Source organism: Suncus etruscus, chromosome X, assembly GCF_024139225.1.
Source record: "Suncus etruscus isolate mSunEtr1 chromosome X, mSunEtr1.pri.cur, whole genome shotgun sequence".
Classification (NCBI taxonomy): Eukaryota; Metazoa; Chordata; class Mammalia; order Eulipotyphla; family Soricidae; genus Suncus; species Suncus etruscus.
The window spans coordinates 122,109,061-122,181,149 of record NC_064868.1 but is presented as its reverse complement, the minus strand read 5'-3'; the positions used below and the strand labels follow the sequence as shown (position 1 = coordinate 122,181,149).

Below are 72,089 nucleotides of genomic sequence, written 5' to 3'. Positions count from 1 at the left end.
GAATCTCTTATGCTGAGTGAAGTCAGAGAGAGAGAAAAACGCAGAATGGTCTCACTCATCTATGGGTTTTAAGAAAAATGAAAGACATTCTTGCAATAATAATTTTCAGACACAAAAGAGAGAAGGGCTGGAAGTTACAGCTTACCTCATGAAGCTCACCACTAAGAGTGATGAGTTTAGTTAGAGAAATAACTACATTTTGAACTGTCCTAATAATGAGAATGTATGAGGGAAATGGAAAGTCTGTCTAGAGTACAGGTGGGGGTCGGGTGGGGAGGAGGGAGATTTGGGACTTTGGTGATGGGAATGTTTCACTGGTGATGGGTAGTTTTATTTACATGACTGAAACCCAAACACAATCATGTATGTAATCAATATATATATATATATAAATATATATATAAATATATATATAAAGAGTGCAGAGGGCTTTTCTGCATTGTGACTTTGGATCCTAAAGGTATATTCCTATAAGTAGTTTTTCTGGGTCATATAGAAGCTCAATTTCTGGTTTTTTGAAGAATGTTCATATTGTTTTCGAAAAAGGCTGGACCAGTTGACATTGCCACCAGCAATGAATGAAAATACCTTTCTCTCAGCATCAGTACCATCTGACATATTTCCTTAGATATGAAGAACTTTTAACCTCTCTAGCAAGACAGATTTACTGGCAAGACATCTCCTTAAGTTTTGTGTGCTTGCAGAGGTCCTTACTTCTCTTTCATTATTGATACATTTTTAGGATTGAGGTCTCTGTTTTCAGGTCCCTGTTCAGGCACCATATTGATACGGTACTTGCTGTATTCCAACCCCAAGTAATCAGGAGTGAAGCAGGGATTTGGCAAGGATTTGGAAAACAAAACAGATTTAGGGATAAAAGCATGGTGTCCAGGGACTTCCAGCAGCATGGAATGAACATGAAACATCTGTCTTGTACAGTCTTTATTTTGCAAGCTCAATCCACATGCAGAAGGGAAAGGCAGATGTAACATACAGAAATACATTCTAACTCATATTAATCAAGCTTAGGTGGGCCTTGTACATCTCAAAATGGGTGAGTATGAGAAAAGGAATCTATGGAGTCTGTTTTGGAGAAGCAAAATGTGAGTTCTATGTGTTCAGCTACATGATACCACTTTCTACTTGTTTGTCCAATTTTAGGAGAAGTTCGATGTCTTCTCTTATTGCAGTTTCACTGCAACAACAGTGTAAACTTGGTGTACACTTGGTTGAGGCACTTAGTGGGAGTTTCACATTAACTATGGTTTGTTTGTAGTGTCCCTTGCGACATTGGCAAGCTAGACAGCACTGTTGTTGATCAGACTGGATCACACATTATTTTTAGGTGCTGCTGGGGACAAAACCTGCAGTTGTACACATGGTATTTTAACTCAGTGTCACACCTGCTGGTAACACATTTTTATCTTTATTTCTCTATAGGTAAACAATTTCACTCTTACATTATATAAAAATGTTCCCTTTCTTAAAGATTTGGATTATCATATATCTAATATAGTTTGTTTGCATTTATCCTGCTTGCTGTTTTTCTGAGCTTCCTAAATCTATGGTTTGATGCTTTAGATTAATTTGCAATTTCCTAGGACCAGAACACAATAGAAGGGCATTTGCCTTGCACTCGGCTGACCCAGAATGGACCCGGGTTCCTTGCCTGACATCCCATATTGTCCCTGAGACTGGCAGGAACCATTTATGAGTGCAGAGCCAGGAGTAATCCCTGAGGGCTGGGCCCGGAGAGATAGCACAGCAGCGTTTGCCTTGCAAGCAGCCGATCCAGGACCAAAGGTGGTTGGGTTGAATCCCAGTGTCCCATATGGTCCCCCGTGCCTGCCAGGAGCTGTTTCTGAGCAGACAGCCAGGAGTAACTCCTGAGCACCACCGGGTGTGGCCCAAAAACAAAACAAAACAAAAAATCCCTGAGGGCTGCTGAGTGTGATACAAAAACAAAACGAAATTGAAATTTCCCAGTCAACATTTCTTCAAATATTTCTTCTGTTACTACTTATCTTCTCCTGTTATTTCATTTTTTATGCATAATTTATACTTTTTTAAGTTGTCTCAGGTATTCTTGGATATTATATTCTGATTTTCTCCACTCCTTTTTCCTTTGCTTTGGAATTTCATTTTGGAAGTTTCTATTGACATATCCTTGAGCTTGAATTGTTCAGCTATGTTGAATTTTAATATTGAGTCCTTTGAGGAATTCTTTGCTTTTATTTTAGCGTTTAAAAAATATTTAGTGACGGTGCTAGAGTTCATTGGGTAGCATACTTAATTCGCATGCTGTCGACCTGCATTCGATTCCCGGCACCCACATATGGACCCCTGATTCCACCAGAACTGACCCTATTTGCTCTTTCCCTTCAAACTGTCTTTACTTTTAAGATTTTAGAACATCATTCCTTTTTGTTGAAAGGTTATACACACACACACACACACACATATATATGTATATATACTTATATAGTATCCATATATACTATTATGCTAGCATTGTGCAAATGAGACTATAGTAAGTAGACATTTAATATGTTGTTGTAAGGTGCAGAAGAAGAGGAATATTTATATAGTACTCAGGGTAAATTTAATTCTTTTAGTGAGTCTACATTTCCCCTTTCTTGCAGAAAACACAAATATATTTTTTCTGATATTCATTGTGAGACTGAGGTAGATTTTCTTGAGGTAAAAGTCACAAAATTGTGGGGAATTGCATATGATGTGGCACTCTCTGGAGTTTTTAACTCGAGGCTGTGCACACACTTAGCTTCCAGAATTTTATTAAATGCAGGTTAGGTTTCCTTTTTTGAGGAGAAGGGTTGACACCTAGCAGTACTCAGGATTAGCTCTTTGAACTGTGCTCAGTGTTCACTCCTTGTGCTTCTTAAAACCTAGATGAGGCACATAAGTTTCTAACCTAGGTTGGACACTTGAAAGGCAAGTGCCTCAGTTCCTTGCCTACTGTATTCTTTCTTTACCTTCCTGCAATTCAGGCTTCTAACCCCCAGTACTAGCACCCTTGGAAATTTCTGCTCATGGCTTAATTCTCCAATAATATGTGATTCTCTGTATGTGCTTAATCCTGTTTCCAATTTTGGTAGTAGTTGTTTGCCTTCACAATACTGACAAATGCAGTAAAATGTGATTTTTCAGTTTGCTCTTTTTATTTATTAAGATGAAGTAACAGCTTCTAAGGTCCCTATTTTCATAACTAGGAAACAGAAACATCTGCTTTTCAGTTAACTTTTGTTGTAAATTGTTTCTTATCATAACATATTACTACTTTATACCTTCCAACAACTGCATAATAATATGAATCTTATCCTTAAATTCTCCCACACAGGATATTCATCATAAGAAAAAATTAATTCTAAAAGAGGTATGCATCCTTTGATTATGGCGATGTTATTTACAATAGTCAAGCTATAGAAATTGGAGTTCTCCTTTGATAGGTTAATATAAATAAAATTGGCAGGAAAAATATTCAGAAATAAAAAAGAATGAAATCTTGAAAACTTTCCTATATACTTAGAAAATTTTCCTCTTATGTTTTTGTAAAAAGCAACGCTCGAGTGAATATCTTTGTTCACAGTTCTTTGCACATGTGTGTAAGTTGGCTCATAAGATATATTGTGATATAAAGGATGCAGCTACTATTATTATCATAGAATTTTTTACCAACTTAGATTCTCACCAATTATGTATATGAAAGTCCAATTCCTTATATTCCACCAATGTAGTTGAACAGACATTTAAAAAAAATTTCAATATGATTTTTAAAAGGCTATCTCTTTTCTAAAGAAGTTTATTTATCCATTTTTCTTTTTCTTTTACTGTGATTTTTCTACTCATTTCCCCCAATGTTTCCATTGGTTTTATCAACATTTTGTTGTGGATTTAGAGGTGCTCTTTATATATTAAGAAAATGTTATCTATTTTGTTTATTTGCTTTTGGCCACACCTGCAGATGCTCAGGGGTTACTCCTGGCTCTTCTCAGAAGATCATATGGGAAGACAGAGATTGAACTCAGTTTGGTCACATGCAAGTCAAGATCTATAGCTGTACTATAGATCCAGTCTCAAAAATTATATCTCTGTTGTGTGCATTACATACTCATTTTCCTAATGAAAAAATTCTTTTGAATTTTGAACAGCATGTTCTCTGCAGAATTAATAAATATTAAGTGGTTAAATTCATTTATTCTAAAAATTTATTGCTTCTGGATTTTGCATTATGTTTAAAAATCTTTCTTACTGTTTTAATACATTGTTTTTCGTCTTTAAATTGTTGTGTCATCTGGATCTAATTTACTATAAATTGGAAATTAGTAATTTAACATGATTTAGTATTATTTTTTCAGGTGGTTGCCCATAGACAAATTTTGGGTTATGTTGTTTTAAATAAATACTTATACATTTTACAATTCTCTGCATAGGTTTTCAGAAATTATACTTTAAGATTTTAATATTGTGGGCCGGAGAGATAGCACAGCTGTGAGGCATTTGCCTTGCATGCAGCCGATCCAAGAGGGACCTGGTTCAATTCCTGGTACCCTGCCAGGGACAATTTCTGAATACAGAGCCAGGAGTGACCCCTGAGCGATGCTGGGTGTGGCCTAACAACCAGTCAATCAATTAATCTATAAAGTTTTTTAAAAAAGATTTTGATATTGGAACAGTAATATTCTATAAAACTTGATATTCCAATTGTTGTATCGTATATTGTGTTATAGTGTCCTTACATATCTTCTTGCATCTGGTACATCGTTTCACTGAAATATGTTATTGAGAATAGAATAATTAGGTTTTAATACTAATGCCCATATTGCTTTCCAAAAGTGTGCAGTGATTAGTTCCACAATTGATTAATAAAATGTCATTACTTTGGTATGTTTCAATATTAAGCTAAAAAGAGTAAATTCAGACTTGATGGAATCGGAGTTTACAGAGGTCTATGAAAACTTTGTTCTGTGTTCATTTACTTCATTTTTTGACTAAGTGAACAAAATCATGGGTTTTCAGGTCAAATAGAACTGATTGCATTTATCTCAATTCCTAGCTTTGGTATTTCAACTGAAAGCTTTTCTGAAATATGATGCTCATATGTCACAGAAAACATTAAATATTAATGGGAAATGTTATTAATATGTGAGTTATCTATCATATTTGTAAAAATTCCATTGTCTAGACCTGCTAAAGTTTTAAATGAACACTAGACTAGGAACATGTGACATTACTAGCCATAAAATTTTTAGCTGGTTAAAATAGGTCAGTTTGTTTCTTTCAAAATTCACAGGGGTAACATCAAGCAGGTAAAAAACATAAGATATTGGAAATTCAGTTACAAATAAATATAAATGCAGTTACAAGTGGGTGCTCATTTAAGGTAAAGCTAAGCAAACAGCAATACAAAAAATAAGGAAATTTAAAAGAATCCTTTAAAGTTATGAGACTTAAAAGGTTCATTAGTAGATAATGTAAATCAGAAATTATTTCTGGTCATTAGTGTTCATAGAACAAATTCAGATTCAAACTAAAATTCATTCATTCCTAGTTAAGAACACTGCTTATTTCTACAAGTACTGATATTAAAGCAATAAAAACATCGGACATTTTTAGATTATCCGAGCAAGACAGTCATTAACCTTTCCTTCAAATCAAATAACTTCCATACATGTCATGATCTTCATTTGTTTCACTCTTATGATCAGTTTTGAAGTTGGTGAGGGGCATAGACTGCTGGCCTTAACAAAAAACATCTTAATAGATCCACATAGTTATAATTTCTATCATACCTATCAATTTTGCACAATGTTGTCACGTCCTTTCTTTTAAAAATCAACTTAGCTTTGCTATTTTTAAGTTTAAAACCTTACCATTATTAGTAGAGTAAATATGAATTTCATAGTAGGGTTAGAATGACCCTTTATTATAATTTTTATTATACATGTCTTATTCCAGCTTTTTAGTTCTCTCTAGTTTTCTCTTTTCTCCTCCTGCTTCTATCCCTGATGTGCAACTTGTTCTATATTTGGTGTGCTTTTCCTATAAAAGATATGTGATGAAGATATTGTTTGTGTAGCCCTTTAGTGTATAATGCTTGAGAACTGGGAGGCATATCAGGAAAGTCTGTGTGATTACAGTAGAGCATATCCTAAAATAACGGTAGGAGCTGAGATCAGAGGAGTAGTCATAATGGAGATTTATATGTGGGCTTGGGGAATAGAGAATAATTTATAAGTCATATTAAAGAAAAATAAGATATTGAGGCCTTTGAATGGGGAAGTTACAGGATCTGAAATTTAGTTATATATGGTCTACATAGCTGATCTTTGATTCTAAATTTATCTCAGTCACTCCCACCCATATTTAGCACATTATTTTTTTTGCTTTTTGGTTTTTGGACCCCCCAGTGACACTTAGGGGTTATTCCTGGCTGTGCGCTCAGAAATTGCTCCTGGCTTAGGGATCATATGGGATGCTGGGGGATCTAACCGAGGTCCTTCCTAGGTCAGCCACTTGGGAGGCAAACAAATGCCCTACCACTGCACTACCACTCCGGCCCCAATCTCATTCTTTTAAGAAGTTAAAGTTCTTATAGAGCAACTTATGTAGTTTTATATAACTATTAATAATGATGATTATATTTAGGAATAACAACTATTACTAATTTTAGATATCATTATAATAGAAGCAACAGCAATAATATTATGTTCAAATAATGTCATATACACCACTGTGTATTCTCCAACTACATATGTGTTGTTTCACACAATCCTCACAATAATCTATAAGGAGATTCATTTTTGCAAAAACGTGAACATAATTTACTTGCTCTCCTGAAATATTGTATTTATGCTGGTATGTATCTTATTCAAAATGACATTTAAGAGGTCAGAACAGTGGCGCAATGGTAGGACATTTGCTTTTAATGCGGCTGACCTAGGGCAGACCGCGGTTGGGTTCGATTCCCCTGTGTACCATATGGTCCCCCGCAGAAGTGATTTCTGAGCACATAGCCAGGAGTAACCCCTGAGCATCACTGGGTGTGGGCCAAAATCCAAAAAAACAAAAAAATCAAACAAACCCCCAAACCCCAAAACAACAACATTTAACCTTTTATGAAGGCACAACAGAGATTAATATATGAGTTATATGACTGATGTACTTTTGAATTATTCATAATAACAGTGGTTTAATCAAAGTGACAAATATTGATTTAATAGGGTGTATTTCAGGGACCACACTATGTTTATGTGCATTATTTTATTTAATCCTTAGACTATACCAGAAAAGAAATTGGAATTTATAATTGTGAATTAATGTATGCAAGGTCACAATGGTATTAATGGGTAGAACAGAGAAAAAAACCTACATTCATCACATCACAAGAATTCCACTTTTATAATAGAATGCTGATACAGTGCCATTTCTCTAAATTGGAATGAAAACACATTGTTACTTTCAAAATATGTTAAAGGTTATTTGGTGAAAAATAGTTCTAAAATGCCAGAATTAATTTAATCCGTAAATTGAGAATCATTAGCAGTTGAATACTTAAGTCTACTAGGAGTAGTCATATAGCCGAATTGGTAATAAACTTAGTGTCTGACAGTAAGCCTTTTTATTACCTTGATCTATCCACATGATATATTTTCTGTTTCTTTAATCATCTGAAATTTTTTGTCCTTGAGACCAATGATGGCCATGGTGTGCCTATCACTTTGAATATATGTGGAAAATACTTTTGTCATTTCAGTCATTTCAACACAAGTAATAAAGATAAAAGGTAAAGATGAATTGATAAAAAAGAATGATAGTCTAAGAAATTCCCCTAAGGCCACCTTCTTAGTCTCATAGACAAAACAAGAAAAAAAAATGAGAAAAGTATAGCTTCCGAAATAATTAGACTGAAAGCTAGAAACTGTTGAGTAAGTTTTATTTGTCTGTCTACTTTCTCTATCTTAACCAAGGCCTGATACATGGTAGACCTTGAGTTTTTGTTTTTGTTTTTATTTTTAACTCACCAGAATGTTAAGTTAGGGCTGACTTCTAGCTCTGCCCATAGGGATTACTCCTGGCAGGCTAGAGGGTCCATCTGGGATGACAGTGATTGAACAGGGGTCAGCCATGTGTCAGGTAGTACCTTTGAAAAACAAGGAGGCCTCAATGAAGCTTGGCCTATAAATCTGGTGAGCTTCATGTTAACAGTATCTCACAGAAGCACTCAGAGGAATTGCGCACTTTCTTTGAAGCAGTGAACTTGGACATTTTTTACCTGTCCTTTCTTGAATGCTTTGCCACATAAACTTAGCTGACACCCACAGTGGGAAGCCATTGAACTAACTAAATCCTTATGAGAATTCAGTTTTTTGTTTGACTCTTATTTTTTTAATAATTTTTATTGTTTGACTCTTTTAATTTATCTGAAATGATTTCCCATTTCTGTTTGACTCTTTCGATTCATTTTATGTCTTAGATAGGAATGCCTATAGGGCCTGAACCATTTTATTTAGAAAATGTTCAAGGGAAAAAATAGAAAATTTTTAACAATTGACAATCTGTAATAGAAAAGAAATTTACAATCTGATGGAAAATTAATTTGAAAGTTGCAGGACAAGTTATGTTAGCATTATTCTCTGATGTCATGCATGTTTCCAGCTTTAGATTTTCTTAAGGGGTTCAAGTACTCCAAGAGATTTGCAATTAAATTATATTATGCAAAGAATATAAGCAAAGTGTTATAGAATAGTATCAATCACTATGCTTAATATTAATATAATACACAATTATGTAAACTTCAATTCAAGCTCTTTTCACTGTTTGACTTGTCTTAGCCAGGGATATTTACCTTTGAGTTGAGTCTGTAAAAGTGGACCAAAGAGTTTTCTTTGCATCTGCAATGGGCCTGGAACTTGGTCCTCGAGCTGTCCTGCTTCACAGGACAATATATTGCTGGCAGGGCCTCCCATGCCCTGAAGTCCCCACAAGAGTGTCCACAAAGAAAAATTTTGCTTTTATATATTTTTTCTGTTTGGAGTGTATCATGTTTGTACTTTTCTCATTGTACTGATTTTCTTATTAAATTTTTGCAACATTTTATGATTGATTTTCTCCTAGCAATTGCAAGTTTACCTAAAGAATGCTTGAGAGCACCTCTTGATTAATTAATTAATTTTGTGTGTCCAATTTAACAGAATAGTACAATGGAAATAATGGTTGTGGTCTGAGGTCCACATTTTTAATTGGCTAGTTGTTTGATTTGGGGCCGCTCCTTCATCTTTCTGTGTCTCTTAATTTCTCCTTGATTGTACATGAGGATGACAACTGTCTTTTAGGATTGCTGCAAAGCATCCATGAAATGTGTATACAGTCCCCAGAACAGTGCTGAGGCTCTCTCCCATACTTCATTTACATTCTTTGATGTCAGTACCTCCCTCACAACCCCTTTGGGACTTCTTGTCTGAAATGAAAATTGGCTTCTCTTCTCAGAAAGATTAGGGGCCTTCAGATGGAATTAACTCTAGAGGCTATTTACATGTCATTTTTTTTCATTAATGCCCTAGAAACCTACTGACTGGGAATTTAGTACAAATAATTCAACAAGAATGCATAGAGTTAGGGGGGAGTACACTGATATTGTTAAATGTTCACTGAATGATATTAAATGTTCACTGAATGAATGTTTAGTTTTCTACAATTTGTGGAGACACCGGTTCATGCCACTGAAAACAACAAAAGCACAATGAAAATATGTAATGTAATGTTTTCCTTCTAGTTCATTCATTTATGTATGAATTTGTAATCTTCTATTTCCCAGAAAATGTCTTTTGGAATGTCTAACATAAGCTCATTCTTAAAGCCTTAAAAGAAGAGTAAAGGCTGGGAATGTGTGTATGGGGGCCGGGGGGGGGGTGTTCTTATAACTGCTAGTGTGTGTTAGGTTTCTTTTAGAAGTAATGAAATTAAATAGAGGTTATACTTAAACAGCGCTGTGAATACCTTTCAAAATCAATGAATTGGACATTTTAAATTAGAAAAAAATTATGGTGTGCGAATGATAAATAAATAAAAAAACAAGAGGTGAACAATTACAATCATGTGACAAAAATAAAAAAATAAGTGTTGCTATTTAAAAATGGGGGAGGATGAAGATAGGTGGCATTGGTGGTGGGAAGGTTGCACTGGAGAAGGGGGGTGTTCTTTTTATGACTGAAACCCAACTACAAATATGTTTGTAATCATGGTGCTTAAAAAAGTAAAAAAATAAATAAAAGTGACTCACAATAATAAAACTGTAAGTGATTTTGTCAACTTCTAGACATCTGACCTAGAATTATTTTTTTCAAGGCTGTTTTGTAAGTTATTTAATAACAATAAATGCAGAGGAACTAATGGAATAAGAGTTCCAGGTTTTATTGGATGACCAAAACTCAACTGGATAATATTTAGGACTGGCTTTCCTTTTTCAAAAAAAATTTGTCACCCCAGACTAAATTTCCTGGCTATTCAGGAAATCATGCTGGGCAGAGCAAAGAGATCCAGGTAAGCTTTGACAACTGCCTCAGTCAGGCTGATAAGGTGTGAGATCTGTAGGTCTGTTTAGCTTTCAGGTGTTCCTGGCAAACTTACAGAAATTTCCCCAGGTGACCCAGTAGGGGACAGTGAGAAAGAAGCAGCAATACTCTCTTCTTGAGACTGCCACCTCTGTCCTCCCCACTTACTTAATGTAAATCACCCCGAAAGTCTTATTCCTTTTCTCCTAGGAGCTATGTCTCCCACCAGCAACTAGTATTAAGAGAAGACAAATATCAAGATAAAAACAAATGAGTAAATGATAAAATCCTCTATTTGGAGCTGATCATTACACTCTCTTGTAATAAACAAATGACAATGACTTACAGGAGAAATAATTTGCATGAAATGGTCAGCGTTGGCCCCATATACTGATTAAGAAAATAAATCCCTTGACAAGGTGAAATCCTTCTAGAAAAGTTAATGGCTCTCTGACTCAGTACATTCCTGACACCAATTACTTCCAGCTGAATCTGCTCCCAAAACTGAGGGAGAAGAAAAGAGTTCAATTTCCCTTTGCCCCAAAGGCATCTGTAGGCCTGTGCGTCATGTTCAGACCAGGAACTCACAGAAAACATTCTTGTTCTACCAAATAGCAAAAGACTAAGTAACACAGCTGGCAGAAAAATGAAAAAATTGAAAGAATCTATATTTTGTGTTTATTTGCAAAGTATTAGCTAACAAATCTGACATTTCTCCCATACTAAATCAACAGAGGATCAGAATAAGTTACCCAATCCCCCAGAACTGCTTCGCCATTAGCATTATTGTGAGGTAAAGACAAGTGAAAAGAAACAGACACAGGAAATGCTCTCTCTCACTCTCTCTCTTTCTCTCTTCAGTCCCCCTACTTGCTAAATAAACAAAACGGAAATTTTACAAACCCATCTCTATTTCTTTTCTGAACAGAAATCTTAAGGCCAGGAAAGAACCTGGAACTTTTTTTTAATTAAATCACCCTGAGATACAGAGTTATAACATTTGTATTATATGTGACAGAAAAACAAGATCATATATGAATAATGTGAATATGCTATACACAAATCTAATTAGGTACTTATTAACTGATTTAGGGCTACCTTGAACTTAAAGCAAGATATTGTGCAATAGCCTTCCCATTTTACCCTGCAATGAGAATCACCAAGAACACTTGCTAAAATAATAACTGGATTTAAATCCTTGAATTTCTGATTTAGTAGGTCTGGGTAAGAGTCAAGAATTTTCATTTTTACAAAATTTTTAGGTGCCAGCGAGGTTGCTAATTCAAATATTACAATTTGAGAAGCCATGATAGAGGAACTCAACAGACAATTAGTATCAGAGGAAAAGGAAATGGGAGGAATGGGGTGTCACAAGAACTCTTATGGTTGGTGCAAGGAGTCAGGCATAGAGAACTATAAAGCTAAATACCAAGAATTATACCATATTGTTACCACATTATAGACATATTATGTAAATATATCAGTATAAATATATCATGTGGGTATATCTGTAAAAACATTTAAATTAAAACATTAAGTTCAATATAGCATTTTAAAATAAATGGGGTATTTATAATTAATATATCCATGTTTCTTCTAAAAATCAGTTTTAAATTAGACCAATTTTTGTGAGGGGAGCACATCTGGCAATGAGTAACCTGGAATAACCTGGAGTTCTACACTCAAGAATTACTCCTGGTGGTGCTAAGAGGGCCATTGGGATACCAGGGATTGAACCTCGGTCAGCTGAATGCAAAGCAAGCACTCTACTTATTGTATAATTTATTTTTTAACTGAGGAGAAATTCTCCTAAAAAATTTTCTTAAGATAAATTGACATTTTATGTTGGTGATGTGGGAGGCATATCAGTAGTGCTCAGAATACAATTTATGATGCTGGTGCTCTGACCTGGAGTGGTCCCACCATTGCCCTGCTGTGCACTCTACCTGCTGTGCAATCTCCCAACATATTTTCTTCTTTTTTTTTTAACTAAATAATTTTTATTTTGACCAAAATGGATTACAAATCTTTCACAGTAATATTTTAGGTACATAGTGACATTGAATCAGGGGCATTTCCACCTCCAGTGTTGTCCTCCCTCCACCTCTGTTTCCAGCATGCATCCCATATCTCCCTCCTTTGACCCCCGGGATGCGAGTCTAAGTGGTCTCTCCTTTAAATATTACTGTTAAGTAATCTCATGATATATGATAGGTTTTCACTAGAAAATATTAGCTTAATGTGATTTACCATTGTTTTAAGACTGCTAGGCAGGCTGCATTTGTATTGAAGAACTGCATGATTTATTCAAATGACCTGAGGATTTTAAAATGAATCTTCTAGCAGAAACATTGCCTCTGGCCCCCAGGAGAGTGAATTTTTTGTGTGTTGTGCTGCTCCCATGTCTGAGATTTATTTGACTCAAGTGTATTTACAATGTTTGCTTAACTTGGGAGTTCTTTGCTGAATTAAGACTATGCTGTATTTCTTAATTCAAGTGGTATCAATAATATTGCTATTATTTTTTCTCACTTTGTTTCCTACCATTATAACATTTCTTTTTGACCTGTGAAAAGTTTCACTCCTAAAATGATGAAGAAACAAAGTAAGCATGCCTTTTTTGTTTTCTGCCTCTTTAAACTTTATTTACGTCAGAATTTATATAATGAAGGACAAAAACTCCAGGCAAGGTCTCCTGTTCCTGGGGTGATTAAGGCTAGGTCTCCAGGAGGTGAGCCTGCAGATTGGTCTCCAGAGTTTAGAGCTCACTTCTCTGCCTGTTTCTTCACAAGGGCCTTAAAAGAGGCTAGAAATAGAGCATGGTGGGAATATGACCCATCATGACCACTCAGGAGTCTCTGGCCTGGAAAATTCCTCCGTATGTGGCAAAAACAAACAATTGTAATGAAGGGAGAATTAAGGCTTCAGTGGAGAAGGAAGCCAGTTCCTTTTTCAACTCTCTTGCTGACAGCCATATGTGCTAGCTCATTTGTTTCCCAAACATCAATTTTCCATCATTTGGACAAAGACTCAGTTTGAGTCTCTTGAGAACCTAAGAAGCAACTAAGCTGAGCCTTAATTAAATGTTATATCTGTATATTAGGGTTATTTTTCCCAATATTCAGACCATCAAATAAAATGTGGTTCTTATTATTTCTCAGTAATAGGGACCTTATCTAACTGATTCAATCCATTTGTGTACTGTAAGATTCACTTCAAGCTTATTGAACAGGTAGACAACTGTCAAATGGAATCAAGTTGTTCTTTTTGTTAATATTTTTATTTAAGCACCATGATCACAAACATGATTGTAGTTGGTTTTCAGGCATAACAATAACACCCCCTTCACCAGTGCAACATTCCCACCATCAATGCCCCCATTATGTGTTTACAAATTTTGTTTTCTGCCACCCACTCTTCCTTCTTGGGGCTCTGTAGAACTCTTTTGTCCTCAACCATTAACTCAAATTACATTTATTTACCTGCAGCCTAAAGCATCAATGGAGAGGTGCATTCTTACTATTTAAAAATGAGTCCTAGAAATTATTGGAATCTTTATATCCATTTACATGCTTATTTTTCTGGTTTGCTACACTTACTATAGTTAGTTATCTCATCACATATTTTTACCTTTGTATGGTCTCTTTTTGGGGAATAAAATTATGAAAATGTATTCTTTCATGTAGCATACCTCTAAATTCTTTCTCCTTATTTGGTGCCTTTCTGCAACAGTTTATGAATTGTCAGCAATAACTTCCTGTAAATGTTGCATGTTCTCTTTTTGGGCAGAACAAAGGGTGATATTACAGTCAACCCTACAGTTGTTATTCCCTCTGCACAGTGTGGAAATTAGGGCAAGAGCCTTGAAATTAGATTGCCTCCCTTTAAAAACCATAAATGTAGTTATTCAATTAAACATTTATTTATTTAAACCCTGTGAGCTCAGATTTCTGATAGTAAAATGGAAGTAATATCTTTTTTTTTTTCGGTTTTGGGCCACACTCAATAATGCTCAAAGGCTACTCCTGGCTATGCGCTCAGAAATCGCTCCTGGCTTGGGGGACAATATGGGATGCTGGGGATCGAACCGAGGTCCATCCTGGGTCAGCCGCATTCAAGGCAAATGCCCTATCACTGCACTACTGCTCTGGTCCCAAAATGGAAGTAATATTAAAAACTTCACATAGCACTTATATTCTAGGCACAGTCTTTAAATATGTCCAAATTTTATAATATTCATAAATCCATGCAATCAGTTATGATGACTGTAAATTATACTTATTATAGTGATCATTTTTAAGTATGTAAATATCAGCTCATTATTTTATATAGGGAAACTAGCAATATTTATGTCATTTACATCTCAACCATAAAAGGAAAGAAAATAAAAATTCAGGATTTCGGTAATTAACTTCATGCTCATATCTCAGATAAAAAATGACATGTTAGGAAAGTAATTTGGCCTTGGTCATATTATTAAAGAACGGTATAAAGCCATTTGCGATGCTAAGTGGGGATAAGCCAGATAGCATGTGCATGCTAGTAAAGTAATATTGCCTCTATATTAAATTATTGTTTATAAAGCACTTGGCATAATGCTTGGTACACTGTATTTATTTTAAGTTAATAATGCCTCTAGCATTCCCCCCATCATTTAATCTTCACTCTGTCCTCTATTGAACTAATTGTATAAAGTAGATTACTATGTCTCCCACTTCCATAAAGAAAACACAGCTTAAAGGGCCCATGTACTATTACAGTGGGTGGGTGCTTGCTTTGCAAGTGGTCAACCTGTATTCAATCTTCAGTATCCTATGTGATCTCCTGAGCACCACCAGAATTGACTCCTGAGCATCTAAGAGTGGTCACAGAAAAAAAAAGAAAAAAAAAGAGAAAAAGAACAGAAAACACAACAACAGAAGTGTAGGTTGTGGTAGCTGTCTAATCCTTCACCTCTTGTACTTCGTAATTAAAAAAAGAATATATCAGAAACCTATCAAAGGAGTCTCAATGTTAATTTCTATTTTTTAATTTAAATATCTCTAAAGGTAATAAAAGTTATATTTCTTGGTTCACCACCCCTTCACCAACAAGCCAACAAAATTTTCTTAACTCAATAGAGAAAATGTAAAAAAAAAACCCATTAAGTTGCTACCCATTCTTTTTAAAAACAGAAATAAAACTTTTTTTAAAAAAAACCATTAAATTGCTACCCATTCTTTTTAAAAACAGAAATAAAACTTTTTTAAAAATAATTTTTATTGGGGCTGGAGGGATAGCATGGAGGTAGTGCTTTTGCCTTGCATGCAGAAGGACCATGGTTCAAATCCTGGCATCCCGAATAGTCCCCTGAGCCTGCCAGGAGCAATTTCTGAGCATAGAGCCATAGAGCATAGAGCCTAAGCACTGCTGGGTGTGACCCCAAAACCAAAAAAAAAAGTTAAATAAAAATAAAATCTCTTCTTTAAAAAAATAATAATTTTTATTGTGACCCATGTAAATTACAACTCTTTCCCAGTTATATTTCAGGTACATAGTGACAGTGAATTAGGGCCATTCCCACCACCAGTGTTGTCCTCCCTCCACCCCTGTTCCCAGCATAAAATAAAACTTTTAAAAAGCAAAATGTGTTGGTAGACCAAGACTCAACTACTAGGAATAAATTCCCTAGTCTCTATTACTTATTTTAGAATGCCATTATCAAGGAAAAATAAAGAGAAAATTGTACAAATAAACTCTTTGAAATGAAGCTACTGACTTCAAGATTCTCTAACACATTTGTGGAAACTTCATTTTTTTTTGTTTGAGATTTATTTGAATGAGCTGTTATGATTGGAGACAGTGAGAATTTCAGATTAATGTTTTGCAGCCAAAAAAAAAAAACCCCTCTGGAAAGCTGGCAAGTGTTCATAAGTCAGCCCCAGAATTATGTAGGTTGAAGGCTCCCAGTGGACAGAGCGAACATATAAGAAGGAAACCAGAGATCTGGTGCTATTACGACTCAGTCTAAGAGAACGAACAAGCACAGAATTAAAAAGCATTCTTCAGCTCGAGTTTTAAAGGTAGGTCTGCACAATTTATATATACACTATGTGGAAAATCGAGCATTCATGACATGAAAATATTTTTTATGGATGAACTTTCCTTTTTCCTGTATTTTAACACTGTATTTACAAAAGCTCCTAAATTATTTAACTGCTGTTTCTCTTACAGGAGTGCACTTAGGAACTAACCAACCTGATTTATGATAACTCAGTTTTAAATTCCAACGACCAGTAAGTCTTTAAGTGCATTTCTTTTAGAGTCTTTCATGCTAATTTGCTAGGTAAAGATTATTATGCGTTGAGCTCTAGACAAAAAGGATCATTTTACTTTTTATTAGATTGTTTACTGTTTTCATTGAATGGTTTATGTGCATTCATTTTGAAACTATCTAAACAGTCATTATGTTCTTGTGTTTATCTTCATTTAATTTTCTTTTAAAATAATGCTCTCCCTAAAAAACTAGTAGCAAAAGCACCTGAATAATGACTTTTATATTTGTGAGTATAAAATATTACTGCTTAATTGTATCAAACTAAGAAGATTAAAAAGGACAATGTAAAAATTACTTCATGATTTATCATTGATGTTCATTTCTTACTTCATTGAGAATGTTTATTTGATTCTAGACAAGATTTTACTGTTTTCTTATTTAATTGAAAAATAAACAAACTTTTCTTAAATGCATTCAAGTTAAATAGTTATATCTGATATATAGACTCCATTAAAATATGAAGAGGGTGCATTTAAAAATATGTATATATTCCATAACTTCATTTAATTATATTTTTATATAAGACAATAACAAAACGAATCCTTTTGATTACTAAATACAACCACACTCTTCTCTCCTATATATATTTTTACACATGCTTTCAGTCGTTTTTGTATACTAACTTATTTTTCACAGCTTATGTTATATTTTCCATAGCTGTAATATTTGTATATAATTAGTTGTTTGAATAAAGCAGTTTTCTATGTAATAGCAAGCAGCAGTGTAGTGTCTAGAAAATATACAGAAAAGAACACAAGCTCACGTGTTTCTGAAATATTACCTTATTATTTGTGAGCTCCTTTTTGTTTGTGGCACATGTTTTCTTTATGAATAATGTTTTGAAATATTACTTTAAAATACTTAAAATATATCATAAAAAGGATGAGCAAGGTGTAGTATTGTTGAAAAATTTCAGTTCCTAAAATTATACTAACAACTGACTGGTACTCTTGAGAAAACTGTCCTTAAAATAAATGAAAATCTATTCTTTTTTTTTTTTTGTGGTTTTTGGGTCACACCCGGCAGTGCTCAGGGATTATTCCTGGCTCCAGGCTCAGAAATTGTTCCTGGCAGGCACGGGGGACCATATGGGACGCCGGGATTCGAACCGATGACCTCCTGCATGAAAGGCAAACGCCTTACCTCCATGCTATCTCTCCGGCCCCCGAAAATCTATTCTTACAAAGGCAAAGTTCTGTTCCAGAGTGCTTTCTATGTTCACCTACCATATTAGTTTTCAACAAATTTTCAAAAATGAATGAGTCAATGATGTCTTAAGTCATGTTCTGAGAATCCCATATTTCCCCCAACAGGAGGTGTAAGAATTAGGAGCTGCTGACATTTCAATATGAAGGGCAACGTCACTCTTGCCACCGTGAGCAAAAACATTACCAGCAGTCTTCACTTTGGACTTCTCAACCAGGCTGGCAACGAGTCACTTAACTGCTCGCATAAGCCATCAGATAAGCATTTAGATGCAATTCCTATTCTTTACTACATGATATTTGTGATTGGATTTCTTGTCAATACCATTGTGGTCACACTGTTCTTTTGCCAGAAGGGTCCTAAAAGGGTGTCAAGCATTTACATCTTCAACCTGGCTGTGGCTGACTTACTGCTTTTGGCTACTCTTCCACTCTGGGCATCCTATTATTCTTATAGATATGACTGGCTTTTTGGACCTGTTATGTGCAAAGTTTTTGGTTCTTTCCTGACTCTGAACATGTTTGCAAGCATTTTTTTCATCACATGCATGAGTGTTGATCGGTACCAATCTGTCATTTATCCCTTTCTGTCTCAAAGAAGAAATCCCTGGCAAGCATCTTATATAGTCCCCCTGGTTTGGTGCATGGCATGTCTGTCCTCTTTGCCAACATTTTATTTCCGAGATGTCAGAACCATTGAGTATCTAGGAGTAAATGCTTGTATCATGGCATTCCCACCTGAAAAATATGCCCAATGGTCAGCTGGGATTGCCTTAATGAAAAATATCCTGGGTTTTATTATTCCTTTAATATTCATAGCAACGTGCTATTTTGGAATTAGAAAACACTTACTGAAGACCAATAGCTATGGGAAGAACAGAGTAACTCGTGACCAAGTTCTGAAGATGGCAGCTGCTGTTGTCCTGGCGTTCATCATTTGCTGGCTTCCCTTCCATGTTCTGACTTTCCTGGATGCTCTCGCCTGGATGGGTGTCATTAATAGCTGCGGAGTTATAGCAGTCATTGACCTGGCACTTCCTTTTGCCATCCTCCTGGGATTCACTAACAGCTGCATTAATCCCTTTCTGTATTGTTTTGTTGGAAACCGCTTCCAACAGAAGCTCCGCCGTGTGTTTAGGGTTCCAATTACTTGGCTGCAAGGCAAGAGTGAGGGCATGTCATGTCGAAAAAGCAGTTCCCTGAGAGAAATGGAGACCTTTGTGCCTTAAATGTAAGGGTGCCACAGAGGTTATCAACATGGCGACTTGGTTGGAAGCCTCCTGGTATTATCTCTTACTGGCTCTGGTAAAAAAAAAATAGGGTTTATGTTTGCAATATTCTTTTCTCACTCTTCGAAATCAGCAAAGCCAATAAAAGCAAAAGTTTTATCCTCTAATGTCTTTTAGGAATTGCTTCCCATCTAATTTTTTGTCTGAATGTACAAAACAATCATTAGAGAGACTTTTTACATAACCTAGAAGTAATTGACAGTTTATTTTAATCAGAAAGAGTAAGAAATTGTGAATGTGATTTGAAATTTCTCATTTCTTCTTGACACATGCTGGAATTAAAAAATTATTTTCAGTATCAGATTTCTTTAGATTTTCTTCTTAAATCCACACCCGTCTTTTAACTCATTGCATTATTACAAGGCATCATGTTAAAAGATATAAATCTTTCAAATTAATATGTTACAATAGATTGGTGAAGGAATATTCAAATTCTAAGCATATGCCTTTTATATGAATATTATATATGGTATTTTTTAAAATTTCACTTAAGCATAGGTTTATATTTCAGATATAGCTTCACATTAAATAGATCTAGGGATATGGATCAGATCACATATACTCCTACATTTTAGCTTATTTTTATAATAATGGAAATTAAAATATATAGTAACAGTTTTATAATAAAATATTTCCATGTTTACTAAACTCTGAATAAGCACATTTTAAAACTTCTGTCTATTTTAACTATTGTTGGAAGGTTTCCATGTTCTTTGATATTTTTTAAAATAATAACTCAACACTGTGTATTGTTATAAAATATAAAGGTCAGTGTTTATATTCTTGCCATTGTCATGCTTTGATATGTAGAAAGTTGGCTTGATTTTTATTATTGATGCTTTGTTTCTGGATTGCTTTCTAAAATATATGGTGATTTCTTTAATTTTATAACATGTGATAAAACCTTAATTGGCAAACTAGCATAGGAAAAGTTTATGCCACAATGGAATTTTGATATCCTGGGAGAACAAAGAGAGGCAGCAAATGACAGATTTGGTGTCACTGAAAAACTATTCTGTCAGGACTTTGCAATGTGGCTTTGACAATATAGATCTTAGGATAGTTTGAAGCTATACAATGAAAACTGTTCCAGAATTTATCAAATATTTTGGAACTCTTTAAAACCCATTGCTGGTCCATAGATCTTCCTTGCAACACTATTGGTATTCCTTTTCAGGGGAGGACATGAAACTGAGTAACCTAGAGATTGCATAAAGAATTGATTACAATATAGAAGGTAGAGCTCTATCATACAAAGTTATCTAGGGTCTTCATGGAGCAGTGCCAATCTCTGAGGTAGAACTGATATTTAAGAAGCTTTGCTTCTCTATTAGGTTCCAGGAATATAAATGAAAGAAATAAATCTTTCCCTTTACTATCTGGGAAAGTTTAAATTTTATGTTATTTGTAACTATCAATAAAAACAAGTATTTAAATGTATATCCAAACATGACTTGATATTTTAAATAATTTTGTAAGACATCTCATACAAATAAAATATTTAATTAAAAGATCACGTGTGCCTGCTTTTTAATTTTAACTAAACCCAAATATAATTTTTAACTTTATTCCTATAATTGTATCATTTTAAAAATCCCCCAAATACTTAATATTAGGCCATATCATTGCTTATCTGGATTCTTGTCATTCTCTTAGAGTCTCTCTCTCTCTCTCTCTCTCATCCTCAGACATAATTTCCTAATGATCATGAAAGGAAAGTTCAGATTTCATATCTTGGTTTGTTAAGTTTATAAGACTTTATGTTTTCATGGATTTTATTCTCTGTGCTATTCTCTTGAAGAATATTTAAGTATCACAAAACTACTGTTTTTTAAGGACCTAATTTTATTTTATGTCTCTGATTTTGTTCATTAAATTCTGTCCTCAGAGACACCCCTCCATCATTCTTATCTCATAATATCTTAGTCTACTGTTGATACCCCTTTAGGTCCTGTCAATCCTACACCACAATAATAACTATACGAATTATGCTACTAAGCTCACTGATCACAAATATTCCTTTAATCTAAGGAATTGCCTCTATAGTCCTTAGAATTTTAAGCCAGGCTCCACTTCCATAGGATGCTAGTATTAATTTCGAAATAGTTCTCTGGAGCTGTAACTACAGTGATTGTTCCTGGGACTAAGAAGAATTACCGCGTGAAAAGATGGTTCATGAACATGTTATCATTGACTGTGGGCATGTATAAAGCTATAACAATTTTGTTCAAAAGTATGAATTCCAGGTGAATTTCTCAGCTAACAAAGGAAACTCTCTTTAATTTGCCCATATTTGAGGGTGCTTTGTAATTTCTTTTTATTTTCCCATTTAAAATATATATATATATATATATATATATATATATACTTTATTATTATATTTTAAACCATTTATTTAAGCACTGTGTTTACAGAAATGTTCATAGTTGGGATCCCCCTTTTTTTGATTTATTGGGCCACACCTGGTGGCATTCAGGGCTTTCTCTTGGCTCTGCACTCAGAAATTGCCCCTGGCTTGGAGGATCATATGGGATGCGGGGGATCGAACCCATGTCCATCCTGGGTCACCCACGTGCAACCTACCACTGTGCAACCACTCTGGCCCCAAGGGATCACATTTTTTAACCTTACCTACACAATGGAAAAGAACCACATCATTTTAATCTTCTTCTTTCTTCCTCCTCCTTCTTCTTCTTTTCTTCTTCTTCTTCTTCTTCTTCTTCTTCTTCTTCTTCTTCTTCTTCTTCTTCTTCTTCTTCTTCTTCTTCTTCTTCTTCTTCTTCTTCTTCTTCTTCTTTTTCCTCCTCCTCTTCTTCTTCTTTCCTCCTTCTTTTCTTCTTCTTCTTTTCTTCTTCTTCTTCTTCTTCTTCTTCTTCTTCTTCTTCTTCTTCTTCTTCTTCCTCCTCCTCTTCTTCTTCCTCCTCCTCTTCCTCCTCCTCTTCTTCTTCTTCTTCTTCTTCTTCTTCTTCTTCTTCTTCTTCCTCCTCCTCCTCCTCCTCCTCCTCCTCTTCTTCTTCTTCTTCTTCTTCTTCTTCTTCTTCTTCTTCTTCTTCTTCTTCTTCTTCTTCTTCTTCTTCTTCTTCTTCTTCTTGTCCTCTTCCTCCCCCTGCTTCTCCTCCTCCTTCTCCTCCTCTTCCTCCCCCTGCTTCTCCTCCTCCTCTTCCTCCCCCTTCTTCTCTTCCTCCTCCTTCTCCTCCTCGTCCATCCCCTTCTCCTCCTCCTCTTCCTCCCCCTTCTTCTTCTTCTTCTTTTTCTTCTTCTTCTTCTTCTCCTCCTCCTCCTCCTCCACCTCCTCCTCCTTCTTCCTCCTCCTCCTCCTTCTTCTTCTTCTTCTTCTTCTTCTTCTTCTTCCTCTTCTTCTCCTCCTCCTCTTCCTCCCCCTGCTTCTCCTCCTTTTCCTCCTCTTCCTCCCCCTGCTTCTCCTCCTCCTCCTCTTCCTCCCCCTTCTCCTCCTCCTCTTCCACCCCCTTCTCCTCCTCCTCCCCTTCCTCCTCCTCCTCCTCTTCTTCTTCTTCTTCTTCCTTCTTCTTCCTTCCTTCTTTTTTCTTTCTTCTTCTATTCTTTCTTATTTCTTTCTTCTTCTTCTTTTCTTCTTCTTCTTCTTCTTCTTCTTCTTCTTCTTCTTCTTCTTCTTCCTTCTTCTCCTCCTCCCCCTCCTCCTCCCTCTCCCTCCTCCTCCTTCCCCTCCTCCTCTTCTTCTCCTCATCCTGCCTCCTCATCCTTCTTTTTCTTCTTCATCCTAACACTCAGCTGAGCTTTATATATTTTATATTACTGTAAGAAATTTCCATAAAATCCATTTTATTCCCACAAGGAGTAATTTTTTCACATTTTACAAGGGGTTGGGTGGGGAGGAGGGAGATTTTGGATATTGGTGATGGGAATGTTGCACTGGTGATGGGTGGTGTTCTTTACATTAATGAAACCCAAATACAAAGTTGGTTAAATAAAAAAAAGAAATGTAAGTTCAAATAAATGAATCCTTACTTACATATAATATACATATGATCTGAGTAATGCCAAGTGGTAATATTTGGTTGCTGAAGTAGAACTTCCAAGACTACCAACCATATATTTCAGAGATGGTTTTGCATGATCCTTCAACCTTACCCGTCCCCTCCCCCACTGCTTGTGCCCCTGTTCCATGCCAACTTTATTGATAGCACATCCCTAGCTACAGCAGTACAAGAACTTCAGAACATGTGCTTACATCATTAAATTAAAGGAGAGGAAACATATGGTAGTATCCTCTGTCATATTTTACTATGCTCCATTTAAAATGGACAATATGAAGCAACCACCATACCTGCCGCCCTTTCTGCACCATGCAAAAAAGTAAAAAGAGGTTCCTTAAACCTTATTTTTCAGAGAACAAAAATTTTGGCATAATTTTTTGTTCTGTGAAATGAGATTGTATAGTATTACTTAGACAGTTAAACTATAATTTGCAGGACTTAGTGCAATGAAATTTATAATGAAGAGGTGATGATAAATGATTTTTACATTTTATGTCCCACAATTGATCTAATAGTAGACAATACCAGAAAAAAATTCCTATCTAATACTCTGTGGCCAGATAAAAAAAGAGAGAAAATACGAGGAAAACATATTTTATTTTGGTTCATATGGAGGGTGATTGGTTCACAATAGTGGGGTTCAGGGCTTATTTCTGGTTCTGTGCTCAGTGATGAATTTTGGCGTTCTTCTTTCTAAACCATATGTAATGCCCCGAATTGAACTAGGGTTAGCCAAATGCAAGCAAAGCACCTTCACTTCTTCACTATTTCTATGATCCCTATTTTAACTTATTTTGGATTTTTCTAGAGGCCTGAAATGGGAAAATGTTGGGTGGCCTCACATGTCAATAAACTAGAGTTTCAGACATGGCAAATTGAATTAACTAGCTGTGATGATTAAAGCCAGAAAGGGTTGGGGTAATAAGGAAAAGTGTCATTACTAGACAGACTCTATAAGTAATGATTATTGGAATAAAAGAACAGAAATTCCCATGCTATCACTGAAAAGAATCACTTATCCTGTTAATAGTACAGGAAGATAACTGGGCTGACATCCACAGTAGTGCTCACTTGCACAAGTATACCTACAAATAGTTAACATTTTCAGAAAGAAAATCCTTTACTTCTAAAATCATTTTGTGGGATCACAGAAGTCTTTTCTGAAATGAGAAATTATAGCATGTTTTTTATATTAAGGATAATTTCTCATTACTGAAAAATTTACATAGATAAAAATAGCTACACATCTCATCATTATTTGCAGCAAAAGTAAGGCACTTTTAAAGATATAAATACAGACGCAGATTACAGTCAACCAGGAAATAATTAGTTTATAACTTAATCAGAAGAAGCATTTATTCAAGAAATGGAATCATGATTCCACTTGACAACTTAGAAGAAATTCCAGTGTATGTTTCACTCTGATATCAAGGCATAACATTTTTAAAGATAGTCATCTGAAATTAGGCAAGTGGTGGTGACACTTTTGAATTGGTTCCCAAGTCCCTTTGGTTCTGATTCATAAGCCAAAGTCCCCAGACAGAACTGTGAAGTATAAGGGCTTGTTGCCATAATCTATGGGTTATTTAATTTTCACTTAGAAATATCAAAAGGGCAATTTATCAACAAGATGGATTTGTGTTATTCTTGAAATGGGTTTTACAATACATATATACATATAAGCAGATAATTTGCTTTTTATCACTTTGAACTTATATTTCTTTACTGTTTTATCAATTATTATTGTATATCATATTTATCACTGCAAAATTAATTTTGATATTTAAATCATTTCTCCCAAATTCTCATCTTATTTCCAAGAAAATTTTCTCTTTTTCCCTTCTTGGACTATCTCTTTTTGTGATAAATTCCAAATTCTTGGAACACTAACCATTGTACTATGGGTGCTTTGTGTATGTAAAAGTAAGTTTTGCTCCCTTTTTGTAGCATGGTGTATCCACATGCCATTAATATAGGCAGATATGACAATAATGGGGGAAAACAGAAACTGGATATTATTCTGACTTTTCTGTGAATTTCTTTCTTTCCTAAAACTTAGTGTGGATCTGCTCTGGCGAAATGACCCTTCTCTCCATGAGACACAGCTGGAAAGGAACTCTGAATATCCAATGCTGTTCATCAGTTAGCCTGGTTTTCTAGACTCCTTCCTTTTTTTTTTTTTTTGGCCACACCAGGTGATGCTCAGGGGTTATTTCTGGCTATGGGCTCAAAAATCGCTCTTGGCTTGGGGGACCTTATTGGACGCTGGGGGATTGAACCACGATATGTCCTAGGTTAGCTAGTGTAAGGCAAGTGCCCTGCTGTTCTCACCACCGCTCTGGTCCCATGTTTTCCTAGACTCATTTTTTTGTAGTTTTTGGGTCACACCCGGCAGTGCTCAGGGGTTTATCCTGGCTCCATGCTCAGAAATCGCTCCTGGCAGGCACAGGAGACCATATGGGATGCCGGGATTCGAACCGATGACCTTCTGCATGAAAGGTAAATGCCTTACCTCCATGCTATCTCTCCAGCCCCTCTAAACTCAATTCCTTTTTTTGTGTGTGTGGTTTTTGGGTCACACCCGGCAGTGCTCAGGGGTTACTCCTGGCTCCAGGCTCAGAAATTGCTCCTGGCAGGCACGGGGGAATCATATGGGACGCCGGGATTCGAACTGATGACCTCCTGCATGAAAGGCAAACACCTTACCTCCATGCTATCTCTCCGGCCCCTAAACTCAATTCTTAAGTGGTTCAAATCCCTTAGTCTTCTCCCTATTTACTATTAGTTGTATATTTATAATATTATAATGTTTACTTCCCTCATAAAATCTAACTATGATTATACTTGATTTGTATGAGTTACAAAATGAAACCTTGCCAGTTTACAATGAAGTAATTAGTTTATATTTTTTATTTTTGCCAGACCCTGCAGTACTAAGGAACTCCTCCTAGCACTCTGTTTGTGGGTCACCTCCAGTTGTGTTCAGGCGACCATATGTTGTGATAATTGAACTCAGTCCTCTTTCATACAAATTTTGGGCTCAATTCATTGAGTTATCACTTTTGTCTGGGATTTAGAAATTTTAAGAACCAGATCTAAAAAAAAAAGAGAGAGCTTCATATCTCCATGGATATCGACTGCAAATCACAGCAAACCTCATCAGTCTAGAATCTGCACATATGCTTTCACATATCCAAAACTCTATTGTGGTACATGTAATTTGAAGAGGAGTGGCTATTTGTAAAAGAAATTTGTAGCACAGTGTATCCACATGTCACTTATATTGGCATATATGACAATAATGGAGGAAAACAGCAATTGCATATTATAGTCCACAACACCAGTGAATACCTAAATGGTGTGAAAGACTGTCCTGGTGGTATAAACTGAATTCTGGGAAAATAGCAAATCATGATGTTTGAGTTTAGCAACAGCTGTACTGTCTGAATTCACCCCCCACTAATTCAGGGAATAGTTTAGAGACCTGACCTTGAACCCAGATGCAGAAAACTATAACATAAAATTTGAGCACAAAAGAGGAAATGAGGGCCCGGAGAAATAGCACAGCGGTGTTTGCCTTGCAAGCAGCAGATCCAGGACCTAAGGTGGTTGGTTCGAATCCCGGTGTCCCATATGGTCCCCTGAGCCTGCCAGGAGCTATTTCTGAGCAGACAGCCAGGAGTAACCCCTGAGCACCGTAGGGTGTGGCCCAAAAACCAAAAAAAAAAAAAGAGGAAATGAGTGGTCATGGAGGCTGAGGAGTACTATGGAGCTCTCATGTATTTATTAAGATATCTTAGATTTTTATTAATATCCCTAGAGAATGATCACTTTTTTTATCCTTGCCTGGGATAAAATGGCAGATCAAAAACTGACCACAGAGATTGAGAGTATAAACAGTCATCCTTACCCAGAATAGCACCAGCAATCCAATATGGAACCATACATTTTTGTATGGGCACAGTAAATAAGGGGAAACCATAGACACAGAAATAAGATCTTATATTCTAGGGATAAGACATCACACTTTTTATAACACTAGGATGCCTCCCATTCTGGACATGTGTCATGTGGATACAACCCAGTCTCCAGGAAATTGGACAGTGCCAGTTCAACTCCAAACCCCAGATCCCAGATGTAGAACTGATACAGCTCTGGGCAGCAACTCCAGGAACCAACTCCATTGGGAGAATTATTGCACAGCTCTGGCACTAACTTGTATCAGTTATGATATGACAACGAGAAAACAAAAACTTATGGTTCCATATTGGATTGCTGGTGCTATTCTGGGTAAGGATGACTGGTTATACTCACAATTTCTGTGGTCCATTTTTGATCTGCCATTTTATCTCAGGCAAGGCTTTAGTACCAAGCAGCACCAAAAATGGTAAGGATAGCAAAAATATGTACACATTAAAATAGAACAGATATATAAACCTGTGTTTAAAAAGAAAAAAGATATCAAGGGAATCCAGATAGGAAAGGAAAAAGTCAAGCACTCATTGATTGCAGATGACATGATACTCTACTTAGAAAACCCTAAAGACTCTACCAAAAAGCTTCTAGAAACTATAGATTCATATAGCAAGGTGGCAGGCTACAAAATTAACACACAGAAATCAATGGCCTTTTTATACACCAATAATGATAGGGAGGAGGAGGAAGTCAAGAAGGAAATCCCATTCACAATAGTGCCACACAAACTCAAATATCTTGTAGTCAACTTGACCAAAGACGTGAAGGACCTATACAAAGAAAACTATAAAGCACTGCTCCAGGAAACAAGAGAGGACACACGGAAATGGAAACACATACCCTGCTCATGGATTGGCAGGATTAACATCATTAAAATGGCAGTACTCCCCAAAGCATTATATAGATTTAATGTGATCCCCTTAAAGATACCCATGACATTCTTCAAAGAATTGGATCAAACACTTATGAAGTTCTTCTGGAATATTAATCACCCTTGAATAGCTAAAGCACTCCTAGGGAAAAGGAAAATGGGAGGCATTACTTTCCCCAACTTCAATCTGTACTACTAAGGAATAGTTATCAAAACAGCATGGAATTGGAATAAAGACAGACCCACAGATCAGTGGAATAGGCTTGAGTTCTCAGACAATGTTCCCCAGACATACAATTACCTAATTTTTGACAAAGGAGCAATAAATCCTAAGTGGAGCGGGGAAAATCTCTTCAACAAGTTGTGCTGGCAGAACTGGTTAGCACTTGCAAAAAAAAAAGCGAACATATGCCCCAATTAAAATCATGTACGAAGGTAAAATTCAAATGGATTAAAGACCTTGATATCAGACTTGATACCATAAGTTATATAGAACAACACGTCGGTAAAACACTTCATGACATTGAAACTAAAGGCATCTTCAAGGAGGAAACTGCACTTTCCAAACTAGTGGAAGCAGAGATCAACAGATGGGAATACATTAAGCTGAGAAGCTTCTGTACCTCAAAAGAAATAGTGCCCAGGATACAAGAGCCACCAACCGAGTGGTAGAAACTATTCACCCAACACCCATCAGATAATGGGCTAATATCCAAAATATACCGGGCACTGACAGAACCTTATAAGAAAAAAACACCTAATCCCATCAAAAAATGCGGAGAAGAAATGAACAGATGCTTTGATAATAAAAATACAAATGGCCAAAAGGCACATGAAAAATGCTCGTAGTCACTAATCATCAGGGAGATGCAAATCAAAACAATGATGAGATACTATCTCACACCACAGAGATTAGCATACATCACAAAGAATGAGAACAATCATTGCTGGCAGGGATGTAGAGAGAAAGGATCTCTTATCCACTGCTGGTGGGAATGCCGTCTAGTCCAACCTCTATGGAAAGTGATATGGAGATTCTGGTATTGGAGCTGTATATTTCTATATTTCTATAGAGAAGAAATGTTAAGCCTGATCTTCCTAGGATCATCTGGTATAAACTGAAGTGTCCACTAGGTTCATGGAGCAACAGGAGTATGGGCAGTTCCTGAAGATCTCTCCTTGGTGGGCGTGAGGCTTCAGTGCCAGTGGCTGGACTGTCTGGGGGAGGAAGGTTGGGGAAGGGGCTGGTTTGTGCATCCCCTGGCTTTAAGGGGTGTCTGGAGGCTCCTTGTGTCCCATACCTGCTAAACTAGGATCCATGATGTTGGGGTGCAGAGGATTTTGGGTGGTTCCCACAAACCTCTCCTGGGTGGGTGTGGGGATTCAGTGCGTCCAAAAGAAGACACTTTAAAAATGTTCGAAACTTTATTTAAACTTCATGATTTATGAAGTTGTCCATCATATACCTGTTGAGGTGTTTAATATTCTAAAACCAATCCAATCACCAGACTCCAGCAATGTCCCCAGTTGTCCTCCTAACAAGACACACACCCCAATTCAACCTCTCTGAAAAACAACAGTGAATTTTCATTATATTTAGACTTGAGCTTACATGTGACCCAGAAAATCCACTTTTGGGGAATCATCCCAAGAAAAAAAGTATTCATTTGAAAGGATTTATGTATACCATTATTCATTGCAGCACTTAACACAACAGCTAATATATATAATTAACCTAGATATGTAATTCAATGATAGATGAATGGATTGTGAAAATGAGCTGTACAGTGGAATACTCTGTAACGATTGGAATGATGTAATCATGCAATTTTCTACAAGCTATTTGGAACCAGTTGCTATGTTGTGTGAAGCCAGAAGAAGAAAGTCAAACACAAGATGGTCTGTTATATGCATGGTATTTATAGAATAACTGGATAAGAAAATGTAATTTAGTACAGGTGATGCCTATACCATCATTGACTCAAATTATAGAGAAAACAGAAAATGAAAGAAATTGAGTGAGGCTAGAATCAAACAAAAAAGAGAAGTAATGGGGAACAGGAGTCAATGACCTTTGGTGTAATGGTGATATGGTAGCTATGTAGAACTACATATAAAAAGTACAGAATAAACAACACTGAAAACATGAGATCTAAACTACATGTACCAAATTTACAATATGGCATTCAAGGTGGCAAGTGGGGGTAAAGGTGGAGGGAGTTGACACTGGTGGTGATATTGCTGTTGGAATATTGTATACCTCAGATACAACTATCAATAACCTTAAAATTATTGTTATTCAATTAATTTTTAAAATATATTAATAGAGAACAAACCACTCCTGTTCCTATTAGTATTCACAGCGTGAAATTGAAATTAAATAACTAGCTTTTGAGAATTAAATTATTAATTAGCTTCCCTGATAAAAATCTTATGTCTATCTTACTCCCAGATTCTAAATTGACTTTAGCCATGGCTTTGAAAAAACTAATAAATGAGTAAAAGAATGTATTTTGCATCAAATTAAGCAGTATATGTCAAAAGACTGTCCCCAAACCAACTATTGGAAACCTTGTTACATTTCTTCCTTTCCTATCTGGATGCCCTTTATATCATTTTCTTGCCTAATTCCTATTTCTAGTACTTCCAGTGGTATATTGAATAGGAGTGAGGAGAGGGGCAGCCTTACCTTGTGCCAAATCTAAGGGTAAAGGCAAGGTTTTCCCCATTCAGAATAATATTTGCCATGGGATTGTGACAGATGGCCTTGATTATATTGAGAAAAGTTCCTTTCCCATCTTGTTGAGAGTTTTTTATGTTTTTGTTGTTTGGGTTTTGTTTTTGTTTTTTTGGGCCACACCTATTGATGCTCAGGGTTTACTCCTGGCTATGCACTCAGAAATCACTCCTGGCTTGTGGGGACCTTATGCGATGCTGGAGGATTGAACTGCGGTCCCTCCTAGACTAGCGCTTGTAAGACAGATGCCTTACCTCTAGTGCCACCGCTCCAGCCCCTTGTTGAGATTATTTTTTATCATGAATGGATATTGAACCTTATCAAATACTTTCACTGCACCTAATTATATGATCGCATGGTTTTTAATTTTTCTTTTTATGTGTGTGTTGTGTTGTATTACATTGTATGTGTTGAACCATACTTCACTGTTTGCAGATGACATGATACTATGCTTATAAAACCTCTACCAAAAAGCTCCTAGAAACAATAGTAAAGTGGCAGCCTAAAAAATTAATGCAGAAAATCAAGTCTTCTTGTACACCAATAATGAAAAAGAAGAAACTGACATTAAAAAAATCCCATTCACATTAGTGTCACACAAACTCAAACATGTTGTAGTCAACGTAACTAAAGAGGTGAATTACCTATATAAAAAAAAAAAACTACGAAACCCTGCTTTTATAAATAAAAGAGGACAAAAAGAAATGGCTACACATACCCTGCTCATGGATTGGAAGGATGAACATCATTAAAATGGCAATACTCCCCAAAGCATTGTACAGATAAGGATACCCATGACATTTTTCTTTCTTTTTTATTATAATTTTTTTATTTTGACCAAAGTAGCTTACATATATTTCACAATAATATTTTAGGTAGATATTAACATTGGATCCGGGGAATTCCCATCCCCAAAATTGTCCTCCCTCCACCCCCATTTCCATCCTGCATTCCATATACCCCACCTTTATCCCCCCCCCCCCCCCCCGGCTGCCAGTACAAGTGGTTCCCTCTGTGTCTAGCTTACTACTTAGTGATCATACAACTGCTTGGGCCTGGTACCCTCCATCATCTCCCCCTCTATTTGAGAGGCAGGACTAGATAATTCAAATTATGTGGCTTTATTTGAAGAAAAGAAAAGCAATAAAATGAGGGTAAAAATCAAATAAGCCGAAAATGGGTGGAGTCCTTCTAGAAGCTCTCAACCTCAGTTTGAGAGAGGAAAGGGAAAAAGGAAGTGAGACATCAGAACAATATAAAAGTAAATATCAAATAAAATATCCAGTGAGCAGTACAGCAATAAAGACAAGCACCACATAATAACCACTATCCTGAAATAAATCCGTATGTTGTTGGAGACAACAACTTCAATATCCAAACCAAAATAAAAAAATCAAAAAAAATAAATAAATAGATAAATAAATAAAAGATAATTTTATGCTGTTTTTTTTTCCTGCATAGGCACAGTAAATATTGGGGACATTAGAAAGGGAATTCCCTTGGCCTAAGACAGTGGTCAGCCAGCCGCGGCTCATGAGCCACATGCAGCTCTTTACACTTTTAACGTGGCTCTTCTGTGTCGGCAGGATCACTAGCAAGAACGCTGATGAAATCCAGTCTCAAGCAGGTGGAAATATATTAAACTGAGAAGCTTCTGCACTTCAAAAGAAATAGCACTCAGGATACAAGAGCCCCCACTGAGTGGAAGAAACTATTCACCCAATACCCATCAGACAAGGGGCTAATCTCCAAAATATACAAGGCACTGACAGAACTTTACAAGAAAAAAAAAACATCTAATCCCATCAAAAATGGGGAGAAGAAATGGACAGACACTTTGACAAAGAAGAAATACAAATGGCCGAAAGACACATGAAAAAAATGCTCCACATCACTAATCCTCAGGGAGATGCAAATCAAAACAATTATGAGGTACCACCTCACACCCCAGAGATTGGCACACATCACAAAGAATGAGAACAAGCAGTGTTGGCAGGGATGTGGAGAGAAAGGAACTCTTATCCACTGTTGGTGGGAATGCCATCTAGTTCAACCTTTAGGTAAAGCAATATGGAGATTCCTCCAAGAACTGGAAATCAAGCTCCCATACGACCCAGGTATACCACTCCTAGGAATATACCCTAGGAACACAAAAATACAGTACAAAAATCCCTTCCTTACACATATATTCATTGCAGCACTATTTACCATAGCAAGACTCTGGAAACAGCCAAGATACCCTTCAACAGATGAATGGCTAAAGAAACTGTGGTACATATACACAATGGAATATTATGCAGCTGGCAGGAGAGATGAAGTCGTGAAATTTTCCTATACATGGAGGTACATGGAATCTATTATGCTGAGTGAAATAAGTCATAGAGAGAGAAAGATGCAGAATGGTCTCACTCATCTATGGCCAAAAGTCACATGAAAATGCTCGACATTATTAATCATCATGGATATGAAAATCAAAACAACAATGAAATATCATCTCACATCACAGAAACTGGCACACATCGCAGAGAATAAGAACAACCATTGCTGGTGTGGATGTGAGAAGAAAAGAACTCTCTTTTACTGCTAGTGAGAATGCCATCTAGCCCAGCCCTTTTGGAAAACAATTGTATATTCCTTAAAAAACTGGGAATTGAGCTTCCATATGATCTTACAATACCACTCCAAGGGATATACCCTAAGACGACAAAACTCAATATAATAATGTCCCCTGCACTCCTGTGTTTACAGCAGTGATATAAAATAGCCAGAATCTGGAAACAACCCAGATGCCCAACAACAGAGGAGTGGCTAAAGAAACTGTGGTACTTTTTTGTTGTTGTTGTTTTCTTTTGTATTGTTGTTGTGTTTTTCTTCCTTTTTCTCTTTCTTCTCTTAAATTGATATTTATAGCCTCATTAAGGACTCCTGTTTTTTGCTTGCTTGATTTTTGTCCCCCTTTTTTTTTCTTTCCTTCAAACAGAACCACATAACTTGAACCATCTTATCCTGCCTCATAAACTGAGGGGGAAATATGGAGGGTACCAAGACAAAACAGTAGTATGAACATTGAGGAGAAATAAAAAATGATCAGACTTAAACACCAAATCTAAAGCCAATGACAACAGAATCGATACCCAATCTACAACAAGCTAGACACAAAAGGAATCACTTATACTAGCAGAGTGGGGGAAAAGGAGGTGGATGTGGGATGCATGCTGGGAACAGGGGTGGAGGGAGGACAACATTGGTGGTGGGAATGCCACTGATTCAATGTTACTATGTACCTACTGTGAAAGATTTTTTAATCCACTTTGGTCAAAATAAAAATTATTTTAAAAAAAGAAACTGTGGTACATCTATATAATAGAATGCTATGCAGCTGTTAGAAAAAATAAAGTCACAAATTTGCTTACACTTGGAAACTATTATGTTGCCTGAAATAAATTAGAGGGAGAAACATAAGTACAGAATAGTCTCACTAATGTGTGGGATTTAAAACAATAAAAGACCATATAATAATAACACCCAGAGATAATAGAGATGAGGACTAGAAGGGCCAGCCCATGATAAGAAGCTTATCACAAAGAGTGGTAAGTGTAGTTAGAGAAATATCTACAGTAACAACTACCATGACAATGATATATAGAGAGAAATATCTCTGTTAAATACAGGTAGGGGGTGGGAGGAGGTAGGAAATGAGATACAGTGGTGGTGGGAAAGTTGCACTGGTGAAGGGGGGGTATGCATTTTATGACTGAAATCCAATTATGAACATGTTTGTAACCATGTCCTTAAATAAATATTTTGGTTTTTATTTATTTTTATAAAGAAACCTCATTACAAAAATATGAAACAGGCCTATTTGGTATGCTAGAGTTTATGGGGGAAACACTCACTTAAAATTGCTCACTCTTCTTAATATACAGTATAATAAATAAACTGAATTTATTGTAAATCCTAAAGACAAGATTATATTCTGGTTATTTCTGGGTATTTAAAATTGTGTCTGATATAAAATGATCACATTCTTTTGTAACATACAAAATAAAAGATAGTATGTTAACAAAAAACAATAGATCCAGAAGCTAGGAGAAAGAATCAATGATAGGAAATTTGCTAAAAATAAAAGAGAGTGCAGTTAGCAAAGAAAAGTGACTGCTATGACAATAATATTTGGAAATTATCACTCTAGACCAGATCTGGGCTCTTAAGTGAATTAAAATGAAAAGCATGACACTTCTTCAGTAGCAATACTACAAACCACACTATCTAAAAGGCAAACAAAGGAAGAGAATGTCTTCCCCAAGGGCTGGAAAGTCCAGCTCATGACATGAAGCTCACCACAAAGTGTGGTGAATGAAGTTAGAAAAATAACTACACTGAGAACTATCATAACAATGTGAATGACTGAGGGAAGTAGAAAGCCTGTCTAGAGTACAGGTGGGGATGGGGTGGGGTGGAGGGAGATTTGGGATACTGGTGATGGGAATGTTGCACTGGTGAAGGGGGGTGTTCTTTACATGACTGAAACCTTACTACAATCATATTTATAATCAAGGTGTTTAAATAAAGATTTAAAAAAAGAATCATGACTCATGATCACACTGGTTTGGAAAATAATGTCCATTCTGAATTCAGCATCATGAATTCTGATGTCACCGTGGTGCAAAAAAAAAATAAGAATGTCTTCCCCAGAAGCAGGCATGGGAGGAGGACAGTAAGGAAACTAGGAACATTGGTAGTGGGAAATGTGCACTGGTGGAGGGTGTTGTATATTGTAGTACAGAAACTCAATCATGAACAATTTTGTAACTTGTATCTCACGATGTTTTAATTAAATGTTTGTAAATAAAATATTCCTTAGAAAATATCTGTAGGGGCTGGAGAGATAGCAGAGTCGTAAGGCATTTGCCTAGGACGCAGAAGCCAGTGGTTTGAATCCCGACATCCCATATGGTCCCCCGAGCCTGCCAGGAGTAATTTCTGAGCAGAGAGCCAGGAGTAACCCCTGAATACTGCTGGGTGTGAACCAAAAAAAATAAATAAAAAAGAAGAAAATATCTGTAAATACACCTATTATGTTTTGCATTTAAATGCATTTGCATTTGAATTATATAATGTATGAACTATAACTCAAAAAAGACCATATTTAAACATATAAAAATTGTGTCTGAAAAAATTGTTCTAGCATTTTTGTTCTAGAAAGTCTGTAGAAAAGTACTTGTTTTTTTACAATAATTATAAACTAAGGAAAATTTATGGAAATGGATAAATTTACAACTTTAGGTTCTACTCAAGACCTTGAATTATGAATTATTATTACAACTTTATTTACCTATCCTCATGAAATTTCAAACTTTATTTATGAGGCACAACATGCTGAAAAATTAGTAATCGAATTTCCTAAAATAGCATTAAAAGTCAAAATAACAGATCTAAATTCTGTATTGTCTTAGCTTCTCCGAAGCATTACTCGGAGGTTTATATGAGGCCTTCATGAATTTGTCATTCACTAGTGGGTCACATTCTAGGTTGCACAGAGAATTAGCTCAATACACTGCTAAAGCAGACCAGGCCAATATTCCCAATCTTAAATTCAACCACATACAGTATCAAAATAGGAAATTCAGGGCTGGAGAAATATTTCATTGGGTAGGACACATGCCTTGCGTACAACCAACTTGGGCTCAATCCCTAGCAACTCCAATGACTCTTTAAGCCTATCAGGAATAATTCCTGTGATCAGATGCAAGAAAAAGTCCTGAGCATAGCCTTGTGTGCCCTCCTCATTGTAAATCCCACTTTAAAGCATTTAATATTACTGAGTCTTTTGTTTAATAAATTATCTGGGCTTGCCCAGATCACCAAATTAATTCTTCTATTTTGTACATACAAGAAATTAATCCACAGGTCTTTGAATCAAATGATCTATGAAAAATGAACATCACTCCTCAAGAAGAGAGAGTTCTCCCTCTTTTGAAGGCTAGATAGGGTTCTTGCCTTATATTTGGTGGACTTCAATGCCTGGAACCTTATATGGTCCCCTGAGATAACCAGGAGTAATCCCTGATAGCAGAGCCAGGAACATTTCTGGGTATGTCTCAAAACAAACAAAATGAAGATCTCCTCCCATATCAATATGTTCATTTATTAATAGATACCAATTCTAATGTTATCCACGCTACAGCCCATTTTAAAATAACATTGTAGTTTAATTGAATGCATGCCCTAAACTATCTCCCCAGTTCTCACCACAAATTATTTCAAAGAGCCTAAAACTAGGACTGTAGAGATAATGAAAGAAGACATATTGAATGTATGAGGTCACAGAATCATCCCTGGCACATTCCTCCCTTCTTCTCCAAACCCCAAAATGTACTGAAACAATTTTATTGACTTCCGGAGAACTACATACTTAGTGCATATACATTGATTAAAGTCAAAAATATACTTGCAGTGCTTACTGCATTCTTGGTCACTTTTTTGAGTTCATTAGTAAATAGATTCTCTGATTTCTTTTTAGCTTTTTTTTTTTTAATCAGGAATCCTACAATACTGCTAATAAAACACTGATGCCTTGAAGTTGTCTCTCCTGACATCTTGTGGCTGGAGACCAAATACCATGGTAACCAAAATATTTTCAAAGGATTAATTTTCCATTTCTTATTCTCTTATATAATTTTTCTAATAAAATATATGTTATATTTTAAGGTGAAAGAAGAATAAAGTTTCTTCTAATGATGGGTCTGAGGTATACATATATGCTAGCATGATTTTTACCCACCAAAATAATGTTCTTTCCCTTAGGGCAGATAGCTTAATCATAATTCCACAATATCTATATTGTAGGCATTTAACATGGGCATTCATTTCTTGTAATATGTTATAAGGAATGTAATTTGTGTATATTAATATTAATTGATATTGTATTTATATACAATATATAATATAATAAATATATTAATATATAAATAAACATAAAAATAAATGGATACATTATTTAGTTTTAGGGTTTATGTGACAAATCATCAAACACTTGTGCTTAAAATTATGCATATTTAATATTTCAGAGTTCTGGAGAACTGAGATCCTAAAATAAAAATGTTATCAACAATTGAGTTCATCCTGGAGTGCTTTTATCTCTTTGCTTTGGCCATATCTGTAGGTGCTCAGGGATTTCTTCAAACTCTGTGGTTAGAAATCATCCTAACAGTAAACGGAAGACTCAATTATGGTTCCAGCAACTAAACCTCAGGTCAACAAGTACCCTAACCTTTGTACAATCTCCAGCCCCCTTATGAAGCTTTTAAGTATCCTTTCCATCTGCCAGATACCACTCATTTCCCAAGGTTTTTGATTCCATTGTTCTATCTTTATTATTCCATCATATTAGTCAGTGATTGAATTCTCAATAACATTGCAACAATTGCATGTCTTAGATAAATATCCAGCTTGTAGTAATCAATTACATTATAAAAATGATTCGGGGGGGTGGCGAGGTGGCGCTAGAGGTAAGGTGTCTGCCTTGCAAGCGCTAGCCAAGGAAGGACCGCGGTTCAATCCCCCGGTGTCCCATATGGTCCCCCAAGCCAGGAGCGACTTCTGAGCGCTTAGCCAGGAGTAATCCCTGTTCACAAGCAAAATAAATTTTGAAATGCTAATGCACTATACTGATTTTAGGAACTCTTGCTCAAATAGCTAGGTAGGTCTTTTATTTAACTCAAACACACACAGAGAGGCTAGCACATATCTTTTCATGTGTAACACGAAGTTTTTATTTCTTTTTTTATTTTGATTTATTTTTATTTGTTTTGGGGCCACACCTGGTGATGCTCAGGATCCATTTCTGCACAAGGAGTGACCCATGGAGGTGCTCTGGGACCATAGGTGGTTTTGGGAATATGAACTGAATCAATGGGATGTAAGTTAAATCCCTTTACTATTTCTACAGCCCACCATGAAAAATTGCATTTATCTGAAGAGTAGAGTCTTTGAATAATTTTTAAGCATGTGTTATTCATCTATATTTTGGGGTGGAAATTTTTATTAATATCAACCTTATTTTCAATTGAACTTTCTATTGAAATGTATGCATTTTATACATTATAGGTATTAACTTTTTATCAGTTACACTGTTTGAAAATAATTTTTTTCATGTGATAACTTACCTTTTCATTTAACTAATAGTTTCCATTACTGTTAAGGAGCTGTATGATGCCAAGAAATTTGCTTTTACATGAGTGGATATGAAGGTTGAATGAAATTAGTCGGAGGGAGAGGGATAGACATAAAATTATTGCACTCATTTGTGGGGTATAAAATAAAATATCTTAGAGTAATAATATCCAAAGTCAATAGAGACAAGGGCCAGGAGGACCAATCCATGATAAGAATCTTGCCACAGGGGGCCAGAGAGACAGCATGGAGATAGGGCGCTTGCCTTACATGAGAAAGGACGGTGGTTAGAATCCAAGCACCCCATATAGTCCCCGAGCCAGCCATGAGGGATTTCTGAGTGTAGAGCCAGGAGCAACCCCTCAGCACTGCTGGGTGTGACCCTCCAAAAAAAAAGAATCTTGCCACAAATAGTGGGGGAATGAAGTTAAGTTAGGGAAGAGAAAATTAAAGTTGGAAATGATCACTCTAGACAAGAACAGAGAGCTGAAAGGAGATAAAGTGAAAGGCATTAATACTCTATTCAGTAACAATATTGCAAACTATAGTGTCTAAAAGAAATGATAGTTGGAAATGATCAATCAATACAAGAACAGAGTGCTGAAAGGAGATAAAGTTATAGGCATAACACTCCTTCTAAAAAAGTTATAGTTATATATAAATAAATATATAATATATTTAATAAATATATATAATATATAATAAATACATTATAACATATATTATATAAATATATATAAAGTTATAGGCATAAAACTCCTATTGCAAACCATAGTGCCTAAAAGAAAATAGATAGAAGACATATGACTGCCAAAGAGGTAGGCAAGGAGGAAAAACGGCAGACCAGAAGGAAACAGGCATTGGTGCTGGGATCTATGCACTGGTGGAAAATGTGTGGAGGATTTTTTATGGCTGAAAATAAATCATCAACTCTAAATGACGCTGAAGTCAGATTCCAAGACATAGAAGTCACTGTTGAGGTTTGATCCTAGCGAGTAGAGTACTCACAGAAAACATTCACCAGCCACTTTGGGAGAGAAAATAAGTTTATTGTAGGTGAGAAATGGATATTTATATTAGGAGAAATTAGGGTTTGGACTCTGTGTTAGCCAATCAGTAGGATGTGAGAGGGGTTTAAAGCAGAGTATGTGCTTCTGTATTTAGGGAAGCTAGGGTCTAGGACATTGGGGAAAGTATGGTGTGTGCTCTGGTATTAAATAGGGAGTCTGCTATAGGAGATTAGCTATATATCCCCATTTTCTGTTTATTAAAAAAGAATTGAGATACTTTGTTAAGCACAAAAAATTAAGGGCTAGATAAGTGGTGCTAAATTGTATTTCACAAGAAGCAGGAACACCTAATCAGAGCTTACAGCAAAGTATTAAAAGTGGATATTATGTGCTATTTACAATAGCCAGACTCTGGAAACAACCAAGATGCTCCTCAACAAAAGAATCGCTAAAAAATTGGTGGTACATATACACAATGGAATATTATGCAGCCATCAGGAGAGATGTAGTCATGAAATTAACTTATACATGGATGTACGTGGAATCTATTATACTGAGTGAAATAAGCCAGAGGTAAAGAGATAGAGGCTAAATAGTCTCACTCATATATGGGTTTTAAGAAAATAAAAGACATATTTTGCAATAATTCTCAAAGACAAAAGAGAGGAGGGCTGGAAGGTCCAGCTCACTACATGAAGCTCACCACAAAGAGTGGTGAGAGTAGTTAGAGAAATAACTACACTGAGAACTATCATAAAAATGTGAACCAATGAGGGAAGTAGAAAGCCTGTCTCTAGTACAAGTGGGGGTATGTTGGGGAGGAGGGAGATTTGGGACATTGGTGATGGGAATGTTGCAGTGGTGAAGGGGGGTGTTCTTTACATGACTGAAACCCAACTATAATCATATCTGTAATAAAGGTGTTTAAATAAAGATATTTAAAAAGATGTGGAGAACATCTAACACCTGGAGACTAAAAAATATGCTGCTCAACAACAACTGGATTAAAGAGAAAATTAAGGAAGAAATAAAGAGATTCCTTGAGACTAATGACAATAAAATCTATATGACAAAGCAAAAGCAAAAGCAGTAATTGGAGAAAATCAGCAATATAGGCCTACATTAGGAAGAGGAAAATAACAAAATTAATGCCTTAAATGGACACCTTAAGTATCTGGAAAGCAAGAAGCAAAGGAACCCAAGATAGGTAGAAGAAAAGAAATAAAAACCAGATAAAAATAAACAACAAAGAAATAAAAAAATACAAAGAATCAATGAACCAGAAGCTGAGTTTTTCAAAGAATAAATAAAATACATAAACCACTGGCAAGACTCACAAGGAAAAAAGGGAAAATACTCAAATAAATAGGAACACAAATGAAAAGAGACAGATTACAACAGAGACTCAAGAAATCCAAGAAATCACAAGGGCTTATTAAGAACAACAGCACTCAGTTAAATTAGAAAACCCAGAAGAAATGGACAGATTCCTGAAAAAATATCATACCCCAAGACTTAATAAGGAGAAAGTAGAAAGCCGAAACAGGCCAATAACAAGGAAATTGATACAGTAATTAAGAAACTCCCCAAGCAAAAAAAAAAAAAAGGGCCCGGAGAGATAGCACAGCGGCGTTTGCCTTGCAAGCAGCCGATCCAGGACCTAAGGTGGTTGGTTCGAATCCCAGTGTCCCATATGGTCCCCCATGCCTGCAAGGAGCTATTTCTGAGCAGACAGCCAGGAGTAACCCCTGAGCACCACCGGTTGTGGCCCAAAAACCAAAAACCAAAAAAAAAAAAAAAAAAAAAAAAAAAAAGAAACTCCCCAAGAATAAAAGTCCAGGACAAGATGGCTTTACAGGTGAATTCTATCAAACACTCAGAGAACTACTACTAGTGATCCTTAGACTCTTACAAAACATGAAAATACAGGATTACTTTTTAATTAGTTCTTTTATGAAGATAATATCATGCCCATCCCCAAAGATGACAAAGGTACCACCAAAAAAATATTGACAGGTCAATATCACTAATGAACATGGGCGAAAATCGTTAACAAAACCTTAGCAAACCGAATAAATCAACATAACAAAAAGATTATACATCATGACCAAGCGGATTTTATCCCAAGGATGCAAGGATGATTCAACATAAGCAAATTAATCATCATTTTACAGCACATCAATGAGAAGAAAGACAAAAACCACATGATCATATCATTTGAGGCAGAGAAGGCATTTGAAAAATTTAACACCCATTTATGATGAAAACATTCAGCAAAATAGGGTTGGAAGGAACCCTCCTCAAGATAGTTACAGCTATAAGAAGAACACAGCGAACACTATCCCTAACAGCAAAAAACTACGGTAAAAGCATAAGGCCAGACACTAGGCAAGGCGTGTCCACTGGCTCCGCTCTTATTCAATATAGTTTTGGAAATCCTAGCAATAAAAATCAGACAAGAGAAGGGAATCAAAGAAAATAAAAATAAAAGAAAATCAAATAGGGAAAGAGGAAGACAAACTATCTTTATTTGCAGATGATATGATGCTATACATTGAAAACCCTAAGAAAAGCTCCCAGAAACAATAAACCAATACAGTAAAGTGGCCAGCTACAAAATCAATACAGAAAAGACAGTTTCATACAACTAATAAATCATAGGAGAAAGAGATCAAAGAGTCCATCCCATGTAAAATAGTATCTAAAACTATCAAGTACCTAGGACTTGACCTAAGAAGATAACTGAAAAACCTATACCATGAAAACTTCAAAAGACTTTAGAAAGAAATTGAAGAGGACCTAAGGATTTGGATGAACATCTCATGCAATGGGTTGGAAAAAACAATGTCATCAAAGTGACCATCTTACCTAAACTACTATATAATTTCAATGCAATCCCTATTCAAATTCAGTTATCATTCTTCAAGGACATAGAAAAATCAATTATAAAGTTCAAGTGGAAGCATAAAAGACTTACTATATCGATAAACAAGAAAGTGGGTGGCATCACTTTATCTAACTTGAATTTTTACTATAAAACCATAATGATCCAAACAGCATGGTATTGGAACAAAGACAGAGTATAGGACCAATGGATCAGAATAGAATATTTACTGACATTCCTCCAAATATAGTCAACTAATATTGGACAAAGGACCCAAGAATTTCATATGGAACAAAGACAGCCTCCTCAACAAATGGTGATGGAACAACTGGATAACCACACGTAAGACATTAAAGAATGACCCATTCCTCACACCTTAAACAAAAGTCAACTCAAAATGGATTAAAAACCTTGAAATCAGACGTGAAGCCATAAAGTTCATTGAGGAAAATCTAGGCAGTACACTCCAAGCCTCACACCTCAAAAATTATTTGCTGATAGGATGCCAATGGCAAGAACTATAGCTTCAAACTTAAATAAATGGGACTACATCAAACTGAAAAGTTTCTGTATGGCAAAAGAAACAAATAACACATAACATATTTGAAAATTTTTATTCACTCAGCACATCAGATAAAGACTTGATATCTAGGATATACAAAGTACTCACAAAGGTTAGCTCCACAAAACCTAAAACAATTCAAGAAATGGTAAGAAGAAATGAACAGACAATTCTCTGAGGAAGACCAACAGATGACCAAAAGACACATGAAAAAAAATGTTCATCATTACTTATCTTTAGGGAAATCCAAATCAAGACAACAATAAGGTGTCATCTTACACCACTGAGTATGGCACATATCATAAATAATGTGAACAATCTCTGTTGGTGGGGATGTGGTAAGAAAGGATCTCTCACCCACTGCTGGTGGAACTACTGGTCTAACCCCTATGCAAAGCAGTAGGGGGTCTCAGTAAACTAAAAATTGAGCTACCATATGACCCAGCAAACCCTCTCTTGGGTATCTATTCCCAGGATGGAAAGATATTCATCCAAACATATGTTTTCATATCACTATCTATTGCAGCACTCAGTACAATAGCTAAGACTTGGATTCAACCCAGATGTCCACGAACAGATGAGTGGATCGTGAAGATGTGATACATATACACAATGAAATACTACAAAGCGGTAAGAAATTATACAATCGTGCAACATGGATGGAACTAGAAGATATGTTAGATGAAGTAAGAAAGAAGGATGAATACAAAATCATATCACTTAAAGGTGGTATTTAGAATAACTGCACGAAGAACCACAATGGGCTGTAGATACTCTAAACAAGGTACGTGCCAGTGGATAGCAAGAAGGAAATAAATCAAGTGGAAGTGGAGAAATACAAAGCCTTTCCTCACTTTTATTCTACAAAAAAACGCTGCAGCATCGGAAATAGCTGTTTAGATTGAACAGGTATCCTACCAATTTCTCACTACAGAGACCTATAATAATGTTCTAATCATTCTTTTCCTTTTTCCCCTTCCCCATGTTCTAATGATTTTATCCACAGATACAGGTACATAATAAGATCAGAGGCCAGACTCCCACTGCAGTGCTCTCTATTAATGTTTTAATGTCTTAATTTTATTATGTATAAAATAACTTCACCATCTTTGTTCACAGAGGTTCTTGGAGAAATAGGTTGGCTACCCTAATTTCACATGTCAGTGCTGTATCATAATAGACTTCAAGTACAGTGCTCGTTATGACAATGTCTTTACAAAATATTCCAATTTATCCATTTCCTTTTTATTACACCTGCTATTATAATCTAATGCTTATGTCCATAGAGGCCACTCAAATAGGCAACTGCATATTATAGTGTTTTGTGACAGACCCCATTCATAGTTTTACAATTTATTATCTTTATTTTTCAATTCAAGTTATGTTAATATTATATCATAATGCCCACTCTGTGATTGTGCTTTCAGAAAAGGAACCTGGATGCACAGGTCACAGTAGATGATGCTATATGGGGTAGACTACTCTTAATGTGCTCATCACCATATTGCTTAGTACTCTAGACATGAAAATTATGTTTATCGTAAATGTTCCATGCAGAATCTAACACCAAAGGCTTTATTTAGCAAAGATTACCCCCATCATTAATGAAGTATCTAGAAATGTAAAAACTTTCCCCTGTGCTCTGGCACCATTTTTAAGTGCTCTGACTCAACCAATAAGAGTCAGACCTCCAACTCCAACCTACGAATAGATCTACAATGTCTGTCTATAAGTAGATGAGAATGCATAATGTGGTTTACTCCTCTATATTTGTCTAATCTGTATTGTACATCATCCCTGTTATATATTATCCCCCTCATTCACCATCTTATAAATCCTCTTCTATCCTCTCACCCCCTCAACCCTGATCCTTTATCTGTCCCTATTATCTCTCTTTACCCTCAAGTCTCAATTCCTCAGGAACTGGGACCTTCCTCCTGCCCCAGTAAACAGCCACCCAGCTCCCAAAGCAAAAGGACATCCTCTTAGCCCCCAATCTCTCATTCAGGCAAGAAGCTGCAGCCACTGGTCCTGATGATTCACTCTATTCAGTCCCTTTTCTCCCACCTCCACTCACTGTAGACTGTTGCTGGATACCAGATTCATATCCAGAGGGACCCCCAGATAGAGGACACTACCTGTTCCCTGACTGCTGCAAATCATTTCTCAGATTCAACAAGACTATATTTTGGGATAAAAATGTGCCCTGGTTTTTATTCCCCCAAACTATTTCAAAAACACTGAAAGGACATATAAATATTTCTTTGTATGTTTCTGTACACACATTTCCTTAATAGTGATATTTCTTAGTATTCATTTCCATATGTAGAGGTAGCTTCCAAGAACCCTTTTTTGGATCTGCTTAGTAGAAAATTCTAGTAGAAAAGTCTTGCTTAGGAAATAAGCTCATGTCAAAACCAGGGCATAAAGACTGTATAGCTTGTTATGTTTACCCCCAAATGCACCAGTAATATAATATAGCATTGTTCCTTTCTGTATAGGCACACTGAAATTGGGAAATCTTATGAATAAATATTACTTATCTAATGGAAATAAGAACCAATGAATGTTATAGGGCCCGGAGAAATAGCACAGCGGTGCTTGCCTTGCAAGCAGCCGATCCAGGACCAAAGGTGGTTGGTTCGAATCCCGGTGTCCCATATGGTCCCCCGTGCCTGCCAGGAGCTATTTCTGAGCAGACAGCCAGGAGTAAGCCCTGAGCATCGCCGGGTGTGGCCCAAAAACCAAAAAAAAAAAAAAAAAGAACCAATGAATGTTATAGTGCAGGAGACCTTACACCCTGAACATTTGTCATGGGGACTTGACTTAGACCTCAATTGATCAGACATTGGCCATCCAACCACAAACCCTGAATCCCAATCTTAGAACTGGCAGTTTCCTCCACCAGTGCCAGGAATCAAACTCACCACATGTATGACTCTAATGCCTCCTTGGCATCAACTTGCTCCAGGATAGGTTCATATGACACCCTGATTATGAGGAAACAGCAACGAATTGAACTAAGGGCAGGTTTCCCTACTTCACCACCTAATGGTGAGATGAAATCAGAAGATGCTTCATGACAGCTCAGCTTCTTCCTAGGAACTGTTAAGAAACCAAGATCTCTCTCTCTCTGATTATAGAAGGCTAACTACCACAACTGTGACTGAGCAGAACTTTTTCTGGGACCATAAAGAAAGACCTTGGGGTTGGACAAATAACATGCCTGGGACCGTACTCAGTCTTATAACAGTATGCTTCATGGGTAGAGACATCTTGTATCTTTTTAGGCCAAGAAAATTTCCTTTCTAATTTCCCCAAAGTTTACTGCTCCCATGCACAAAAAAAAGCAACAACAACAGAACCTCCCCCAAAACTTGACACATCTGCCCCCTTTTTCCTTTTAATTTTATTTATGTAATCTACATAGGGGCTCCTGCCTTTTTCACAGAATCTTAGAACATGAATTATTTGTTCTACCTCATATTTCTATATCTTCCTACAAATTGAGAAAAGAAAAAGTGATTGAGACCCAGGGGCCATGTGGTCCAAGGTGCATTAAGTGGAAAAAACGGTCAGATCTAAATACCCAAGCCAAAGTCAACAACAATAGAATCAAGAGACTCAGACTATAATAAGCTAAATATAAAATGAACCTTTACACTAGTAGACCAGGGGCTTAAAGGATAGAGGTATGGGATGCATTCTGGGAACGATGGTGGAGGGAGGTCAACACTGGTGGTGGGAATGTCTCTAATTTACTGCCAGTATATGCCTGAAATACAACTCTGAAAGACTTGTTATTCACAATGGTCTTAATAAAATTTTTGAATATGTCTCCTATTTCCTTAATTAACACAGATTCATTAACAAATGTCTGAGTCCTTTATCACAGAAGATTTCTGGGGTGGGAGAAATGAGAGAAAGTTTCCAGGATTCTCCTGGAATGTTCAATAGTAAGACTTCTTTCAATTTGTTAATAAAGATTTTCATTTATTGACCTTTTTCATTTTTACATGTACCTTTCAAAGATAACTATAATTTTTTACTAAGTCACAACACTATAATTTTAAATTACTATGGTGGTGTCAGAAATGTCCCAATACTTTAATGAAAATAGTCCTACATATTTAAGTTCGTTGAAATCTCGGCGATAAAATATTCTGGATGTTTAATAAATGTTTATACTCCTTTGCCTCTCAATCAATCAGCTTGGAAATAATTAGTAAGAACAACTCTATATCATCTCTGTTTTAGTTAAAGACTGGAAGAAGAAGTTGTTTAGAAATTATGAATATTAAGAGCCTTTTTATCCTTATATTAATAAAAATATTGAAAGACCAACTAAGTTTTCCTGTCCCAATAACACAACCCAATTCTGATAAACATAGTGGGATAAAATTTTGTATCCAACTAAATGATTCCATAGACCTGTATATGTTACCAAACCATTGTATTTGAATCAGTTTTATTTGCCATAACTATTTTAAGCCAAATATATTAATGATACCAGGTAATTGTTCTTATTATCAGATATTGCTATAATTTTATTCACAGTAACACTATAAACTATTATCTACATTTTGTAGAAAAAGGTGGAGTTGTACAAATATATAAGAGTTATTTGGTTCAATGTTCAAATATGTCCTGAAAGATATTTCAATAATTTTGTAGGAAAATTTCACTTTATTATAGGGAAAAAATTAACACATATCAGGAAGAGAGGAAAGAAATAAAGAAGAAAGTTAAACAGAAGGTGTTTTGCTGATAAACAAATGGTTTCTAAAAAACAAAATGAAAACATATTTAAATGTGAAGTGAACTATAACTATAAAAATGAACTTTCCATTTCCATGTATACAAATAATCAAAAAATGTGGCTAAGTCTATGGCCATACCACCCTGAATGCCACTGATCTCATCTGATCACAGGAGCTAAGCAGGGTCAGGCCTGGTTAGTACTTGGATGGGAGACCGCCCGGGACTACCGGATGCTGTAGGCTTAAACTAATGTGGTTGAAAAGGGAATATTGTTTGACAATAAAGACTAAGTATTTTCTAGTTATGATTAACTTAGTGTAAAGGATATTTCTAATAAAGTAAAAAGAAAATGAGGTAGGCAGCACTGAGGTGGGAATGGGTACCAATAATATGAGAGGAAATTACTAAAGTATGCTCTACATAGAAATTCCAGTTGACATAAAATCATTTCTAGAAAAAATTAAAAACTTTGGAACCAAAGGAGTTTTAAAATTCATGTATCACTTAGAGGGGAGTACAAAACCTTTTATTACTTATTACAAGATTTGAAAGCATAAATAATGATCCGAAGGTGATAGCCCAAAGGGCTTAGTCCATTATTTAAGGCATGCCATTCAATACAGATCCCCAATGGTTATGTATTATTTCTAGAAATGACTTTGAACAAAGAAATAATTAGTTTTTTGTCATTTTTAATTTGCAAAATTTCACCCTCCTGGTTATTGTAAAAATGACACAGCATGATCTCTGAAAGAATATGATACATATGATAACCTATGTATTCTATACACAATTGGTTCTCATTGAAATTCTACATATAAGTATGGAGAATATTTCTAAGAGTGAAACAAACATATTTAGATACAAAAAGTCTTGTTATTTTATGTATATAACACATAACTCACAGATAATGAACTAGATACCTCACTGGCCTCTACAAAAGTCATGAGGCACAGTTAGGATGTCCCAATGTTGATAGATCTCAACTTGTCTCATTAAAGGGCATCTAAGTTTTGTAAATTATAGCTTACGCATTCTCTGTCTTTGTTATCATGAAGACAGTTTACGCAGTTAATTGACTGCCTAGAACAAGCCTGTACTTCAATTTTTATTTCCGATCTTACACTGTTTTTAACATCTTAATACCCCACACACAAATATACAGGAAGATGAAATGTTTAAAATATGGAGGTGAGCATCCATATTAGGGCAAGTACATATGAAAATAAGGTCAATTGGCTGTTTGTTTGAAAAATGACAGGTGGCCAGGGAGCTGGGTCAGGAAAGAGGAGACATGTCCCCAGAGAACATTACACTTTTATTAGGCAGATAGCCTACCCAGTGATCTCAATTGACTTTACAATCTTCTTCTATCAGGCATCTCATGGAAACGGGCAAAGAAATCTGTTTATCAAACTGTCTATTTGAATTAGGGCGAAATAGATATAAACATAAGATAGAAAAACTTAACTATTTTAGCTCATTTAGCTGTGATGGAGAAATATACACAAATAAATCAGCATCATACATCACATCAGTAAAAGGAAAGACAAAAGTCACATGATCATATTTATAATTGCAGAGAGAGCATTTGACAAAATCCAACACTCATTCATGAAGAAAACCCTCAAAAAAATAGGTGTGGAAGGAACCTTCCTCAATTAGTAATAGTGACCGATTACTGCAGAAGACAGATTAAAATGACATTGAGGAAACAGAACTTCTAAAATCACAAAGAAAGACTTCATTGTAAGTTCTACTCCTTGACCTGTGCAGAGACTGAGATCTCTAGATATAGAGGTCTGAATTTATCATCCAGATCGGAGCAGAAGTCTTCCATACAACACAAAAACACCAAGGGGGGAGTAAATGAACTTGAAAGGAGTCTATAGATAATCCCATGACAATATATTCCAAGGGTGGAGAAACCCTGTATCTCTTAGGCCAAGGGAATTTCCTTTTCGAATGACCCCAATTTTTATTGTGCCTATGCAGGAGGGGAAAAGGGGGGGGTGACAGAGAGATAGCATGGAGGTAAGGCATTTGCCTTTCATGCAGAAGGTAATCGGTTCGAATTCCGGCATCCCATTTGGTCCCTTGTGCCTGCCAGGAGCAATTTCTGAGCATGGAGCTAGGAGTAACCCCTAAACATTGCCGGGTGTGACCCAAAAGCCAACACACACACAAAAAGAGAGACAATAGGCACAAAATAATCTTTTTTTTCTTCTTTTCTCTAGTTTCTGTTGATTTCTTTGTTTTGGTGTAGATATTTAAGTAGTTGTCCACTTTTTTATTTAAACATTTACTTTTTCTTTCTTCTTTTCTTCCTTTCTGCGTTCTGTCATGTTTTTTATCTCAAGACCATGGCAATTATGTGGTGCATATCTTTATTGCTTCAGTGCTCACTGGATACCTTATTTGATATTTCTTTTTGAAGTGTTGTGGTGTTTCACCTTCTTTTTTCCCCTTTGTCTCTCAAACAAAGGATGAGAGCCTCTAGAAGGACTCTGCCCACTGTTGGCGTAGTTGATTTTTACCCCATTTTCTTACTTTTCTCTTCCTCAAACAAAACCACATAACTCGAACTACATAGTCCCGCCTCCCAATTAGAGGGTGAAGTAGTGGAAGTACCAAGACCAAACAGTTATAAGATCACTAAGTAATAGACTAGACACAGAGTGGGCCACTCAATCTAGAAGCCCCTGGGGTGAGGGTGGAGGATAGGGGAGGCAGGATGGGAACGGCGGTGGAGGGAGGACAATTCGGTGATAGGAATTCCCCTGATTAATTGTTAACATGTACCTGGGGTAATCTTTGACTTCTACACGTGTGACCAAAAGCGAGCGAACTAAGTAAATAATCAATGAATGAATAGAAACTGAAAAAAATATTCCAGTAGGGAAGTGCTTGACCTTGAAATCAGAATCATATCTCTTATTGAACCCATATCCCTGCAGATCCTGGCATCTCCCTATTACCCCAGGTTGTAGCCCACAGCAGCAGCCCAGGGCCAGAAGAGCTCTCACCTACTACCTTCAGATGTTCGTAGGTCTCCAGCATCACATCTCTATACATGTTTCTCTGACAGTGGTCCAGGCACATCCACTCCTTTGGGGAGAAGGTTATAGACACATCAGGGTAGATCACCAAACCCTAAGCACACAAAGGAGGGATTCAGGGCACTCTGATCTCCCCCCAAGGCCCTATGGGGGAGATCACGGTCTCCTTCCCCAACATGGTTTTACATCACTAGGATCTCAACCCTGGACCTTGGCATCCAATACAGTCTCAGACAGGCAGGAACACTGAGTCAGGAGGTCTGATCAACACCTGCCGTAGCCCCCCAAATGAACACAAGACTGCAAAAAGGAACAAAAGTGTTGGCACAGGCCATAATGCGTGGCACGCTAGCCTAGGAAGGAGCAAGGTTCGATCCCATGGCGTCCCATATGGTCCCCCAAGCCAGGAGCGATTTCTGAGAGCACAGCCAGGAGTAAGCCCTGAGCCTCACCAGGTGTGACCCAAAAACCAAAACCAAAAAAACAAAGTGTTGTCAAACTGCATAGGCAGGGCCCCCACCACACCCATCCCCAGATTCCTTGCTAAACCATCTCTGCCTCCCCCACCATGTCCTTGGCTGGCTGTACTCCTTCCCCCTATCCTTTTCCTTTTGAGAACCCCCACTGCCCTCTTACCTGGTGACAGGACGTCGGATGCTGAGATTCCATCTTCTCCAGCCCCATGTTTTTTCAAGGTCAAGGTTGACAGCAGAAGCTCCTGGAGAAAAGTCACAGCCATGAGCACCCAACATGAGCACAGCCCCTTCCCAGCTGCTTCCTTCCTGGCTGGTCTTGCTCACATCTGAACCACGCATCCATTGCAGCGCCTGCCTCCTCCTTCCTGCACTGGGGACACGTGGAAAGCGTGCTGCCAGCGAAATCATCCTAATAGCCACAGCACTCCCTAAGGACCATGCTGGGACCTGTGCCTCCCACTGCAGCTCTAGACTGGAATCGACGTTGACAATCAGTAGATCTTTGGGGGACGAGACAGGAGTCCAGAGGGCAGGGCGTTTGCCCTGCAGGCAGCTGAGCCCAGCTGGGATGGAGGACCGATGTGCCCCTGGCTTCCTCGTGTGGGCCAACTCTCCCTTGCCAAAAGAACTGGTTTGCAGGGAACTTCCAACTTTTAACAAACCTCTTTCTTTCCCAACACACCAAAAGTTTTCCTCTGGTCACCCCCACCCCGTCCCTTCATGGAAGAGCCATGGAGAGCGAGAACGGGTGGTGCTCTGCGAATTAACGGCGGGAACGGGTGAGCTCTGGGAATGAATGACCCAAGAAGTAATCCACTCTCTGGGGAAAGCAACCTTGAAGCCACGGCCGCCATCTTGGGCCGCCTAATGAACGGGTGGATCGGGTGGGCTCTGGGAACGAATGACCCAAGAAGAAATCCACTCTCTGGGGAAAGCAACCTGGAAGCCACGGCTGCCATCTTGGGCCGCCTACATCTTGCATCTTGCATCGACTCCTAGTGCAGTGGGCTGCTCTCGCCTTGCACGGTGGGGTTCCCTGGACTGGGGGAGTGAGCACCAAGTGCAGAGCCAGGCGAAGGCCCTGAGCCCACCTGGGGGGGGCGGAGACCTGTCGAACTACGGGAAACTCCCAGATTCCCAGGCCAGTGAGAGCACCCACCGAGGGCAGAGTCTGGGACAGGCCTGCAGCTCCCCGCCATGACTCCGGAGCCCCACCCGCACTCACCTGGCCGAAACCCAGCACACGCTCCACTCCGGGGCACTCCAAGCACGGGCAGACGGGTGGACAGCACCGACAGGCGGGTGGACAGGCAGACTGAGCGGACGAATCCGTCCCTCCCAGACGTCGCCCACACGAAACTGCCTGATGGGAGAGCCAAAATGGCGGCAAAGTCACGTTGCAGGACTCCCAACGACTTCAGCCAGGCAGCGTTCTTATAGGGCCAGGCTCCGCCGAGCCACCGCCCACTTCCTGGCCCCACGGTCCATTTTCCTCCTGGACTTGAGCTAGGTGCCGACTCGATCTATTCCGAGGCAGAAACCGAAGGACCATTTTCAAAGGAACAATCGCACCCAGCGTTGGGGCTTGGTGAGAGCAGAACTCACTTGGACACCCGGCAAAGGTCACATCCAAATAAGAGAACATACCTTGAGATCAGACCTGAAATTTCACGTAAGGTGTGCAGAATGAAACCTAGGTGAATTGTCCGTGATAGTGAGGGTAAAGAAATCTCCGAGGATGAAATCCTACCGACCAAGCAAGTAGAAAGAAAGGCAGATAAACTAATGGGTAGGCAGCAAATCAAAAAGCTTCAACACCTCAAAAGAAATGAGGAACAGTACACATAGACTCCCCATAAAAGGGGGCAAACTATTGATCCAACACACATCTTAGGTGGGGTATCTTAGCTATATACATTATATATATATATCTAAGATATATATATATATAATATCTAAGATATATATAACCGCAGTCCCAATATAACTGTGCAGAAGAGAGCAATAGAGATGTCCCCTAGTATAAATACAGGTGGCCAAAGGCACGTGAATATGCTCCCCATCATTAATCTGATGAAGAAGCCAATCAAAACGCCAACGTGACATATCCTCACACCGCAGACAATGGTACGCCTCAAGAACAAGAACAGCTAATGCTGACCACGATGCAGGAGATAGAGTCTCACGTTCACTCTTGATGGGAATCTCAATTGGTCCAGCACTTTTGGAAAGCCATCTGAGCATTTAAAAATCTAAAAGATGAGCTCCTTCCTATAGGACACATAAATACTGTTTCTAGTACTCAGATACATGATGCTAAAAAGGATCCAGCACTCTTGTGTTCATTGCCACGCTATTCACAACAGCCAGAATATTAAAGCAACCCAAATACCGGAGAACACGCCAGTAGCTAAAGAAACTGGTACACCTAGACGACGGAATACTATGCAGGTCTTAGGAAAACCGAACTCATGAAATTTGCTTATGCATGGCTGGATATGGAGAGTATTATGCTGAGTGAAATGAGATGCAGGCAGACAGGTAGACAGGAGCAATTTCTGAGCATCGAGCCAGGAGTAACCCCTGAAGAGTGCCGGATCTGACCCAAAAGCCCCCCTCCCCTCCACACAACAGAGACAATAAGCACAAAATAATTTTTTTCTTATCTTATCTACTTTCTTTCAATTTCTTTGTTTTGTTGCAGATATTTAAGTAGTTGTCCACTATTTTATTTAAATATTTACTTTTTCTTTCTTCTTTTCTTCCTTTTTGCGTTCTGTCATGTTTTTTTATCTCAAGACCATGGCAATTATGAGGTGCATATCTTTATTGCTACAGTGCTCACTGGATACATTATTTGATATTTCTTTTTGAACTGTTGTGGTGTTTCACCTTCTTTTTTCCCTTCGTCTCTCAAACCGAGGATGACAGCCTCTAGAAGGACTCTGCCCACTGTTGGTGTAGTTGATTTTTACCACATTTTATTACTTTTCTCCTTCTCAAACAAAACCACATAACTCAAACTATGTAGTCCCACCTCCCAATTAGAGGGAGAAGTAGTGGAGGTACCAAGACCAAACAGTTATAAGATCACTAAGTAATAGTCTAGACACAGAGGGGGCCACTCAATCTAGAAGCCCCTGGGGTGAGGGTGGAGGATACGGGAGGCAGGATAGGAATGGAGGTGGAGGGAGGACAATTTGGTGATGGGAATTCCCCCGATTCAATGTTAACATGTACCTGGAATATTACTGTGAATGATATGTAAGCCACTATGATTAAAATAAAAATTATAATAAAAAATGTCTCCTTCTGTATTTATTCTTCTGATTTACTTCACTTAACATAGTATCTTGTAGTTCTATCCATGGTGCTGCAACTTGCATGATGGCACCACTCCTTAAAGCTCTGTAGTATTTCATTGTATATATGTACTACAACTTCATGATCCCCTCATTGGTTGTTAGACATCCAGGTTGATTCCAAGTCATAGCTATTGTGCTAAATGCTTCAATGAACAGCAGCGTGCACATATTCTTTTGCCCATGCAATTATTGCCCCACCTCATCCAGCAATTGATGGGTGGGCCTAACAAGGAGGCAAAGAAGGCCTGCACAGATTCACACTCTTATATTTGTGTTTGGACACTGAGAACAGCACACCTTTTAAGTCTTCTCTGGCATTCCGCCTTGGATACCAAGGAAGTGAGCACAGACAGCCCAGGTGATGAAGTACTCCCTGACTAAATTCTGCTCAGCTTCGCATACATGAGGCTGCCTTGATTCATAATAAATGAGCAATTCTGTAACCACAGTGTTTACATACTTTAAAAAGAAACATAAATAAAACCCAAATGAAGGTGTGTCCCAGGGGCATAGTATGGAGTACAAACCTCTTTGGTATGAGTGTGCCGGGACATTTCCGCAGCCTTCATTCTCTCCACTTTGTGTGCATCCACTTGCTCATCCACTACCATCTCATGTGCTGTTTGGGTGCACCAGGGTTGGGACTACAAAGGGAGGTGGAGCCACCTTGGGCGGGCCCCTGGCTCTCTCACTTCCTAACCCTCCTATGCCCCCAAAGTGACTTCTCCTCCATGTGTCCTGAACTCGAACGTCCTCTTCTCCTCCTTGATCATTCTCAGGAGTGCCTGCATGTGAGTGGAAAAGATGAGGGGCCATGGAAGGAGCACGTGGCCTCGGTCTCCTTTGGGTCTCTTGCAGGTCTTTTGTATTTCCTCTCCGTCTTCTTTGTCCCGAGTCCCCTGTTCAGCCAGTCAAGGGCTGCTTCTGCAGCAGCATCTGAAGATACAGCTGCTCCTTCTCAGAGACGACCTGCAAGGGGAATAAGAAAGGATGCATGTGCCTCTCCTATGGGTGCTCTTGTCATATGACTGAGCTGTTTTTCCTCAGAACTTCTATCTGTGAGCATGATACTGAGAATGAGGACAAGCAAGAGAGGCCTCCAGGCACCAACCTTAACTTGAGGGGTTCCATCGCTGACTGCCAGGCACAAAGAAGGACGGACCTGAGGCCTTGTGTCCCCTGCAGAAGCTCCTTATTTTGTGCCTCAATTCCCCTGACCCCAATTCAGACTCCTTCCCTGTAGCCTGCTCCATCCTAGAAAACTCCTCATTTGAAGGCTCCTCAACACCTAAACTCAGTGCTATGGGTGAACATTGAGTTCTGATGCTCAGTTCCAGGCCTAGGATTGAGGACTGCCCGCTTTCTTGTTAGTTCAGACCTTGACTCTCAGTCCCTCTCACCACAGAGTCCCTGACCTCTCAGTCTTTGGGTCTGGCCTCTGAGCTCCAGAGCACCAGAAGTGGTCACTGGAGAGCAGTGATAGATGAGTGGATCAACCACTTCTCCCCTAAAAAAAAACCCAAACCTAAACCATGTTCTAGCCCATTTACCCACCAGACCATTTTGTCCAAATGGACTCCCTGTGCAGTTTTGGTTACTGACATGGAGTAGAAGGCACTGGGCATCGTGCCTGGGTTGAATCATTGTCATCGTTAGCTTAAGTGGCTTCTTTCATTTTCTTCCATTACTTCGGCCAGGTACAACAGTGAGTCCCCATCATTGCCCTGCCCACCTGCACAGGCCTGTCCCTAGGGTCCTCGGAGGGTCAGAGCTAACCCTCAGTTTTCCTTACCTGTGCCAGGTGGGGCATGTGCTCCTCCTTCTTGCTGCTGCTCCCTCTGTACTGGCCCAATTTCTGAGGGCAACACATTGTCCTACAGAGAGAAGGCGCAGGGCTCAGGCAATGGAGCTCGGTCCCCAGCTGAGGATGTCTCACCATAGTCTTGCACTTCCCACTCACTCTTTGCTATCGCTCCTGCCCCCCAGCGTACAGCTGTGTTTTATGTCCTAGTCCAGAGATTATGAAGAGGAAAGAAACAATGCTTCCCATCTCCTTCACATCTGACGAAAGCAAGCACCGAAATGGTCACACAATGGAAGGGCATGGCAGGTGGCCCTCTGCCCACATATCACCCTCCTATGTTTTGCATACTGCAAGCATTGTAGGGTACATGTGCATCTAAGCAAATGGGGGTGCAGTCTGGTCCATGTACACTATGGCAAAGGTGGGAGTCAAAATATTCAAATTTATTCAAACTAACATAGAAGTGGAAATTTAAAGAAATGACACAGTAGGTGGCTGTCTGTCCCACATCACCCCCATATCATTAGATATGGAGCATCTTAGGGTGGACAAAATTCAAAGCTTATGTGCTTCCTGGCAGTTGGTCTCTAGCAAAACTCGTGTTGGACACATGATCAGTACATTCATGTGCTCTATGTACTGGTCTCTATGAATCTTGTAGTGCTTTGGCAGTCTCTTCAGACACCAGCATGCTCTCATGATATGGGGGAGCTTTCAGCCTGACCCTCTCCTTTCTTCTCCCAAGCCTCACCTTTTATTTGTCTTTCCTTTGGCCATTTTTCATGGTGCTTCTGTGTAAAATAAAAATGAATGAGCTGTGCGACCGTGCTGTGCCAGGCACTCTATTTCTAAACCCCATGCAGCCAGGTCTGCAAAAGCAGGGTAGCCGCGAAGAAATAATACGTAGGCAGTCATGAAAGGATAATCCCGGTGACCCAGGCCTTTGCCTCATGCTCTCCACCACAGCCAACAAGCTAGAACCCTCTTTCTTAATGCAAGTCAATCCCAATCTCAAGAGTGGTAAAGTCTTGGGATAAAAAAAGCCCACTGGATAGTACATTTTTTTTTTGTTTTTATCAATGTAAGAGGTTTAGGGAATGAAGAAGTTTGGGTTGGTACCTTGGTATCATCTTACACTCCTGGGTTATCTTGGGTCATTCTAGAAAATTCCCCACACTAAGCCGTCGGAAGAAAGCATGAGGAGGTATGGGAAGGAGAGAAAAGTTGTGTAAGATGAGTTTTATTTTAAAATGGTCGTCTCTGTCTAACCTCTAGAAGAAGCAATAAAACTTGTACCTGAGTCTCTTTGTACTGTTCCCAGCACTGACATTTCCTGGAGATCCAGGTATTCTCCAGAGAGAAAGTCTTTCCATGGGTCCCAGCTCTTGCCCGTCCTCCTGCTCCCTCAGTACTCAGTTTGCTCTGCTCTGCCTGACACCAGTTCTTTGCTCTCTCCTGTGCCTGCTGTCTGTTTGTCTTGACCTAGGGTATTCTATCTGCGGGTAAGCGGTTGAAGGGGCAGAACAAGTGACGGGATCATGGGAGGGAAGCAGCCCTCGGTCCCCTCACTGGAAACCTGTGTATCCAAGCTGTGTGGATGGATGGATGTGGGCCCATAATCTCCCAAGGCAAACCTTCCTTTTCAGAAATTGTCATACAGGACAGCTAAGGAGGGTGTGTCATAGGGGGCATAGAGGGGTGTCTCACAGTCATAGTTGTTCCTTTAGTGACCAAATAGCATGGCAACAGTAATTCGTTGGTGGTGATGGGTCCACCTTTAGCATCACCTCTGTTTTTTGCCACAACCTCCAACTTCTGCTGCCCTTTCACATCTCTTGTTGCATGGAGTTCCTCCGTCAAACAAGCAAGTGATGTGAAATGACAGAATTGGGCCTCTCGCACCCTCCTTCCCTCATAGCCTCGCTCCTAATGCCCCAAAGGTGACTTCTCCCTTCTCGGGACCCTGACACTCACACTTGCTGGACTCAGTACTGCATTGGGTTGGGCCTCAAGCTACTAGTTTGCGAGCTTGATGCCATTTAGGAGTCTCTAAAAGGGAGGGAAGAAAGTGAAGAAGTAGGGATGGAGCTGAGGGAGGCACTGGTGCCTAGGCGATAGATCCCCCTCTCTTCCCTCCCAAGGATATGCATCTCTTGGGTCCTTTGTTATTTCTCTACATCTACCTTGTTCTGAGATGGCACCTGTTACAGCTGTTCCTGAAGCTAGTTCCACAGCAAAACATGCTAGAATCTGTTGGGTCTACAGAGCACCTGATGTAACATGAAGAGGCGTTTCTAGAAGGTGATCATGTATAACTTCAGTAGGTTGAGATACAAACCCTAACCCTCTACCCTAACTCTACCCCTTTAACCCTAAGCCCTAACACTAACCCATGGCATTTTGGATGTTTCTTACAATTACTCTATCTTAAATCTGTGATTTAATGAAATCACCTAGGATTCAATTTTCTAATTAATGAGTTAAGGTGACTGCTCTCAATACATAATAGGTCAGTCACTGATTCTGTTAAATATGACAGTATGACTTCTGTTCTATTAATAACGATTTTTTTACTAAAGTGGATTACATATCTTTCACCGCAATATTTTAGGTACATATTGACATTGGATCAGGGGAAATTCCACCACCAAAGTTGTCCTCCCTCCACCCTTGTTCCTAGCATGCATCCCATATTCCTCTCCCTTAACCCCGGGGCTGATATGCTTTCCGTCCATTCTATCCTCATCTGTTTTAAAGGGGGAGAAAATATCAACCAGAACTACATAAACATGGGTTTTATTAGTGCACAAACGTAAATACAGAATGACTGGGATGTCAGAACACTTCCCTGGCCACCTTTTAAATACACTATGGAGACTGTTTTGGTTGCATGTGTTCTCTCGCTATGCTATTGAGTTACAGTTCATTAGTCACCTTTTCTTCAAACATACCTGGGCCCTCTGGTGTCTGGTAAGACTTGACTCATGACGGAAAGCCCGTTCACAATTGGGGCAACTATAAGGTTTCTCCCCAGTGTGTGTCCTCTGGTGTACGATGAGAGTTTTTCTCAAACTGAAGCCCTGACCACAATCACCGCAAACATAGGGTTTCTCCCCTGTGTGTGTCCTTTGGTGTCTTATGAGACTTATTCTTACACTAAAAGCACGCCCACATTCACAACAAACATGAGGTTTCTCCCCTGTGTGTGTTAACTGGTGCTGTGATAGCTTTCTGAAAGCTTTCCCACACACGTCGCAAATAAAGGGCTGCTTTACTCCCTGTGTCTTCTGTTGTTCACCGAACCCTCGACCACTTTCTCTGGAACCATTTGGCTTCTCCCCTGTGTGTGTCCTTTGGTGTCTTCTGAGATGATGTCTCCATTTGTAACATCGTCCACACTCTTGGCAAACATGGGACTTCTCTCCTGAGAAGAGAAAGCACAGCAGGGGGTGTTTGCCTTGAAGCTGAGCCAAGTTCAATTCCCAACCCCCCATTTTGCACCCCCCACAAGCCCACCAGGAGTCATTCCTGAAGCACAGGGTAAGATCAACCCTAGCCTTATCACTGATTGAGCCCCCAAATGAAAGAAAAGAAATTCCCTTCCTTGGGGATATCAAAAAAAAAACCATAATGATCTAAGTGAAAGTTCAGATTAAAGGACAATGACAGAGGGGCCTGAGACGGGCATCCCAACAGGAGACTCTATATCCACACTGTGAGCACAAACAGGGAGTGAAGGAATCTCCGGATCTGTTTTAAATACCCACAGACAAGGCACCAGAAAGAGCAATGGCAAGAGAGCAATGCTGAAGATTATCCTGGGATGCAGTATCAAGGAAATTGAAAGGGAGCAAGACAGGTCATGCACCTAGGATCGGTAAGTGCCGAGACCCAAACCTAGGGCTCCTATGTCGCACAAGTCCATGACAATCCACACCAAAAACCACACCCTGAGCCCAGGAGGATCTTCCCACACTCACCGGCAAACAGGCTTGGTGGCAGCCTCTCCAGGTCTCTTCCCTCCAAACAGGGAACATCCCCTGAATCCCCAACATCCCCTGCCACAGAAGAACAATCTTGGGTTAGACAGTGAAGGGGACAGCAATCCATGCCTGAGTGTGGATCCCCAATGAGAGCAGCCAAATCATAGAACAAATGAAGAGCAGAATCTCTGCTCCCCATATGCATGTTGGTTATTGCAGAGATAAGAATAGGCTAAAAGAAAAGAGTCTAATTCAAGGGGATGGATAATACATTGGAGGGATGGTGGAGGAATAGGTCAGCTTTACAAATGGCCAATCTTCGTTTGACCTCAGCACCCCAGAACTTCTGAGACCCTATGGGAGTGATCAATGAGTGAAAATCCAAGAATAAATCCAAGCACAACCATGCCCACAGGTGCCTTAAAAAGAGGAGGCTGGAGCCTGCTGGTCCTGATCCCCCTACCATCCTGTGACATTTCAGGATTTCTAGTCTGTGTCTGGGTGGAGACAGGGACGGACACTCAGGTCCCTCCCATCAACCCTCCTTTTCCCAAACACAAGGATGTTAGTGCCTTTGCGAAAGGACATTTCCATTTACATCATATATTTCCTGGCTGAATGGACCTAAAGCATCTTTTTCCTAGAAAATATACACCCATTTTGAACAAACCAATGAATTAGTTTGCAATATTTTTTATCATTCTCAGATAACCCCTAAAGCAGATAAAACACAAGTCACATTTGATGCAGTCTATGAAGGAGAAAACTTTCTTTTCTTTTTCTTAATTTTTTTGACCCTATTCGCTTACATATCTTTCAGAGTAGTATTTTAGATACATATTAACATTGAATCAAGGGAATTCCCATCAGGTAAATTGTCCTCACTTTACCCTCGTTCCCTTCCTGCAACCCATATCCCATATCCCCACCATCACGCCCCAGGCTGCTAGAATAAGTGGTCCCCTCTGTGTATAGTTTACTACTTAGTGAATAGATCATTTTCTTAAACACCCTCCAACTATAGCATGCCAACGCACCAAATGTAAAGAAAATGGGGGAAACTAAGGAAGACACATGCAGTTGGCATTCGGAGAGAAATCCTGGCAAATCTCCAAATCCTCCAAAACACCCGAGCCTTATCGATGAGGATCTGAAATTAATACTGAATCTTTCAGCCTCAGAAATCAAGGAGTCACTAGCTGGCTAAAGTAAGATATCTATAGATGAACAATTCATTCCATTCAAAGACAAACTCTTTCAGAAGAGGACAGATACATGCAAATAGAACCCAAGGATATAAAAACACATGTTACCAAGCCACCATACCAGATACACACAGCTGGAGAATTGTACAAAGTGGAATAAAAATGCAAGCCAGCAGTAATAAAGAAGTCCAAAAAGAAAGGACAGACAAACCATTGGAAGAAAATGTAAGGTACTTATTGAACAAAGGCGAGAGCAATTCTCTCTGAATGATAGGAGTATCAGTGGGAGGGAAAAAGTGAGAGAAGAGAAAACAGTGGGGGAGATAACAAGAGGGAGATTTCAAGTCTCTGGAAAGAGGATGCTATACAAATCAGAGGCAAAAAAGCGCCAACAAAACAGACCATAGAGTAATCCAGATGGCAAAACTAAAGGAAAGAAAACAAACAAAGAAAAAAACCAACAACAAAGTGAGAGGTGGACCCTTTAAAGCACTAAAGGAGGAAGAACCTTAAGGAGAAAGAAAAGAACATAAGGATCAAACCAGATCTGCTATTTAAAACAACCGAGGTAAAAAAGAGTGGAATGACATATTCAAAGTATTAAGTGAAAGAAACTTTCCACATAGAGTCCACTGAGCAAAGTCTCATTTACATGGGAAGGAGGGTCGCAAATATTCTCGGACAAAATAGAACTTGCAATATTCATGTTAACAACCGACTCAAAGAACAATTACATCAACCACATATCCAATTGCAACGGCAAAATCCCTACCCAAAAGAATGGCACAGATGCCCTTTCTGTCAAACGCTTCCTTACTTGTCAATGGACTAAAAGCTCCCCAAGCAAAAGGTACAGAGTAGCAGCTCAGATCAGGAAACAAAACCCAGCCATCTGCTGCCTGCAGGAAACACGCTTGAAAATTCAGGGCAGACATAGATTTTGAAAAAAAAAAAGGTGGAAAATAATTATGCAGCCTAGTAGAAAACAAACAAACAAAAGTCTGGGAGAGTCATGTTTACATCAGACCAAATTCCTTCAACCTTCATAAAGTAGAGAGTCGTGCTTACATTAGACCTGATTGCCTGCAACCTTAATAAAGTATTCAGAAACCACGACGGACACCACTGATTGACCAGGGGAAGAAGAGCTCAAGAAGGACTATCCCTGATCAACATTATGTACCGAAAGTTAAGCCAGTAAAATACGTAAGTAAGGCTTTTAAATGTTATCTTTTTGGGAGATGTCAGCATGCCATTATCTCCACTAGACAGATCCACGAATTGGAACACTAGCAAAGACATAGAGCCCTAAATGAGAAACTAGAATAAGTCGGACTGATGGATCTATACAGAAACTTTCCTCCTCAAAAAGCTGAGTACACGTTCTTCTCGAGGGCACATGGAAGGTTTTCAAGGAGGGACATTTCAGGACTCAACTCTAATATACATAATCTCACAACTATAAAAATTATACGAAGCACCATATCAGGTCACGATGCCACAGAGATCAAGATTGGTTGTAAAAAGAAGATGTGGAGAAAAATCTAAATCCTGGAGACTACAACAGGATGCTCAAAAACAGCTGAAGCATAGAGGAAATCGAGGAATAAAAGAGATTCCTTGAGATGAAGAGTAAGGAAGAAATCTATGGGACACAGCTAATGCAGTACTTGTGGGAAACCCATAGCAATACAGGCCTACACGAGAAAAGAAAAGGACAAAATCAACTTCCTAACAGGGCACTTTAAATCTCTGGAGAACAATAGCAAAGGAACCTAAAGCTAAGCAGAAGAAAAGAAACAGTAAAAATTAGAGGAGAAATCAACTATGTAGGATCAATGAAAACAATACAAAGATTTGATGAGACCAGGAGCTGTCAGCAATTATTAATTACTTAATTATTAATAAGCCAGATAGCCAAACCATTGGCAAGGCTCCCAAAGAAAAAAGGGGAGATATTCAAGTAAGTTGGGTTAGAAAAAAAGGAGAGATATGACAACAGAACCCCAAGAAATCCAAGATATTTTAAGAGTTGATTACAAATAACTGCATTCATTTAACTTAGAGAGCCTAGAAAAGATGGACAGATTTCTGGGAAAAAATCTTCCAGTACTAATGAGGAAGTAAAAAGTCTAAACAGGCCAATCACTAGTAATTAAGAAACTCTCGGGACTGAGTGGTGGCGTGGAGCAGTAAGTCATGTGCCTTGGACGGACCGCGGTTTGATCCCCCAGACTCCCAAATGGTCCCCCAAATTGGGAGTGATTTCTGAGTGCATAGTCAGGAGTAACCCCTGAGAGTCACCGGGTTTTCCCCTCCCCTCAAAAAAAGAAAAAAATTTATTAAAAAAATATAGAAACACCCAGGACGATGAGGTGGGCTTACAGGTGAATTTTATCACTCAGAGATGAGTTACTACCATTGATTATCCAAAACACTGATAAGATGAGAATCTTCCCAAATTCCTTCTAAGAAATAAAGTCAGAGAATCGGGGCCGGAAAAGTAAGGTAGCAGGGGCACAGATAGCACTGCCGTAGAGCATTTGCCCTGCACGAGGCTGACCTGGGATAGAACCAGGTTTGATTCCTGGATCCCATATGGTACACGGAGCCTGCCAGGTGTGATTTTTGAGCACAGAGCCAGGAGTAATCTGTGACTCTGCAGGTGTGGCCAAAAATGAACGAACTAACTAAGTAAATAATGAGTGAACGAATGAATTGAAACTGAAAAAAATTCCAGTAGGGAAGCGCTTGACCTTAGAATCAGTAGAATCATGTCTCCTATTGAGCCCATATCCCTGCAGATCCTGGCACCTCCCTGTTACCCCAGGTTGTAGCCCACAGCAGCAGCCCAGGGCAAGAAGAGCTCTCACCTACTGCCTGCAGACGTTCGTAGAGCTCCAGCATCACATCACTATACATGTTTCTCTGAGAGAGGTCCAGGTATGTCCACTTCTCCGGTTTGAAGGTTATAGACAAATCAGGGTAGGTCACCAAACCCTAAACACACAAAGGAGGGATTCAGGACACTCTGATCTCCCCCCAGGGCCCTACGGGGGAAATCACGGTCTCCTTCCCCAACATTGTTTTACCCTGGCCTTGGCATCCAATACAGTCTCAGACAGGCAGGAACACTGAGTCAGGAGGTCTGAGCAACACCTGCCATAGCTCCCCAAATGAGCACAAGACAGCAAAAAGGAACAAAAGTGTTGGCACAGGACATACTGTATGGCACACTAGCCTAGGAAGGAGCACGTTTCGATCCCATGGTGTCCCTTATGGTCCCCCAAGCCAGGAGTGATTTCTGAGAGCACAGACAGGAGTAAGCCCTGAGCCTCACCAGGTGTGACCCAGAAACCAAAATCAGAAAAACTAAGTGTTGTCAAACTGCATAGACTAGGGCCCCCACCACACCCATCCCCAGATTCCTTGCTAAAACATCTCTGATTCCCCCACCATGTCCTGGGCTGGCTGTATTTCTTCTCCCTATCCTTTTCCTTTTGAGAACCCCCACTGCCCTCTTACCTGGGGACTGGACGTCGGATGGTGACACTCCATCTTCTCCAGCCCGATGTTTCCTCAAGGTCAAGGTCGACAGCAGAAAATCCTGGAGAAAAGTCACAGCCATGAGCACCCAAGATGAGCACAGCCCCTGCCCAACTGCTTCCTTCCTGGCTGGTCTTGCGCACATCTGAACCACGTATCCATTCCAGCGCCTGCCTGCCTCCTTCCTGCACTGGGGACACGTGGAAAGCATGCTGCCCAGCGAAATCGTCCTAATAGCCACAGCACTCCCTAAGGACCATGCTGGGACCTGTGCCTCCCACTGCAGCTCTAGACTGGAATCAACGTTGACAATCAGTAGATCTTTGGGGAACGATACAGGAGTCCAGAGGGCAGGGCGTTTGCCCTGCAGGCAGCTGAGCCCAGCTGGGATGGAGGACCGATTTGCCCCTGGCTTGCTCGTATGGGCCAATACTCCCTTGCCAAAAGAACTGGTTTTCAGAGAACTTCCAACTTTTAACAAACCTCTTTCTTTCCCAACACACCAAAAGTTTTCCTCTGGTCACCCCCCACCCCATCCCGTCATGGAAGGAGCCATGGAGAGCAAGAACGGGTGGTGCTCTGCGAATGAATGGCAGGAATGGGTGGGCTTTGGGAACAAATGACCCAAGAAGAAATCCACTCTCTGGGGAAAGCAACCTGGAAGCCACGGCAGCCATCTTTGGCCGGTTACATCTTGCGTCTTGCATCGACTCCTAGTGCAGTGGGCTGCTCTCGCCTTGCACGGTGGGGTTCCCTGGACTGGGGGAGTGAGCACCGAGTGCTTAGCGAATGCCCTGAGCCCACCTGGGGTGGGGAGGCGGAAACCTGTCGAACTACGGGAACCCCCCAGATTCCCAGGCGAGCGAGAGCACCCACCGAGGGCAGAGTCTGGGACAGGCCTGCAGCTCCCCGCCCTGAGTCCAGGCCCCCCACCCGCACTCACCTGGCCGAAACCCAGCACACGCTCCACTCCGGGGCACTCCAAGCACGGGCAGACGGGTGGACAGCACCGACAGGCAGGTGGACGGGCAGACTGAGCGGACGAATCCGTCCCTCCCAGATGTCGCCCACATAAAACTGCCGGATGGGAGAGCCAAAATGGCGGCAAAGTCACGTTGCAGGACTCCCAACGACTTCAGCCAGGCAGCGTTCTTATAGGGCCAGGCTCCGCCGAGCCACCGCCCACTTCCTGGCCCCATGGTCCATTTTCCTCCTGGACTTGAGCTAGGTGCCGACTCGATCTATTCCGAGGCAGAAACCGAAGGACCATTTTCAAAGGAACAATCGCACCCAGCGTTGGGGCTTGGTGAGAGCAGAACTCACTTGGACACCCGGCAAAGGTCACATCCAAATAAGAGAACATACCTTGAGATCAGACCTGAAATTTCACGTAAGGTGTGCAGAATGAAACCTAGGTGAATTGTCCGTGATAGTGAGGGTAAAGAAATCTCCGAGGATGAAATCCTACCGACCAAGCAAGTAGAAAGAAAGGCAGATAAACTAATGGGTAGGCAGCAAATCAAAAAGCTTCAACACCTCAAAAGAAATGAGGAACAGTACACATAGACTCCCCATAAAAGGGGGCAAAGTATTGATCCAACACACATCTTAGGTGGGGTATCTTAGCTATATACATTATATATATATATATCTAAGATATATATATATATATATATATATATATATATAACCGCAGTCCCAATATAACTGTGCAGAAGAGAGCAATAGAGATGTCCCCTAGTATAAATACAGGTGGCCAAAGGCACGTGAATATGCTCCCCATCATTAATCTGATGAAGAAGCCAATCAAAACGCCAACGTGACATATCCTCACACCGCAGACAATGGTACGCCTCAAGAACAAGAACAGCTAATGCTGACCACGATGCAGGAGATAGAGTCTCACGTTCACTCTTTTTGGGAATCTCAATTGGTCCAGCACTTTTGGAAAACCATCTGAGCATTTAAAATCTAAAAGATGAACTCCTTCCTATAGGACCCATAAATACTGTTTCTAGTACTCAGATACACGATGCTAAAAAGGATCCAGCACTCTTGTGTTCATTGCCATGCATCTCAACCTCCAAAAATTCCCACTTTCTCAATTTCTTATAAAAATAAATTTTTAACCCTATTGTCCTTCTTTCTGTTTTATTATCTATAATCTGATCCGGAAACATCTCCATAGCACCCCAGGCTATTACAGTAGCTATTACATTATCTGATTCTAGTTGTTTTCAATATCATTCATGCATAGCATTTCAAAATTGAAACACCTTTTCTTCTTCCCATTTGTTTTCATTCAGTTAAAATAGATTTATTTGAAGCTACACTCATACCCCACAGTTTCAAACCATGCGAACTCCATCGCTTCACCGCAAATCTCTGCAGAGAAGCCAAACTAAGAAAAAAATTAAGGTACACCAGTTTTCAGGCTGAGAACTCTGGGGTCTCTTAGAATGAGAGGGGCCTCCCTTCATCACTCTGCTGTTGTAAACCCCAGTAGCTAAACCTACAGGCCAGGCGAGCTAAACTGCAGAAACTCATTGGTCCAGTTCTATGGATCCTGAAGTGCATGGCTGCCTACACAGCTGTGTGACACCTCCAAATCCTATGTGATCCTGAGAGTTCAGTAGCAGCACACCAAGTTAGATGGGAAAAATAACATAGTTGCTAAGGAAGCCAGTAAACAAAAGCAGTAACACAGAAGGCTCAACTAGCAACAATTTGGTAAGACTCATATATGACTCTAATAGCCCCATTGCAAAATATGTTTTTCATTAATTTTCTTTTACTTAAATGGTTTTTGATTAGCCATTTTCTTGCAACACGCAATATAAAATAAAATATTTTGTTCCTGCTGTGGATGCAAGCTCAAGGGAGAGGGGTGGGGAAACTGGGGACAATGGTATAGAGACAATTACACTGGTAGTGGTATTAATGTTGGAACACTGAGTGCCTGAAACAACTGTATTGTGAACACTTTTGTAAATCATGGTGCTTAAATAAAATTTTAAAAGAAAAATAGATTTATTATGTTCCTAATTAGGTAGCTATCATGTGTCTATTGTTCAAATGTGCAAAATGAAATCACAGGAAGACACTAAGATATCCCCTGGAATGTAACTACTCTGGGATAACAATCATCTTTAATAAGTAGTTTATTATCCTTTCGTTCTTCTTATATCTTTTAATACACATTTACATTTTTTTTGTTTTGGGGTCACACCCGGCAGTGCTCAGGAGTTAGTTTCTCCTGGCTTCACGCTCAGAAATCAGTCCTGGCTGGCTCAGCGGACCATATGGGATGCCGAGATTCAAACTGATGACCTTCTGCATGAAAGGCAAATGCCTTACCTCCATGCTATCCCTCCGGCCCCCACCTTTGCAATTTTTATGCTTGAGATCAAACCTAGAACATTTATATGGGAGATATATGCTTTTAACACTGGGCCACATGTGAAATTTTTATCTTTAAAATTATATTTTTGAAACATGGCTACAGTAGCGGTAACTTTTGTGGTTTTGCTTTACAAAACTTTCATTAGCGTCATAGTACTCAACACCCTTATCCACTTATCTCTGTCCTTAGTTCAGTGCTAGTCAATTCTTCAATACACCTCACCCAATACTCATTAATAATTTAAGTTTCCTGCCTAAAAGTTTGTCATCATCACTACTGTCCATTTCTTTGTCTTATTTCTCTATGTATCACAGATGCCTGAGATCATCTGTTATTTGTCCATCTTCATATTATTTCACTTAGCCTGTACCACTCCAGTTCCAGCCAACTTGCAACAATCGACATGATTTTCTCTTTCTTTCAATCTGCATAATATTGTTATATATACATATATGCACATACAGCCCAACTTCTTTTTATTTAAGGAAAATTCCTCACATAATTGACATAGTTGATCACAGTACGTTCATTTCCAGATCAATGAAAGCAAAGTTATTGAGAAAAATAAAAAGAAAATAATAAAATGGAAGAGAAAAAGAAAGAATAAAAGTACAATAGCAAGCACATTTGTGAAAAATATTGTCTCTCCAATAAATTCATTAATACATGACAAAATGTTCAATAAGCTCTTGTTGTTAGCTTTCAGATCTGTTAAATTAGAATTGGTGTGTTCCTATATGGGTGACAGCATCAAACAAATGAAGTTGTCCAGAAATTTAATGCCCTATGACTGATACTATGACTTTTATGGGCTTGAGTTTAGCTTCCAGGCTTCCTGGAAGAAGGAAGATATGGGTGAAAGGTGCCCAAACTTGCTCCCCAAATCCCTAGTGCTCTCAGCCAATATCCAGTGTATCTGAAGTGTGATGAGATAGGTGTCATAGAAGGGAATACTCGAGGGTCAGTTATGAATCAGGGCCATAAGGGAAACAGTGATTCCAGGTGATGGAGGCAGCAAGTATGGCTTCATTCGGGTGGGTCTTTGCCCACCTTTATCCTCCTGAGATTGCCAGCTTTCTGCTGCACTGGCTGGTGTAGCCATAATTTTTCATGGCTTAGTTTACATCTTGTTCCAGAAAAGAGTGAGTCCTGCAGCACAATTTCTATCAGGTATCATTAGATATTTGGTTTTCTATACCTTAGCTATGAATCTAATTTCTATATTGGACATATCATTTTAAATTGGTGGTTTTGTATATGGGTCAATGACAAATCAATACCCAAAAGTGGAATTACTGGGTTAAATGGAAGCCCTATCCGTACAGTTTTAAGAAATCTCCACAGTTTTCCATAGAGGCTGAACCAGAGGACATTTCCATCAATAGTGTAAGGTGTAGTGGCACTTTGTCACCACATTCCCACAGACACTGGTTCTTTCTAGTTTTTGTATATATCTAGCTTTTTATTGAGGTACTTCTAATATTTTCTTCATGCATCCATCATTCCAATGCCACACTGATCTCCATTATTGTCTGAAGTTCCTCTCTTAACCTCCCCACTCTCCTAGGTAAGCTTAGTTCTATACACAAAATCTCGTTTCTGATAATTTTGGAAATTTCATTTTTCCTCGCTGCATTTATTTGTATTCAACATATGTAAGTTCTCTTATTTATTGCAGATAGTAATACCTACAAACATATAGACGAATATAGCTAACCTCCTGAAATTCTACAAAATTGTAAATCAATGACTGACAAGTTACTAGACTTTTTCAAGAATTTGCACATCTTTCAGTATTTTTGAAATATCCCATTTTTACTAGTGTGAATTGATATATTATTGTATTTATTTGCACTTGCCTGATGATAGGTGATTATAAACACAATTTTGTATGTTTACTTGCAATTCTTGATTATTTTCTACTTATTCCCTCACCATACCTCCATGTCATAACCAATATTAACTATGTATCTTTTTCTTAAAATTTATAAAACCATTAAAATACGCATATGTATATATAGCGATTTTTAAAATATTATCTATGTTTTATTTTAAATTAATTAATAAAGCGATTTTAGTGATAACACCATGTTTTAGTGTTATATAGTCGGCTACATTTTTACTCCTCTATAAACATACATTAGCACTCCACACCTACCACCATCTTATCGTTCTCTCCTCAACCTTTCTGGTGACTTGAGATCTGCAAACAGAATACAGGGGGTTGTTTTATTTTTATGTGCTTCCTTGATTTATTTCTTTACAAATGAAAAAGGATTTTGTATAAGATTAATAAAACTATATAAAACCCCTAAAATCAAATAGAAAGGAATCACATTTTTAAAAGATGTAAAAATCTGCAAATTTTTACTAAAATAAAAGAAGACATGAGGAAATACAATAAACTCTCCTGACAGTGGGTTGAAATTATTCTTTCAAAGTAATAGTCTTACTCAATTTATTTTACAGATTCAATAAGTCTTCATACATATCCCTGGACATTTTTAGAGACACAACCCACATGATGTACACATTTGCATGAAGTAACAAAACCTTTGGAATACTAGGAAGATTGAATATAGGAGGCTTTTCTCATCCCAACTTTAAATTGTATTACAAAGAAATAATAATGAAAACAATATAGTATTGGAATAAAGATAAACTCTTAAGCTTAGAAAATAGAACTGAGATTCCAGAGACAGATCTTGCAGTAGATACATAGGTAATCTTTGACAAAGGATCTAAGAGCATGAAATGGAGAGAGAAGGAAAGTGTCCTTAATATATAATGTTGGAAAATTTGGTCAACCACATATAAAAATGAACTCGGATCTCTATTTTTCCTCCATGAAAAAAGTCAACTCAAAATGTGTTTGA

At 38.5% G+C, this 72,089-nt stretch overlaps 1 protein-coding gene and 1 pseudogene across 1 annotated transcript; both read left to right on the top strand.

Moving 5' to 3' along the window:
- The first annotated feature begins 18,207 nt into the window (after positions 1-18,207).
- AGTR2 (angiotensin II receptor type 2) lies at positions 18,208-19,321 on the top strand. Its single transcript, XM_049767023.1, has one exon. The coding sequence runs from the start codon at positions 18,236-18,238 to the stop codon at positions 19,319-19,321; it is 1,086 nt and encodes a 361-aa protein (XP_049622980.1). The 5' UTR covers positions 18,208-18,235.
- Positions 19,322-48,495: 29,174 nt separating this feature from the next.
- Positions 48,496-48,614, top strand: LOC126000058 (uncharacterized; annotated as a pseudogene).
- Positions 48,615-72,089: the final 23,475 nt, after the last annotated feature.

Coding starts and splice junctions, on each gene's coding strand:
- AGTR2 (XM_049767023.1), top strand. CDS start 18,236: ATGAAGGGCAACGTCACTCTTGCCACCGTGAGCAAAAACATTACCAGC.